The sequence below is a fragment of the Solea senegalensis genome, unplaced genomic scaffold (assembly GCF_019176455.1).
Source record: "Solea senegalensis isolate Sse05_10M unplaced genomic scaffold, IFAPA_SoseM_1 scf7180000013597, whole genome shotgun sequence".
Lineage (NCBI taxonomy): Eukaryota > Metazoa > Chordata > Actinopteri > Pleuronectiformes > Soleidae > Solea > Solea senegalensis.
In genome coordinates, this window is record NW_025320850.1 from 1 (window position 1) to 54,870 (window position 54,870).

The following is a 54,870-nucleotide window of genomic DNA, read 5'->3' on the forward strand; positions in this document are numbered from 1 at the left end:
TATATTGTATAAACGTGATAATTATATCACATAAACGTGATACTATATTCTATAAACGTGATAATTATATAGCATAAACGTGATACTATATTGTATAAACGTGATAATTATATCACATAAACGTGATACTATATTGTATAAACGTGATAATTATATCACATAAACATGATATTATATTGTAAACGTGATAATTATATCACATAAACGTGATACTATACTGTGTAAACGTGATGTTCAAAGAACTTTTCCAATCGGCATTTATATATTTTAGCAGTTTGGCTATAACATTTCATACTTTACAAAGTATGAAATTCACAAATTTCACAGAAAGTACATTTCTGTGTTCATAAAAGTCAACACGAGTATTTATTCTTCTCTATTCCTGTCGCACACCGGGATAAAAGTCTCTTGTCAACAAGGGTCTGTGGAATACGCGTGTGTAAATAAAGTTTCAATAAAAGAAGACGTTATCAAGTTAGACACATCAGTGTCGGAAGGTAAGCTGGCTACATTATGCTCTGGCCGCTGGTAGCTCTTGTTGGGCCGCTGACTGAATGGCTTTTTGGTCTTTAGTTGCTGTGGACGGCAAGTGAGCCGTGCGCTCTCTCTCTCTCTCTCGCTCTCCCTCTCCTCACGAGTTGGAAGCGCTGCGCTGCTATCCTCTGGTAGGTACTGTATATGCATCCTGATCTTGGTGTGTTTTTAAATTGTTACACCACGTTAAGATTGAGTATTTTTGCTCTTTGCTCGCTTGGCAGGTAATTGGGCCAGCTTGTGAATCGCGGTGCCGCGGCCCTGTAGAAACCTCAGCCTCCATGCCGTGGCCGACTGCTGTTCTGTCTCCCGCTCTTCTTTTATTGTTTTAGTTCATGTTGCCGCTACTACTACTACCACTACTACTACTACTACTACTACTACGCTGCTACTGCTGCTGCTGCCACTGCTGCTGCTGCGCTACTGCTGCTGCTGCTGCACTGCTGCTGCCACTGCTGCTGCTGCACTGCTGCTGCTGCTGCTGCTACTGCCTGCTACTGCTACTGCTGCTGCTGCTGCTACTGCTGCCACTGCTGCTGCTGCACTGCTGCTGCTGCTGCTGCTGCTGCCTGCTGCTGCTGCACTGCTGCTGCACTGCTGCTGCTGCTGCCTGCTGCTGCCTGCTACTACTACTACTGCTACCTACCACTACTACTACTGCTACTACTACTACCACTACTACTACTACTACTACCACTACTTTCGTGACGAGTACAATTTTGTGATGGTTTAAATTATAGTTATGAATATTGTTTCAGTTTGTTAGTTGCTTAATTTTTGTTTGGTTGTTTGTGTTTATTTTTGACTAAGTTGTTTTGATTTGAATTACTGCATGTTTTCTCTTTACGATTCATTTGATTTGATTATTTTGGTTTGTTCTTTAAAGTGCCTTGTGAATTATTTCGATTGTGTTTGTGCATGTTATTGTTTTATTTCTTTGTATCCTGTTTATTTGTATGTTCATTCTGATTTATTCTATTCCATTTTGTATTAGTTGGGTGTGTGTGGGGCTGCTGGCATTCACTCTGCTGATCATTTTTGTGTCTTGTTGCAGGGCAGGAGCTGTGGGGCAGATAGCGGCTGGTCCCCTGGTGGTGGTGTCCGTCATTGGTCCCTCGACTGTACAGCACTTGGGTGTCATCTGGATGGTGTACGGTACTCACTGTGGTGTATACTAAGGCCCCTTTTCCTTCTCAGATTTCCTCCATCCGCACTAGGCCCCCAGCCCTGGCCCGGCCTTGTGGCTGAGCTTTGCGGGCAAGTAGTCTACATTGTCCCCAACTAATACTAAAACAGTGTTCGACTCCTTTTACTAATGGTATATTTAAAGATTGTTAATAAAATATTGACTTATTGTTGGACTCACGTCTCATCTCAAGTGCTTTTTAAACCTGTGCCCTTAGTCTAGGTGACGACTTAACGTGGGCTATAGCAGTAATTTTATTTAGTTATTTCCTCGGGGTGAAATTCCCTGAGGTGGCGTTGTCGGTTTGTCCTCACCTCCCACCATTTTGCCACAAAGGGAATTGAGCAAGAACCAGAGTGAGAGCTACAAAATATTACTGCAGTTTCTTAAGACTACAAGGTTGATTGGGAGGATATAGGATGTGTGAGTGTGTGAATGAATAGGTGTATTTATATGGAAATAGGTGGTTGGTTTTTTTTGTGTTTTGTAGTGTGTATATCTGTATATATATATATATATATATCTATTGTGCGAGCCACTCAAAGTAATTTTGTAGCGTTAAGTTTAGTATATGTAGTGTAGTATGTGTAATACATTGTTTATATATTCAAGTTTATGGTGAGTGTGAAACTGATTTGTGTTGGATAAAAGCATGTTACATTTGAGCTTTATGACAGTTAGGGGAGGTTTTAAGCCAGTTTGGTCAAGTGGGCAGTAATGTGAGGTTTTATATGAGATTAAATATGTCTGGTAAATCCACCTGCGACCTGACATCACAAAAGCGCCAAGCAGCGGCCAAAACAAACCAGAATCAAAAGAAGCGGGAAGATGGAAGAAGAAGTGAGGGAAAGATTACGGTCGGGAGAATACAGAGTTAAAAGAAAAGAAGGCCAAGCTGCTAAATCTCATGTTTGGGACAATTTCTGTGAGGTAGTTAGTGCAGTAGACGACAGCAGCATTGGCTACGTGAAATGCAATTCCTGTGATAAGCTGTACAAGCATGAGAGCCACAAGACGGGTACGTCCAGCATGACAAGACATGTTTGTGGAGGGTCTAAGAAGAAGGACGCGTCTCAGAGTGGTATCACCGCCTTCCTAAAAAGTAACAAAATTCCAACGCAAGTCAAATCTGAGGTCAAATCTGTGTTGAATTGTGCTGTCAAGATCTGCGTCCCTTTGACATAGTTTCTGGCGATGGATTCCGTGCTGTAGCCCAGTCACTTATTAACGTAGGTGCACGTTATGGACGTGTGGATGCCAGCAGTGCACTTCCTCACAGACAAACCGTCTGCGACAGAGCCAAAGCGACGGCCACAGACAAAAAAGAAATCCTCGCCAAAGAGATTAATAAAGCTCTGGATTGTGGCATTGCAATTACCACTGACATGTGGACTGACGATTACAACACACGTGCGTACACCGCATTTACCGGTCACTTCGTCAGTGAAGACTGCAAATTGAAGAGTCGCGTCATAACGACGGCCGAATTTGACTCTACTCTTAAAAAGACAGCTTACAACCTTCACGAGCAGGTGATCGAGGAGCTGCATGACTTCGGTATTGAACCTGAACGTTTACCAAAAGTCATGTTCGTGAGTGACCAGGCAGCCAACATCAACGCTGCCCTCCGCAGCCACAAGTGGATGCCATGTGCAGCCCATGTCATCAACATCGTCCTCAAACACACATTTGATGTCACACCAGCATACATGCATGATGTGAGTCATGTAATTGACAAATGCAAAAGCCTTGTGACTTACCTAAAGAAGTCCAGTAGGGGAGACCGGGGATGGTTGTAACACTTTTTGTCTCAGCTCCTATAACTTGCAGAATGTTTGTGGCACAAAGTACCCTCATTTGTCATTTGTTTAACTTCTCCAACTATATCACAGAATTCATTATTTGATGTCAAATGCAAGGAGTGCCTTTGTTACAACCTACCCCACTACCAGGGTATGTTGTAACACAACCTGGGGTAAATTGTAACAGTAAGATTGAAGGACTAAAAACTGAGACTACACCACAAAATACAGATTTATATAACTTTATTGTGCATGTGCCAACACTAAAGCATCTTCCTGTGCTTCACTAAGAACAAAAACAACTCATCACTGATGGCTATTACCATTTAGCCTTTATTAACACCAGTCTCCTCCATATTCCATATGTCGCATCCATCAAAGCTATACCTCTCAATAACATCCCCAAGCTTCATGAAAAATGCCTCCACATTTGTACGGTTAAAGCCTGTAGCTCGGGCCAAGCTAGTTGCCTGCGCACTTCTCATGGACAAGTTATGATGCCTTTTCATAAAGCCTGAGAACCAATCAGGACCTGCCATGCTGTTCTCATCCCATGACTGGGGATGTTTGATGTTGTACTCCACCGCAAGTTGATATGCAAACTTCCTGACCTAAAAGAAGTAGTAAAACTAGTTAGTCAGTTAATTGTACCCCATGGTACTTAAATACATACATAAAGAACTGATGCATACAGTAGTAACTAATTCCTATTTAGGCCACACTAATCTGCAAATGCTCAGTAGGCCTACCTCATGTGGATTGAGTCCATAGTACTGGTGGACACAAGTCTGCTGCCTCCATCAAGTAACCACACTTCCTCTTGCTGTGCATCGAAGAATTTTTCACTGCTGTGATAGCAGTTTATTGCAGTATGTGCTCAGTGTCACATGGCAGATGGAGAAGTCTTTGGCAACTGACCTCACTGTTTTTCCCTGCCTCACTTCATCTGATGCAACTTTAAGTACATGTGCAGACACCCCCCGATCCGTTTTCCTCACCCAGTGTCTTGGCATACTGAAAAAAAGGAGTCGAGAAAATATGTTTGTGATTACGGGTATGGTTGTAACATTTTCTTATATGGTGTTACAACCATCCCCACCCCTATCAGCCAATGTTCAGCTAGCTGTATGTGCATGGTCGCACAGATGAAATGACTCACATTTGACGTAAGAACCTACTCTCTTACCTGATACAAGTTACCTAATTCAAACATCAACAGTATCAGTACTAATCAAAATATAGACTTGGTGCTAAAAATGACTTTCTTGACCTGAAAATGTATGTTTTGGCTGTAAAATCTGCACACTTCTTCTCACAGCCATGCAAATTCACATGCAAGATCAGGGAGGGAGTGGTTATACATGATATTGATCACATGACTCTTATGTTATCCCTTATTGGTGAAAGTGATGTTGTTACAACTATCCCATTGTTTCAACCATCCCCGGTCTCCCCTACTGTTGTACACCTCCCGCACGCTGTGATACAGGAACGTGAAACACGGTGGAACAGTGAAGTTGCAATGATGCAGTCAGTCAGCAAACAGTACCGTGAAATCCAACAAGCCATGGAAGACAAAGATCAGCTTGACAGCTGGACGTGTTGAACACGATCACTGAGTTCTTGATGCTTTTTCAAACTGCGAGTGAAGAACTGGAAGGTGACAAATATCCAACTATTCAACTTGTGGTGCTTTGGTTTCATAAACTGAAGAAACACTGCGAGCCACAATATGGTGATGCGGAGTACATGGTTTATATCCGAGCACGGGCAATGCAGCTCTTAAACGAGAAATTGTCCATCAGCGTCACACACAAGCTTGGGACATTTCTTTGTCCACGTTTCAAGTCCCTCAAGATGTTTCCAGCTGAGGAGAGAAACGCTGTCCACGACCAGGCCAGACGACTTCTCAGGGAATTTGACAGAGCGCTAACACCACCCCCAGCGGGGGAGCCAGATGCCACTGTCCGAGGTAGGTTGCGCCAGACGCCAGTGACTAATAGGCATAATAAGAAATACTCCATAACAGTGTATTGATGGTTTATTTATCAACAATTTCCTATGGCGGAATAATGCAAATCAAAATAGTAAAACTATGTTCATCATCATCATCATCATCCTCCGCTTATCCGGGGCCGGGTCGCGGGGGCAGCAGTTTCAGCAAGGGACCCCAAACTTCCTTTTACTGAGCCGCATTGACCAGCTCCGACTGAGGGATCCCGAGGCATTCCCAGGCCAGAGTGGAGATGTAATCTCTCCACCTTGTCCTAGGTCTACCCCGAGGTCTCTTCCCAGCTGGACGTGCCTGATATACCTCCCTCGGGAGGCGCCCAGGAGGCATCCTCACCAGATGCCCGAACCACCTCAACTGGCTCCTTTCAACGTGAAGGAGCAGCGGTTCTACTCCGAGCTCCCCCCGGATGACCGAGCTTCTCACCCTATCTCTAAGGGAAAAGCCAGCCACCCTCCTGAGGAATCCCATTTCGGCCGCTTGTACCCGCGATCTTGTTCTTTCGGTCATGACCCAACCTTCATGACCATAGGTGAGGATAGGAACGAAGACTGACCGGTAGATCGAGAGCTTTGCCTTCCGGCTCAGCTCCCTTTTCGTCACAACCGTGCGGTAAAGCGAATGCAGTACCGCACCAGCCGCTCCGATTCTCCGGCCCATCTCCGGCTCCCTCGTCCCCTCACTCGTGAACAAGACCCCGAGATACTTGAACTCCTTCACCTGGGGCAAGGAGTCATTCCCTACCCGGAGAAGGCAATCCACCAGTTTCCTGCTTAGAGCCATGGCCTGGGACTTAGAGGTGCTGATCCTCATCCCGACCGCTTCACACGCGGCCACGAACCGATCCAGTGAGCGCTGAAGGTCGCAGGCCGACGAAGCCATGAGGACCACATCATCTGCAAAAAGCAGCGACGTGATCTGAAGCCCGCCAAACCACAACCCCTCTCCACCACGACTACGCCTCGATATCCTGTCCATGAAAATCACAAACAGGATTGATGATAAAGCGCAGCCCTGGCGAAGGCCAACACCCACAGGAAACAGGCCTGATTTAGTGCCGAGAACCCTGACACAGCTCATACTTTGGGCGTATAGGGATTGTATGGCCCTAAGTAGTGCCCCCCTCACCCCATACTCCCGCAGCACCTCCCACAGTATCTCCCTGGGAACCCGATCATATGCCTTCTCCAGGTCCACAAAACACATGTAGACCGGTTGGGCGTACTCCCAGGCCCCCTCCAGGATCCCTGCAAGAGTAAAGAGCTGGTCCGTTGTTCCACGACCAGGACGGAATCCGCATTGTTCCTCTTGAATCCGAGGTTCGACTACCGGTCTAACCCTCCTTTCCAGAACCTTGGAGTAAAACTTACCAGGGAGGCTGAGAAGTGTGATGCCCCGGTAATTGGCACACACTCTCAGGTCCCCCTTTTTGAAAAGGGGGGCCACCACCCCAGTTTGCCACTCCTTCGGCACTGACCCCGACCTCCACGCAATGTTGAAGAGACGTGTCATCCAAGACAGCCCCTCCACACCCAGAGCCTTCAGCATTTCTGGGCGGATCTCATCAACCCCTGGGGCCTTGCCACTGCGGAGTTGTTTAACCACCTCAGTGACCTCCCTCAGGGAGATTGACGATGATCCCCCATCAGCCTCCCTCTCTGCCTCCATCACAGAGGGTGCAGATGTCGGATTCAGGAGTTCCTCAAAGTGTTCCTTCCACCGTCCGGTTACCTCCTCAGTCGAGGTCAACACTGTCCCATCCTTACTGTACACAGCTTGGATGGTCCCCCGCTTTCCCCTCCTGAGGCCCCGAATGGTTTTCCAGAAATGCCTTGGTGCCGACCAATAGTCCCTCTCCATGTCCTCTCCGAACTTCTCCCATACCCGCTGCTTTGCGTCTGCCACAGCAGAGGCTGCCGCTCTTCGGGCCTGTCGGTACCTTGCAACTGTCTCAGGAGTCCTCCGGGATAACATATCCCGGAAACACTCCTTCTTCAGTCGGACAGCTTCCCTGACCACCGGTGTCCACCACGATGTTCGAGGGTTACCGCCCCTTGAGGCACCCAAAGCCCTGGAGCCACAGCTCTCCACTACAGCTTTCACAATAGAGTCTTTGAACACTGCCTACTCAGGTTCAATGTCCCCAGCCTCCACAGGGATACAGGAAAAGCTCCGCCGGAGGTGAGAGTTGAAGGCCTCTCGGACAGGGGCATCCTCCAGACGTTCCCAGTTCATCCGCACTACACATTTGGCTTTACCAGGTCTATCCCGAGTCCTCCCCCATCCTCTGACCCAACTCACCACCAGATGGTGATCAGTTGACAGCTCTGCCCCTCTCTTCACCCGAGTGTCCAGAACATGCGGCCTTAGATCAGATGACACGATCACAAAATCGATCATCGACCTTCGGCCAAGGACACTCTGGTACCAAGTACACTTATAAGCGTCCTTATGCTCGAACATGGTGTTTGTTATGGATAGTCCATGACTTGCACAGAAATCCAATAACAAACGACCACTCTGATTTAGATCAGGTAGGCCGTTCTTCCCAATCACGCCTCTCCAGGTTTCCCCATCGTCGCCCACGTGCGCATTGAAATCTCCCAGCAGAACTATGGAGTCCCCCGACAGAGCCCCATGCAGGACTCCATCTAGGGCCTCCAAGAAGGCCGGGTACTCCGAGCTGGTCAGGGCTTTCCCCCCCGCAACCCTAAGGCGCAGGGAGGCGACCCTCTCGTCCACCGGGGTAAACTCCAATACAGCGGCGCTCAGCCGGGGGCTTGTGAGTATCCCCACACCCGCCCGGCGCCTTACACCCTGGGCAACTCCAGAGAAGAACAACTTCCAACCCCTATCCAGGAGTGTGGTTCCAGAGCCAAGGCTGTGCGTGGAGGTAAGCCCCACCAGATCTAATTGGTAGCGCTCCATCTCCCGCACAAGCTCCGGCTCTTTCCCCCACAGTGAGGTGACGTTCCATGTCCCCAGAACCAGCTTCTGCCGCCCAGGTCCAGTACGTCGAGATCCCCGACCTTCACTGCCACCCATGTGGCAGCGCACCCGACCCCAGTCGATCTCCCTGCAGGTGGTGGGTCCACAGGAGGACGATGAAGAGGCCACGGGACTTGTTCGGGCTGTGCCCGGCCGGGCCCTGTGGTAGACCCGGCCACCTGGCGTTCGCTCACGGAGGAAGCCTGGGGCTCCCGCCTGGAGCCAGGCCCAGACGGAGGGCCCCAGGCTTCCTCCGGGCAGGGTTACTCTCTTCCTCTGTTGTTTTTTCATGAGGTCTTTGAACCATTCTTCGTCAGGCCCCTCCCCTGAGACCAATTTGCCTTGGGAGACCCTACCAGGAGCACTAGGCTCCAGACAACACAGCTCTCAGAATCACAGGGGCACTCAAACCTCTCCACCACGGTAAGGTGATGGTTCCCGGAGAGGGTAAAACTATGTTATTCAATTTTATTTTTTAGTTGAGAAGAAAAAGAGATGAGTTCAGCGAGTGGGAGGATTACGGTGAAGAAGATGGCGAGAAAGACAAGGTTCAGTGCTACATTGACAGCCAGTTCTTGTGGGATGGGGACGATCTTCTAAGTTTGTGGGAGTCGCAGTCAAAGGCCCTCCCTCTGCTTGCCAAGGTGACAAGGATGATTCTCTGCATCCCAGCAACAAGTGCATCGAGCGAGCGGATGTTCAGCTCAGCCGGCCGGGTGCTCGAGTCCAGGCGAAACAGACTAAACCCCGGCACAGTTGATGCCATTCTTTTTTTGCACAGTGCCACATGTTAAATGCCTTCAAGAAAATAGCCACATGTGGTACAGTTCATAATATTATATGTGCTATAAGAAACCTTTAGAAAAAAGGTGTAGCCTGAAGATGGGCGCTCTGTTATAGCCTATGTGGTTAATATGTTCTTTTATTCTTTTTATTGCAACTAATACCTACACAAATGCAAGCATCATTTTATTTTATTTTATTTTATTATTTATTTATTGTTTATTTTTATACGTAGGCTATATATATATTTATTTTTATTAAGATTTTAATTTGTCATTTCCAGTGGCTGTTTTTGTAGTATCTGATTCAGCTCAATTGTCTGGACTGTGTTAGAGATGTGCACTGAGAGGTAAACAGGACCTTCCTCATGAGAGAGTTGACTTTGCATCACCTACAATCTGGGTACAACAGAAGTCTGTATGCCAGACCTGAAAACAATATTGTAAAAGAAGCGCAGATGCTTCCTGTGTTGACCCAATGGCACCGATGTCCAAACCTGAGCACTCTAAGATGTACGATCGTGAGAATGTATAGAATGAGCTGACACAACTTGTTTCCCAGGAAAAGGGGGAACCGAACCCCAAATGTGGGCTTTAAGATAAGGATGTTAGAGAAACCCTTAAAAGTATGAACCTGCTCCTAAGCAGGCAGAATTGTTCGGAGATTCGGCAAGAACACATTCTCCCGAGCTGCTGCAGAGCTCGGTCTGATGCTGGACTTAACCAAATCAAATCCCTTTTGTTCCGTACGAGTCTTGTGTCAGAGGGGTTCTTTCTACACCATCAACTCATCACCTATCGTTCGTAAGAAGAAGGAAGCCTGATTAAAAACGACATTTTGGGAAGGTATTTTTGCTCTGGGTCAGCGGTTCCAGCGGCCTCTTCACATGGACCCACTCTTGCTCCCAGCCGGCGCTTAAAAAGGGTGAGTGTTTTTCTCACATTGGGAGCCAGTGAGGGTTTGTTGATTTGGCTGTTGTTTTGCAGCGGTCCTGTGGGCACGCTGTAAAGAGTCATTTGTGTGGGGACAGGCTGCGGTGTGTTGATGTTTTATTTATTTATTTATTTATTTATTTCGGTCATGACATTTAGATCACTCATCACATAACATTTTTTTTTGGTTAACTTTGCTTCCCCTGCCGTTTCCCACAGTGTCTACAGATTTCTGTCCCTGACCTTTGTCATACTTTCCTTCTGTGTCATTCTGTATCGATTAATAGTCATCTCTACATACTTCTTTTTAAATACACTCAGTTTTGCTGATTTTTTCATCTCCTCATCCAGATTATTCCACTGTCTGACCCCCGTGACCGATACAGTAAAGGATTTTAATGTAGTTCTTATCCTTCTCTGCCTGAACCTCATGTTCCCTCTTAGATTGTGTCCCTCCCCTCTGTTCAGGAATAATGTCTGTAGATTGTGAGGGAGGTTTTTGGTGGTGCAGAGGCCTCATCTAAATTTATTTAGGTATAAATAAAAAAGGGGGGAGGAAGGTCCCCTCTAAGGAGTGTTAAGAGAATGAAGAATTAAACATGGCATGTTAAGAGAATGAAGAATTTAAGAGATGTAAAGAATAAGGAATTAGAGAGAAAGAAAATTAGGCTAGTAGTTTGGCTAAAGTTATCGAATGAGTAACAAGTTGAAGAAGTTGAATGTGCGGTGCCAGATTTCCAAAAGAAACTGTGAGTCATGATATTCATCTCCTTTGTGAAAATTGAGCGTAAATTCAGTAGGGACAATCTAAGCGGTAAGGAAAAGGAAAAAACCTGTGCACAGGTGTATATTTTAGAGGATGAAAGTAAAATCCCATGCATGGGTTTATTGAACCAAAGAAGAGAAGGTAAAGAGAAAAAAGTTAGAATAATGAGTTGTGCAGACTAGACTATTTGTATACTGCAAGGGAATAAAGTCCCTGTAAGTCAAGTACTTTGGGCAGAAAGTGTGAAAATTCAGCTAATGAGTAACAACACAGTAAGTTGAATATGCGGTGCCAGATTTCAAAAGAAACTGTAAGACATGGTATTCTTCTACTAAGTGAAAATTGAGCATAGAAGTTGTAAAACTTAAGTTAAAGAGAAGAAGAAAAGGAAAATCTCTAAAGGAAAGAAGTGAAATCCCATGCATGGGTTTATTTAACCAAGGAAGTGAAACTGCAGATAAAAAGGATGATAAATAGCGTGCACCACATGGTACGTAGTAGAGTGAGTAACGTGAAGGCTAAACAGCCATGTTTAGAGGATGAAAAGTACCTGCATGTGTGAATCAAATGGCAGCGTGAAAATTAACTTGATGTAATGGCTAGGTAATCGTTGAAGGGCTGGTTAGGTAAGAAAATTCAGTCGGGATAGTCTTAGTTATCGGATCCAACCCGCAGACAAATTCAGTAGAGACAAAGATGAGTAAATGTTAGTTAATCCACCAGGTCAGGCAACAAGATTCGGTAGGAAAAAAAACCGGTATGTAAATGGATCGATCCTAGACGACTGAGGGCAGAGGAAGAGAAGAAGAGGAATCGTTTTAAAAAGAGTCTTAAAATTAAGATTTCTATTAAAGTCGACATCATTTAAAATTGGGACTGAGTAAACGTTCACTAAGTGTGGACTAAGTGTTGTCTTGTGTTGTTCTGTGTTGTTTTATGTGTGTGTTGACATAAGCTCAGTCTGCAGAGCTTGTGTTTTGTGACATGTGGTCATTGCAGGCTGTGAAGCGAGAAGGGCTACAGAGGGAGAGATGGTGTTTGTTAACTGATGAGTGATGACTGGAATTTATTAGGGAGTTGTTTGTTAAATCACATGCATAGTTAAACAAAATTTGTCTTGGAATACAGTAGAAAGCAGGAACAAAGAAAGAAAGAAAAAACAGGGACACATTTAGAATCCAGATTAATAATGATGATAATAGTAATAATAATGAAAGAAAGTTGAATAAAATAGACAAAGGAGATAGCTTATTTCATTTAGGTATAGTTTTTGTGGTAGTCTAGTCTCAAAGGGTGTGGCATTTTGCATAAAACTGCATGAGAAAAACGGGGTGTTACTTGTTGTTATTTGGGGTGGAAATGATGTGCTTTTGAGTCTTGAGTGTCAGAGAGACCTGTATGAAATGATAAAACATTGTTGAAGTTTTTATTGTAGCTGAATGGATTATAGCACGCGCGTTAGGCTATAACTAATAATATAATAGGATTAAGAAATAGTACACAAACTGCTTCTGATAGCTGATTCCTTGAGGTGAATGAGAACAGCTGTTGAAGGAGAGTTTCACATACAAAAGCAAGCTTTTGTGGAAATGAGCCAAAATTGAAAGAATAAGTTGAAGGTTTGATTCAAATTGTTGGAAAAATGTACGTCTGAAATAATCTGCGTAATCCAGAATGATCTTCGTTGACACGTCTTAAGGGTATTTGACGACATTTGGACACATTATCTACAATTAGGCTCAGGAGATATCAGAAGTCATGAGGAGAGACACAGGACGCTGTGTTCTCTTCAGGGATCCCACGGCAGAGAAGAAAACTGGGGACGCTCTGTCTCTTCTCAAGCCTTAAGTAAACACAATCACTGCCCACATGAAGTATCTCCTGAAAACATACATGCATACATTTAATATACTGTAGTGGACTGACTACTGTGATCCAATCCCTGACTCTACTAACAGACCTGACAGACTGGGAAGGAAAAGGAGAAAAAGAAAACTGTGTAAAATAAGAGATTGTACTGTCTGTGTGTAATGTGAAGAGTGTTTTGAACAGTATCAGCGTTTGTGCTGAAAGTTGTCCAAAGTGTGTTGGCAGTCAAACTTGTCTGTGTTACAACTGAACCTAGCAATCTGAATGTGCTCAGTTACTAAATCAAATGAATTCATCTGGAAATGGTGTTTATGATGGTGTTGACATGTATTACTTTTATTGGTAAAGTTAAGATACATATTTATGTACATATTATACGGATACATTAACAGTGTATCACTTCTTAGTGACTGGAGTTATAGTGATTAGAAATGGTGCAAATAGCAACTAGAACGTGACTGTGAAGTTACAATTTCTGTGATTTTGGGCATAGCCTGGAGCAGTGTTCTCCTCGCTGTCTTAAAACAAAAGAAAAAAGAAAAGTGGAGAACTCAGTTTCAAGAAGGCGGGGCTATCTATGTTACCCTATAATTCTGTACAGTCACCTCCCAGTTCCTCTGTGAGACCTCAGTCTCCGCCCTCTCTCTTCCTTTCCTCAGCACAGACTCAAAACTTTGAGCAGGAGAAAACAGGATGATTAAAGCCACTGTACGTAAGCTGCAAACACACAAGAGAGATTTGGTTAAAGACATTTAAATTCAACATATTTAAAAGACTTCAGATATATGCAAATGTCTTGGTAGATGAGTTTAGATCTTTAGGCTGTTTCTCATAATGAATCGTATTTTGCTGTAGCATTGAAACACTTTTCAACTAGTGCCTAGTTTGAATGAGATCAGGGATGTCATTTAGAAGTTTAAAGGAACAATGTGGAGATTTAAACAATATTGGAGAGATTAACAATGTATATGATATCAGATATTGGTGTGGGGAGTAAACATCCTGACCTCATGAAGGGCATTGAAAAGATATCAGTGAAATGGGAGATACAGGATTAGAATGCATGGCCAAATGTGTGGAGTGAGGACATCTGAATTAGAGATCAACAAAAGAAAAGGCAAAAAGCAGAAAACAGAAAACAACAAAAGAAAAGAAATTGGAATTTATAATAATAAGTTTCTCAAGTTGTCAATAAGACAGGTTATGATCTAATATACAGGCCCAACATACACCCCCCAGATAGACTTCCTCCTGGTCAGTATACTATTTGAATTAAAGGTACTCAGGGTCGTTATGTACCATACACTTGACCTTGGGAGGCTGATGTCCTGACTGCCAGACATTCATGAAGGGCCTAGTGAGTGGATGAGAGCATATGAAGAGAAAACAGTGGAAGACAATCTTGACACTTGGGGACTCAAGGTCTTGGGACGTCAGCAGTGGAGAACCTATACTGCACTCCAGATGAGATGAGACCAAGTTCAAGGCTTCTCAAAAGATGATGTGGAGAGAATGATGTGAATCTCCCACTACAATAGATCCAGAGCCACTGAAAAGTGAACATATTTTGGAGATACAAAATGAGACCGTGACGAGAAAGCTGGCACAGTTACAGCTTTGGGAATTGAAAATAAAAGCAAGATCGAAGACACAAGTTCCAGTGATGAACAGTGACGTGGACAATGTCCCTCACAGCAGTGAATGATGACTTAAAGGACGCTGCCGCACCAGATGTGTGCTGTGGATGTGATGAAAGTGGACACATTGTGGAACACTGCACAAGTTCACGAGCTGACCCTGGTTGAGTGCAACGTGGTTGTGGAGCTCAGCCTGGTCAAGGTGAAGGTGTTAGTACATTTGTGAGCATAATATTTCTATAAGGGCGGAACTTTTGAAAAGTCACCACCAAAAAGGCCAAATTTGGCTTCTGCCCAAAGTTCCATTCATCAATTTGGGAAGAAATGTGTTCATCAAGTAAACGATTATAAACTGTTCTCTACTGGAGATGTATGTTGGTGTTTCATGATTTTTATTTATTTTTTATTATTAAACTATGATACAATCGTTTATTAATATTGGTTCAGGAAAGTAGTGAGTTCGCAATGACGACTATAAATCAATGATTAAAGGTTATTTGATCTCAAAAGAGCAATGATTGAAGCGTTAACTCCTATTGCAACATGTATGTTGTTCCCCTGCACAACAGTGTGTGAAGTATGATGGTGGAGTGATAAATTAGCATGTTGGAATCAAGTTCCAACATGTGACTTATCGTTGATTCATCTAGTTTAGGATTGGCACAGTTCAAATCTGTGCGAGGGGGAAATGATGGAAATACATTTTGGAACAGTTTTGGAACGATCACATAAATTTGTATGCAGAGTAGTTTAATACTACACTGAGAATCTCATTCCCAGATGGACGGTTTGGATATTTAATTATGAACCATGTAGGCGTTAGAAACAATAAAGCAATACATAGTGATAGTGTTGAACCATGTTGGTCATTAGATTAAAGTCGTACCATCGGACGACCTTGGAGCAGAAACGGTTGATGAAAGATGTTTTTAGAATTTGAAAAAATGATTTGAATTGACTATTGGATTTGAATTAAATATTATTAAACTAAATGTAATCTGAGTTGGGGATTAGGTAAATTGGACGTTCTAAATTGACCATAGGTGTGAGTATGAGAGTGAGTGGTTGTTTGTCTATATGTGACCCTGCGATGGACTGACTGTTACTTAAGGTATGTCTGAGATTAGCACAGCATCTCTGCAATCCTCATATGGAGGATGGAGCGGTAGAAAATGGATGGATGGTTTGTCTATATTTCAGTATTTGTGTTGACATGTATTAAATATCCTACGGTAACTAAGACTAAAACAGCACGTGAAAGTATCATATCATATCATATTCAAAGCCAAGGTTTGGTTTAAGAGAATTAATGCAACGTTGACAACTAAGTTAAATGAAACGTGTACTAACACTACATGTACAGGTCGACCTTTACTAGTACTGCTGCTGAAAAGACTCACAATTGCTTCATCAAATAACCCACATTAGTTGACCCTCCGTAGGCTTGACCGTAGGTCTGTTTACTTTCAGAAAAGATGGTGGGAGCCTTGCTGGAGACAGGAAGCTGAGTGACTGATGCTGCCTGTGAACCTGTGCACCTGAAGGGGGTCCAAAGAGAAGTGGAATGAGCCAGTGAGAGAAGAATCCTGTACTACGACTGAGCCAGTGCATAGAAGTGTTCGACAAAATCAAGGATGAGAGCTGTTTTCAATCCAATAAACTGGTTTGGATGTTTTTCCAAGAAACATCTTCAAGTAAAAGGGAGCAACAGCTCAAGTGTGGACAGAAAGCATGGACTGTGGGCCCTGAACACGTCAGGATGATCCAACCTATTCTGGACATTATATTATATTACATTGCATTAGGAGGCAACACTACTGAAGTCCAAATGTTCAAATAACACATGGAATGATATGATTGTGAATTGTTTACATATAGAAACCTGTATTTCTTATCTTCTCCTTTATTTCACTATGTATCTTATCTTATAGCATAGAATTTTGTTTGTTGTGATATAATCTCTGACACTGTTATAGATGTTTGAAACATTTTTGTTGTACACCAATATTACTCTTTGATAATATTGATAGAGAAAGTGTTACATGACCAAAAAAAGGGTCATAAAATTAGAAGGTGAATGGTACTTGTTAATTGTAATGGAGACTCCTTGTCCTGATTGGCTTGAGGATAGGTTTCTCCAATGTCACTTAGAAAAGGTCTCCTAGTCTTTTCCCACCTTTTAGGAGAGGTGGTTTTTCTGATTGGGAGATAACAGCTGATCCGTGGGTTCCCTTACACCCACACATGAAGAGTATTTGTTTTAAAGGAGTGTGGCTGGAAGGAGATCGACGGATGTGGCTAAGTGTAGCTGAATTTGATCCGATTAAGATAGGTGATTAGTTTACCGAGTCTAAAATAGTTAAAATAATGTGCTACCAGGACACCAATTAGGAAATTACTTAATTAGCTGATCCCAAAATGTAAGTTTTTGAATAAAGTTTCTTACATTAGACACAAAACTGAATGAAGTGGACTTTGTTGAAGCAAGCAGGCAAGCATGTCAACGTACTGTGACAGAAAATTGGCCGTGTCGCATTTCGGGACTCTATGGAGTCCCGGAGGAGGGAAATGTAGTATCTGATTCAGCTCAATTGTCTGGACTGTGTTAGAGATGTGCACTGAGAGGCAGAGCCGGCCCTGGGCATAGGCAGTATAGGCAAATGCTAGGGGCGCCGTCATCCGCAGGGGGCGCCGAAAACGGAGGAAAAAAAAAAAGAAAATTATTATAAATACTTTTTTTTTTTACCAGTGCCATTATTACTATTATTTGGAAACATTATATAAGCCCACAGCAACATAAAGTCATAGCAAAGACTATTAAATAATGCAGAAGCCTTTTTTCTGGGTGCAATGAGCCTTTGCGCTGTGTGAGGGGGGCGGGGTCAAGAGTCCAGCTGCCTGAATCCGACAAGACCGTGACCCAGAGACGAAGAAAAAGATTAATGACACTGTATCGGAATTATGTCCAAAAGACTGAAGCCACCCGGCGCCCAAGGAAAGAAGAGGAAGAAAAACGTGAAAAAGATAGAGGTACAGTAATGTCAATGTGATGAAGTTCATGAAATTACTAGTTTAATGCATCGTAGTTACCGTTGTTGGAGGAGAGCGTTAGCTTGCTAGCTTACTTGGGACGATAGCAACATTGTTTAATAATCAATAAATAGCTGAGTCGACGTGTGTTAATGTTACTCCACCTTAAATTCATCAGGGACGTTTGGAAACTTAACGTTAGGCCTGTTCAGGTGTTATTTTGCAGGTGTTTTTCCTGCTTGTATGTCAGTTAAAATGCTTTTAGTTGTCCGTCCCCTTTGTAATAGTAAGCCTTTGGTTTTATGTGTCACAGTTTATGTTTGTTAAAGTTTACATCAGTGTTAAAGTGCAGTTAAAGTGTATTACTGTTCATATTTCATACCTTAGCTTTCCCATATCATTCATAGACTATATATATATATATATTTATATATATATATATATATTTATATATATATGTTCATTTCACTGCACTTTACTGGTTTTTGCACTCTGGTTAGACTGAATTGCATTGCAATGACAATAAAGTTGAATGAATCTCATCACATTTTCATTATTAGTCTATATTAGTCTCATGTATAGCACACCAAGCATCTGTTTTTTTATTCAAATGTAACATGCAGTCGTCACATATACTTCTCTTCTCTCTTCAGATGCACTTTTTAAATATTTCAGTACCACCCCCAGTGACACAGCATCAGGTGCTGCTGTCCTTTTTAATTTTAACACTTGTTTCTTTCTTTAGTTTTTATTTGGTGAGATATTTTTTACTCAAAGAAATAAAATCTTGAAAAGACACATGCAGTTTCTGTGGGATTGTATGAAAATTGATTGTGAAATTGACTGCTGCGATGCAAGGGGGCGCCAGCTAAAATCTTGCCTAGGGCACCAAATTACTCAGGGCCGGCACTGTTGAGATCAGAGCAGTTATTTGATCACATTCATCACATTTCCTTCAGATGAGACTTGAGAAGACTTTGGTCTGTGGTTTGTTTCCTGTTCAGCAGCAGAATCACTTCACAGACGTTCAGCAGCTTCATGACGATCATTTCCTGCTTTCACAATGTAACAAAACTAAACTCATCTCATCACACGTGACTTTGAGTGGACGTGATGTTTTTACTGTGAAGCTCATGAATCTCACGTCACTGACTCTTGTTCAGTGACTGAGGTTTTTACACAGAATGAATTGACCCTGTAGTGACACTGAGAGGCTTAAATGTCTGGTGTAATACTGCAAACTTGTCTTATTATGGGATGTGAACATGTCCTGGTTCCTCTGAACGTGAAGAAGGCCCAACCCTTTTGAAGCAGCTCTGCTGACACAGTATAAATGCTGACATCTGCTGGTTGACATGTGATATTACACACTGGAATCACGTGGATGCTCAGAACCCACGAGCTGAACTTCTGTATGGTCTTAATTCACTGAGTGATGGTTTGACATCAAACATATTTAAATGTAACATCTATAAACACAAACTCTTGTTAACGACCAGATGTTGTTTGGAGCTCAAACGTCACCTGGTTGTAACAAAAGACTTTTCTACAAGTTCACTGTGTTTGTTTTTGTAGAGAGAGTCGTGTTCCTTTGTCACAGCTAAAGAATCAATCATGGAGTAAAAGTGACAGCTACAGTGAAAAGTGGAATTTCCTCTTCAATAATTCCTAAGATATGAACTCGTTTTCTTTTATTTTGACCTTTGTCTGAAAAGTGGATCCTCTCTCAGCTAACTTGGCTAGTGCTGCTAACTGCAAAACAATCACTTCCCTGTTACAGATCCATCATGTTCTTATGACTTAACTCCGCCTCCTCTGACTCACTCTGTCTCCATCAGCTGTTTAGTTTATTTCACATAGAAACAATATAAAAAAACACATAGACGATAACACATAAAAGTACATGTGACGTGCAGCAGAAACACGGATTGAAAAAGAAATGCACTGAAAATGAAAAAGTTGTGACTTTTTGTCGACGTGATGTTTTTACTGTGAAGCTCATGAATCTCACGTCACTGATTCTGTTGTTCAGCGACTAAAATGTTTGGAAATCACTGGTTTAGAGGACATTTGTGCTTTTGGTGAAAGAGAAGTTCTGCTGGACTCAAAGATCAGATAGTGACTGATCATTTTATGTTTCCGGTGAAAACAGATTACAGCCATTGTAGGTGAAACAAAAGGATCCAGAGGACGAGGTCATATTTTGATAAGATTTAAGAAAATAAAGTTAAATTAAACGTTTATTCTCACTGGTCACAATTAACGACATCTCTTCAAAGTCCAGATGTTTAACATACATATGTATCTATCTATTGGGCAGCTTCTTACCTGACCACCAGAGGGCGGGCTCTTCTGTTAAACCAGTGGACTCACCTGCAGTGAAGGGCTGTAAAGTGTGATGCAAACAGCGTCTTGAGTGAGTTGTAAGTCGAGCTGTGACGTTCACGAACGAGTCAAATCTTTTTAACGGCTCTTTGAAATGAACCAGTAACTGAGTGACCGACAGTCCATTATTAGCATAAACCAATGGGCTGTGCCGATTGTTCAGTCAGCCAATGAGGGTCATGTCGGCCAATTCTGTGGTTAAAAAAAGTCTTCTTGCTGACCGGCCCACATTAGGTCAATGTGGTCCACCCATGTTAGCAGAACTTGTAATGAGCGAGTTTTATTCTCCCAGCAGGTGGCGCTCTGCTATGAATCAGATCAAGGACAGTGAAGAGGAAGCTCCGCCCTCTAAAACCACTCTGTGTGAGGAACATGAGGGTCAGAGGTGAGATGAGGATCTCATGGATCATGTGACTCGTCTCCATGTCACAGCTCAGTGTTTTATTTACACATCATGTGTTTGTTGGAGGATCCATCAACAGAGATCAGACTCTGCCGGACCTGGACCTGGACCCAGCTGTGTGTCCATGAAGAGTGACCAGTCCATGGATGAACCTGTGACCTTCAAACAAGAACAGAGGTCAGATGATGGAGGGTGGAGGTCTTCACAGGTCAACAACTAAAATGATCCACCGTGTAGCACCAGAGACACCTAATATTTGAGAATTCAGACCCACACCCATGCAGACCCAAGACATTCTGGACCCAAGTCCCAAACAGACCCGTCCCCATTTAATCTCAGATCTGGACCCATGAAAAAATAAGGAATGTTGAATAGTTGTGGAACAGTCCTGGCTCACATGGTTGAGTTTGGGTAAAGTGATCTGACTGAAGATGTGGAAGTCTTAAATGTGTTAATCAGTGTAGTGTTTGACACCATCTGGGTCACACTCAACCATTTCTGACACAAACCTGTTTTCCTTGTGTCTCCTGATACTGTAGATCATTAATGAGATCAATCACAGCAGATGTTGTATTTACATGTCATGTCCTGTGTTTGTTGGAGGATCCATCAACAGGGACCAGACTCTGCTGGACCTGGACCCAGCTGTGTGTCCATGAAGAGTGACTGGTCCATGGATCAACCTGTGACCTTCAAACAAGAACAGAGGTCAGATGATGGAGGGTGGAGGTTTTCACAGGTCAACAACTAAAATGATCCACCATGTAGCACCAGAGACACCTAATATTTGAGAATTCAGACCCAGACCCATGCAGACCCAAGACATTCTGGACCCAGCTGTGTGTCCATGAAGAGATACCGGTCTATAGATCGTCTTATTAGCTTCAAGGATGGACAAAAACATGGTGAACTGATGTAAGAATTTCACACATAGTAACACACACTTACATGATCCTCCACCAGGGGGAGCCTGTCTAGTCCAAAACATGTTGAATCCAGAAAAACACTCTTCTTCTCTTTGGTGGACCAATGTTGTTTTTCTGTCTCCACTAAACATCTTCAGCCTGTCCTCGTCTCTGAATACGTTTCCAGCAGTAAATCTAGTCAGAGTCCGTGATTGGTCAGGGACTCATGGACAAGCCTCTCTGATTGTGTCTTTGAGACTTCACACATAACAAACACTAGAGACTGTCCTTCAGGGACTTTTGTCTTCAACCTGTCAAACTCATGTCATGTGAACTTGGCTGAAGAAGAATCGTAGGTGCAGCACATTGAAAACCTGGTAGAAACAAATGATTGTTTAGTAAATGACACTGAATCTTTTCTCCTCAGAGATGATCAGCAGAGGACAGAGGTTCTCAGTGGTCAGTCTGTCCAGCAGCATGGAGCAGACCTGGACTCCATATTTAAGGTGTGTAAATGTACAAACATGACACTACTGTTAATACTGAAGCAGAGTCCTGGGGCCTCATGTATAAACCGTGCGTACGCACAAAAAGACGGCGTACGCTTGCTTTCACGCACAGACGGCATGTATAAAAATGTACTTGGCGTGGAAGTTTGCGCATCGCAGCGCAAACTCTCGAGCTGCCGTGAGAATTTGCCGAGAGCTCCGCAAACTCTTGTCAGGTGGAGACGCTGCAATATTAAGCTCTGAAACTTATCACAGTGTTTGAAAATAATATTATTAATGTGTCTACAGTGACAAACATGAATTTTCTGTGACAAACAATACTGATACACCACGTACGTTTGAACATATGTGGATAACATCAGAGAGGACACTGAAGACGAAACTGATCCTGTGAGCAACACACACACAGACCTGTGTGTGTGTGTGTGTGTGTGTGTGTGTGTGTGTGTGTGTGTGTGTGTGGTGTGTGTGTGTGTGTGTGTGTGTGTGTGTGTGTGTGGAGTGAGTGTGTGTGTGTGTGTGTGTGTGTGTGTGTGTGTAGAGAGTGTGTGTGTGTGTGTGGGAGAGTGTGTGTGTGTGTGTGTGTGTGTGAGTGTGTGTGTGTGTGTGTGTGTGTGAGTGTGTGTGTGTGTGCGTGTGTGTGTGTGTATGTGTGTGCGTAACTCTGAGTGTTGTTGTCAGGTAGCATGAAGAGGAGGAGGAGGAGAAGCAGTGCATGCTGGGACAGAAAGGCTCGTCAGTGAGACAGAGTCAAACTTAACTTAACATCTTTATTTACTTTGTTTTCTATTGGATTGAAAACCTTGAATTTTATTTTATATTATTTTGACTTCTTTTTATTTTATATAAAGCATTTATTCATTTTTAATTGATTTTACTTTCTGTATCTTTTAATTTCACTTTCAAACATTCACTTTTTGTTATTTTGATCTCAGTGTGTGTGAACCTGTGTGTTTCAGGCTGGTTCTCAGCAGCAGGGGGCGCTCACGGCGCAGGACGGCGGCTCAGTTAATGACAGACATGTTGATTTTTTAAGTCTTTATTTATTGACGGTTTCAACAAAGAATGACTGAGACGAGCTTTGACCTCGTCCACCACTGAAGCTGCTGTCTCTTCATGTCCTACAGAGGACACAGAGATACTGAGGAATCAGGAAAGACCAGGAACCCAGGATAAACCGGTTCAGTGAATGTGGTCCTGAAGGTGTGGAGGTGGATCAGTGAGTCAGAGGAGACGCTGTAGAAGGACAGAGTCCCAGCAGGACAGTCCACATACACTGATACTCTGTGAGAGACAGAGGACATGATGGGTGTTTGTGTCTCACAGTGAAGGACAGAGTAACCATGATCATCAGAGCAGAACAGACTCCAGCACTGATCATTATATCCAAACACACAGTCATAACTGTCGCCTTTCCTCTTGATTCCTCTGTAACTCAGTGATATACAAACATCTCCTCTCCACTCGACCTCCCAGTAACAGCGACCAGTCAGACCAGGTCTACACAGCAGCTGAGACCAGAACTCAAATCTGTCTGGATGATCAGGATACGACTGATCTTCTGTCACAAAGGTCACTTTCCTGTTGTCGTCAGACAGTTTGAGTTTTCTGTTCATTGTGTTTGTGTCCAGTTCCAGTTCACATGAATCTGATGAAGACAACGAGACACAGCTGCAGTTTATTGATGATCAGCTGATATGTTGTTATTTCCTGTAAATCCATACTTACACTTCCTGGGACCAGGTTTTAACCACTGCTCTCCAGCATGGTCCATCCTGGAGGAAGAAACAGTCTGAATGAGTTTGTGTCCAACATGAGTCCAAACTGTTGTCTTAATGACGCACTCTGGTGGACACAATGATGAACTACAAGGACAGGTGTGTTTCAAAGAGAAGACGGTGGCTGTTTCTCAATACTCAAGTATGCAAGTATGTACTTGCTTACTTAGGAAGTATATACTTGAGAAGTACGCTGGGAGTATATACTTGCCAAGTACGGGAGTACACAAGTATGTGGTTGTTTCTCAATACTCAAGTATGCAAGTATGTATGTATTGTTCTGCTGTAGTTCTGCTGTAGTGCTGCAGTGCTGCAGCCTCATTAGCGCCACCTACGGTGTTGATAAATGAACATATGAAATACTTTTAATAAATGCATATATATGTTGTTATTATTTTTACATTTTAAATATTTAACTTCATTTATTAATTTATTTCTATTAAAATATACAATACAAATGATACAATGTGGAAAATAGATATATTACAGCATTGTAGAGTAGTATATATATATGACTTGTACAAATATATACTACTCTACATATCTAATATTTACATATTATATTTAATTACAGCTACAATGGCCGTGCGACTTTAATATAAATCTAACATTCAAAGTTAAAATAAATAAAACATTAACAATATACAAACTTTTAAACTGTCAGGTCAAAACGTTTCCATTAAAAACAAAATAACACGTCAACAACAAATCTATGGATCACACCGAGCATCTAATGACAGCGACGTCTAAAAACCATAAACTTTGTATTTGAATTACGGTTGTTTGATCGCTTGCTTGAATCGAGACCTAGTTTCCAGTGCTTTCGTGGTTTTTTCAGCTGCGCGTCACAGAGGAAACACATGGCTACTTATGCAGCTGCTGCTGCGGAGGCTCGTCGCTGTTACTGCTGCTTCCAAAACTTGTGTGGTTTCACCGTTGAATGAAGAATGAAGAACAACTTGATTGTAGCTGTTAGATGACGAACATCTCGTACACAACTCACTACAAACACCACAGAATAAAGACATCTTTACTTTAGTTTGACCGTAGACTGTTTGAAGTGGACCAGGACTGTTCTGTACCCAGTACCAGGACTTCTCACATGATGCTGCTACTCTGTGCAGATGATCTGTCCAGTTCATGGTTCTGGTCGTTTCTCAGGCTGAACTACGTGACATTCACTCGTTCTCACGAGGTGTTTAAAAAGTGTCACTAATGTTTGGTTATACTCACTGACAGAGGAAAACATAATAACAGGACATCTTCAACCTGAACCTGCTGACAAGTTTGAATACTGCTGATGAACATGAAGAGGAAGGAGGAGGAGGAAGGAGAATACCTGAGAGTGTCCAGTCTCCAGTGAGGACTCTTCAGTCCAGCAGACAGCAGCTTCTCTCCTGAGTCTCCTGGATGATTGTAGCTCAGGTCCAGTTCTCTCAGATGGGAGGGGTTGGAGTTCAGAGCTGAGGTCAGAGAAGAACATCCTTCCTCTGAGACCAGACAACCTGACAGACTGGAGTTAAGAAGATATGATGAACTCAGTGATTCAAAAAAAAAAACATCTTCATCAACAAGAACCTAAAGAAGCAAAGAGTCTGAGTCAGAGTTCTGACCTGAGAGTCTCCAGAGAACAGTGAGGACTCTTCAGTCCATCACACAGCAGCTTCACTCCTTGATCCTGCAGGTCGTTGTTACTCAGGTCCACGTGTCTCAGACGAGAGGACACAGAGCTGAGGACTGAGGACAGAGCTTCACAGCTTCTCTCTGAGAGTTTACAGCCACTCATTCTGAGGAGGAGTTCAAGAAAATCTATTCACATATGTAATTAAAAAAATAATCAGGGACAGGTGAGGAGCGAGAGAAGGGTATCAAGGAGAAACTGCGAGCTTTCAGAAGGCAATCCCCATCCTCTCCAGAAGAAGTAAAAGCTTTGACTGAATTTTGAAGAGTTGGAAAAGCTAAACAGAACGTGCTATATTCACCACATGATGAGAATATTTATGGGTCAATGACATGACGGCTAATTATACTGTCCATTTGCATTTTTTCTTGTTAAAAATATATTCGAGAAAAATATATTCAAAAATCATTAGGCATTTCATTTGTATTGCTACGGAAAGTGTAAAAATATCATGTGGTGCGACCAAATATCTTGTGGTGCGACCAAATATCATGTGGCGCGACCAAATCATGTGGCGCGACCAAACATCATGTGGTGCCACCAATATCATGTGGTGCGCACGAATATCTTGTGCGCGACCAACATCGCGCGACTAAATATCATGTGGTGCCACTCAACATCATGGTGCCACCAACATCATGGTGCGACCAAATATCATGGTGCCACCAACATCACGTGGTGCTTAATTAAATATCTTGTGGTATGCACTAAATATCATGTGGTGCTTAATTAAATATCATGTGGTGCCACCAAATATCTTGTGGTGCTACCAACATCATGTGGTGCGCACTAAATATCATGTGGCGCGCATCAAATATCTGTGGTGCGCGCAATTCAAATATCAGCGTGAAGCAATTAACATCTTGTGGTGCCACCAAATATCTTGTGGTGCACTCAAATATCATGTGTGACCAGTCATCATGCGGTATGCACTAAATATCTTGTGGTGACTAAATATCATGTGGTGCCAATTCGTATCATGTGGTGCTTACCTTCAATATCAGGAAAAAGTAATTAAATATTTAGGAAGTAATTAAATATCATGTGGTGCTTAATTAAATATCATGTGGTGCGACCAAATATCTTGTGGTGCGACCAAATATCATGTGGTGCCATTGTGACATTGTAAAGCTTTGACCAATTGCAATAGAAATTCATATTTATCATATTTTTAAATTGACCTGTTAAAAAACTTATATGTCATTGACCCACATACAGGCGAGGGTTGCTGTATAAGGACACATTTTCTGTGGAATGAACAGAGACCTTTTCTTTTCTTTTTTAGAGCGCCATGGTGGGGGCCCTCAGCCCACAGGTGGGAGAGGCTTTCCCTCACAGCTAGATATTTTATCTAGCTCAGGCCAGGGTCTTTTCTTAGAGACCCCGGCCTTGGGATCACTCTTTCTGTTTGTCCTTTTTTCTATTTCTTGCTTATGTTTGGTGTTGTTATTTGTTCAGGGAGCAGATCTTTCAATTTTCATCTTGTTAAGTTTGTTGGTACACTTACAAGTAAATAAGTATGGCTAGTGACAAATGAAAATTCATTTCGTTTAATGTCAATGGGCTGTTGAATCCAGTTAAACGTAGTAAAATCCTATCTAAAGTGAGAACAGAACAAGCCCATGTGGTTTATTTACAAGAGACCCATTTGACAGACAAGGAGCATATAAAGCTAAAGAAAAGGGGCTTTTACAAATCTGTTTTTTTCTTCATACAAATCAGGGCAGAGAAGAGGAGTTGCTATTCTCATTTCAAACAAGCTACATTTTGAAAAAGTATTCGAAATGGGTGATAAAGAGGGCACGTTTATTTTAAGTAAGGGGTAAGATAGATGGGAATCCAATTACAATTGAATTCCAGTCTGTTGAATGATCTGTCTTTTAAGGCACAAATTAAATCAGAAATGTGTCTCTTCTTAGAATTCAATGATACTGGAGAGGTTTCACCTCCAATGTTATGGGATACTCTGAAGGCTGTTCTGAGAGGGAAAATTATAGCAATATCGTCATTTAAGAAAAAAAATAGGAATAAAAAGTTAGAGGATTTCAAAAACAAGCTAAAGGTACTAGAAGGAAAACAGAAATTAGATTTGGCACAGAATACATTGAGAGAAATTAGACACACCAGGAATGAAATTAATAATTTGGCCACACAAGAAATCGAGAAAAATGGAATGTTTCTGAAACAGAAACACTACGAAAGTGGCTCCAAATCTATGAAAGTATTGGCATGGAAATTGAAAAAAAGGATAGCCGAAAATACAATTCATAAAATTAGGGATCCAAGGACAAAAGCGATAAAAAATAAACTAAATGAAATTCAGGAAGCTTTTGAAGTGTTTTACAAAACCTTATATTCTGAAGTCCCAGGTGGGAGTGTGGCCCAAATTGACAGCTTCCTGAATTCCCTAGATTTACCCACTCTCGATGAAAATCAAAATAAAATTATGACTGCGGATATAACTGAAGAAGAATTAAAAGTTGCAATTGGTAGACTTAAATTAAGCAAATCACCAGGATCTGATGGCTACACGGCAGAGTGGTACAAGGAATTTAAAAAAGAACTAATACCTGTTTTACTTCCTACTCTGAATTGGGCTTTAAAAAATGTGCAAACGCCACCCAGCTGGAAGGAGGCAATCATTTCAGCCATACCAAAAGAAGGCAAGGATAAAGTGGAGAGTGGCTCTTTTAGTCCAATCTCTGTTGTTAATGTGGACTATAAATGATTTACTTCTGTTATGGCCAAACGATTAGAAGAATTCCTGCCGACACTGATACATAATGATCAGACAGGTTTCATACACCAACGCCAAACACAAGACAATATACCAAAGACACTACATATTATGGATCATATACAAAGAAATCAAACTGAAGCAATTGTGATGAGCGTAGATGCTGAAAAGGCCTTTGATTCGGTTAAGTGGATTTTTCTCTACAGAGTGTTGCATAGAATTGGCTTCCACGATACAATTATTAAAACCATACAGGCACTATATGACAAACCTACCGCCAGGGTCAAGGTCAATGGATATTTGTCAAATAGTTTTACCCTAGAAAGGGGCACCAGACAGGGCTGTGCATGGTCACCACTACTCTTCGCATTATATTTGGAACCACTAGCTCAGTACATCAGACAAACAGAAGATATTAAGGGAATCATTATTAAAGGGACGGAATATAAATTGGCCTGTTATGCAGACAATATTTTGATATACCTTGCGCAACCAACTCACTCTCTGCCTAAATTGATGCAAGCATTTGAACAATATGGCCAATTATCTGGGTACAAAATCAACATGAGTAAAACCCAAATACTCTCATATAACTACTGCCCACCAAGAGAAATCAAAAGTAGCTACCCCTTGACATGGCAAACAGAGTCCTTTAAATACTTAGGCATCAACCTACCAAAAGATCTTACAAAATTATCGGAATATAACTATTCACCCATACATAAAAAAATAAAGGATGATATAGAAAGATGGAACTTAATTCCCTTCCTTAGCCTTAGTTCAAGAATTGACTCTATTAAAATGATCATATTGCCAAGACTTTTATATTTATTTCAAACATTGCCAATAGAGATTAACCAAAACCAATTTAACGAGTGGGACAAACTGCTATCCAGGTATATAGCAGTTCGCCTCAAAACCTTACAGCTGGTTAAACAAAAGGGAGGATGAGGATATTTTAGATATTTTTTATTTTGCAGCGCCCTCCATCCCCATACAGGCAATTTTAGCTGATAATAACTTGCAAACCCACATAAATAACATTGATAATCCATGGGTGGCGTGGACCCTTAAAGTATGGAAAATTATTATAAAATAACATAAACTTGAAAATGATATTTTGGCTCTTAAATGGTGTGCTTATGATTCGGATTTTAGACCTAATAAATTGGATTCTAGATTTAAGGACTGGATAGCTAACGGTATAACAGCCTTATGTAGAGTAATGAAAGATGGAAAGTTACTCAGTTTTGAAACGCTTAAAAGGACACATGTTTTAGAAAAACAAGACTTTTATAGATACCTGCAGTTACGGCATTATGTCAATACAAAGATGAAAAATCTAACAAAGATAAACACATGTCTAATTCAATTATTTACAAAAGCTATTAATAAAACTGTGTCAGGCTTATATAAGGGTCTGTCTAATTTGAAATCTCACTCTACTTCATATATTAAAATAAAATGGGAGAAGGAAGGAGGGATAAATATATCTGAGGAAGAATGGACAACAATTTGGAGGTATCAATGGAGATGTACCAGCTCACAGAGGTGGAGGGAATTTGGATGGAAAAGCTTGATTAGGTACTTTATTACACCTTCTCAGAAGTCTCACTATGATGATAATTCCCCTGTCTGCTGGAGGAACTGTGGAAATCTAACTTGTACATAGTTGCTAATGTGTGTTTTTCCTTTTTTCATTGTTTGTTTTTTTTGTCTAGGCATTTAGAGCAGACAACAGATGTGAGATGTATGCATGTATGTTTTGCCGGATGTGAATGTCTGTTTCTGAATGTCAATAAAAAATAAATTATAAAAAAATTAAATAAAAAAATAATCAGAGTAGAATTTTCAATATAAATCAGCTGAGCACCAACCTGAGAGTCTCCAGAGAACAGTGAGGACTCTTCAGTCCATCACACAGCAGCTTCACTCCTGGATCCTGCAGGTCATTGTTACTCAGGTCCATGTGTCTCAGACTAGAGGACACAGAGCTGAGGACTGAGGACAGAGCTTCACAGCTTCTCTCTGAGAGTTTACAGCCACTCAGTCTGAGGTAGAAAACAGTGATGAACAAAAGGTTAAACATGTTTGTCTTGTGCTCTTTAGAATATGTCTTATTAATATTTATATACTGATCCACGTACAGAGCTTTGGTGGAGACTTTGACCACCGGCAGCAGCTTCAGAAGAGCCTCCTCTGAAGCAGAGTATTTCTTCAGGTCAAACTCTTCCAGATCTTTTCCTGGTGACAGTAAGATGAAGACCAGAGCTGACCACTGAGCAGGAGACAGTGTCTTTCTGGACAGGCGTCCTGATGTGAGGGACTCTTGGATCTCCTCCACAAGAGAACGATGGTTCAGTTCATTCAGACAATGGAACAGGTTGATGCTTCTCTCTGCTGACAGATTCTCACTGATCTTCTGCTTGATGTACTCAACTGTTTCCTGATTGGTCTGTGAACCACTTCCTGTTTGTGTCAGTAGACCTCTTAAGAGCTTCTGATTGGTCTCCAGTGAAAGACCCAGGAGGAAGCGGAGGGACAAGTCCAGGTGTCCATTTGGACTCAGTAAGGCCTCGTCCACAGCACTCTGGTGCAGATGATTCAGTTTAGGTTTTTTTGTTTGTATGGACCACTGGCTCGTTGTTGGTTCTTCTGACAACAGATTTGTTCCAGAGGTGATGAAGGTCAGATTAACATGAAGAGCAGCTAGAAACTCCTGAACACTCAGATGGACAAAGCAGAAGACCTTGTCCTGGTACAGGCCCCTCTCCTCTTTAAAGATCTGAGTGAAGACTCCTGAGTAAACTGAAGCTGCTGTAATATCGATGCCACACTCTGTCAGGTCTGATTCATAGAAGATCAGGTTTCCTTTCTGCAGCTGCTCAAAAGCCAGTTTCCCCAGAGACTTAATCATCTTCCTGTTCTCTGGACTCCAGTGTTGATCAGTCTCAGCTCCTCCATCATATTTGACCTTCTTCACTTTGGACTGAACCACCAGAAAGTGGATGTACATCTCAGTCAGGGTCTTGGGCAGTTCTCTTCCATCTCTGGTTTTCAACATGTTCTCCAGAACAGTTGCAGTGATCCAGCAGAAGACTGGGATGTGGCACATGATGTGGAGGCTTCGTGATGTCTGGATGTGGGAGATGATCCTCCTGGCCTTCTCCTCATCTCTGAACCTCTTCCTGAAGTAGTCCTCCTTCTGTGGGTCCGTGAACCCTCTGACCTCTGTCACCATGTCCACACGGTCAGGAGGGATCTGATTGGCTGCTGCAGGTCGTGTGGTTATCCAGAGGCGAGCAGAGGGAAGCAGTTTCCCCCTGATGAGGTTTGTCAGCAGCACGTCCACTGAGGTGGACACTGTGACGTCAGTCAGGATCTCAGTGTTGTGGAAGTCCAGAGGAAGTCGACACTCGTCCAGACCATCAAAGATGAAGACCACCTTAAAGTCTTCAAACCTGCAGATTCCTGCTTCTTTGGTTTCAGTGAAGAAGTGATGGATGAGTTCCACCAAACTGAACTTCTTCTCTTTCAGCACATTCAGCTCTCTGAAGGTGAAGGGAAACATGAACTGTACGTCCTGGTTGCTTTTGTCTTCAGCCCAGTCCAGAGTGAACTTCTGTGTTAACACTGTTTTCCCAATGCCAGCCACGCCCTTTGTCATCACTCTTCTGATTGGTCCGTCTCTTCCAGCTGAGGCTTTAAAGATGTCTTCTTGTCTGATGGATGTTTCTGGTCTGTCTGGTTTCCAGGAAGCTCTTTCAATCTGTCTGACCTCATGTTCTTCATTGACCTCTCCAGTCCCTCCCTCTGTGATGTAGAGCTCTGTGAAGATCTCATTCAGAAGGGTGGGGTTTCCTGCTTTAGCCACGCCCTCAAACAAACACTGGAACTTCTTCTTCAGGTTTGATTTGAGTTCACGTCGACAAGCTGAAGCTCTGATTTCTGACAGAACACAAGAAAATAAATCAGTGAGTGGATCATTGATAAAATAAGATGTTCTTCCTTTCACATTAAAAGTCCTCTTACTGTCAGCTAGCTTCTCCTGCTTCATCCTCCTTAAGAAGTCCTCTGTGATCTTCAGAAAGGCCTCTCTGCTGCTCCTCTGCTCCTCATCCTCCCTCTGACTCTCTGAGACTTCTGTGTGATCTGTATCCAGAACCTTGTGGATCTTCTTCAGCTCGTTCTTCACAAAGCAGATGATATTCTCCTCCAGCAGCTGGAACAGAACATGTGAAGTTTAACCTCAGATGATCAGTGACAGAGTGAAGTCCTGCAGGTCCACAGAGCAGCATCCAGACTGTCAGGACCAGGAGCCTCATGTATAAAAGAGTGCGCAGCTTTCATACTAAAAGACGACGTACGCACAAAATGTATAAAGTACGTACGCAAAGAAAATCTCAGATTAATAAAACTGTGCATACGCCAAGTCCTGCGCACCTTTTCTTTATACATCCCATCAAACGTGAAACTGAGCGGAGATGAATGAGGAACACACCACGCCCACCCTCAAATGAATATACAAATGACTCTAAAACGCCTTTGTCCTGAAGAAAAAGGACAACTGTGGCAGCAAAGAAAGAGGGAAATAAAAGAAAAAGAAGGAAAGTGCACGATCAACTCGTCAATTTATGATGTATAAATCTGTAAAAATAGATTATTTTGGTCGTTTCTTTTGGAATTAGTGATAAACACAAAGGAACTAAATGTCAGGGTCACAACGACTGCTCTCATATTAATATTGATGCTTAAAAAACTGGCTGTGCATTGATAGTTGATCCTGTGCATGTTTTTTTCTGGTGTAACATGTATGTTTAGACATGACTGATCCATGTGAGCTGAATTTACAGATTATTTCAACAATCTATAAGTGTCACACGTCATCATCTACAGACATTACGCACAAAATAAGCAGACAGAGTTCACGGAGTTACTCCATGTAACCATTCATTACTGTCACTGATTGTGTTGTGGATGCTGCGCCTTTCTCTTCCGATGAAAGGCGCAGCGGTGGCGGAATAACTTTTTCGTAGTTATTTCGCTATCGTGTGGATTAAAATGGGATAAAGAAAATGTTCTACTCAACGTTCAAGTCCCGTTTTCTTGCAACAAATGAGTCTGTTACTTTATTTTGAGTTTAAAACATTATAGACTGACGTGTGTTCATGTGTTCATGTGTTCATGTCAGCAGCTGTGTTTACATCACTGTGTTACATAAAGAAAATATTCATCTGTGGAAAATTAATTTCAGTAATTTGCTCAAAGTAAATAAGTGAGTCTCCCTCTCTCACACACTCACACACACACACACACACACACACAGGTCTGTAGTGTGTGTGTGTGTGCTCACAGGATCAGTTTCGTCTTCAGTGTCCTCTCTGATGTTATCCACATATGTTCAAACGTACGTGGTGTATCAGTATTGTTTGTCACAGAAAATTCATGTTTGTCACTGTAGACACATTAATAATATTATTTTCAAACACTGTGATAAGTTTCAGAGCTTAATATTGCAGCGTCTCCACCTGACAAGAGTTTGCGGAGCTCTCGGCAAATTCTCACGGCAGCTCGAGAGTTTGCGCTGCGATGCGCAAACTTCCACGCCAAGTACATTTTTATACATGCCGTCTGTGCGTGAAAGCAAGCGTACGCCGTCTTTTTGTGCGTACGCACGGTTTATACATGAGGCCCCAGGACTCTGCTTCAGTATTAACAGTAGTGTCATGTTTGTACATTTACACACCTTAAATATGGAGTCCAGGTCTGCTCCATGCTGCTGGACAGACTGACCACTGAGAACCTCTGTCCTCTGCTGATCAACTCTGAGGAGAAAAGATTCAGTGTCATTTACTAAACAATCATTTGTTTCTACCAGGTTTTCAATGTGCTGCACCTACGATTCTTCTTCAGCCAAGTTCACATGACATGAGTTTGACAGGTTGAAGACAAAAGTCCCTGAAGGACAGTCTCTAGTGTTTGTTATGTGTGAAGTCTCAAAGACACAATCAGAGAGGCTTGTCCATGAGTCCCTGACCAATCACGGACTCTGACTAGATTTACTGCTGGAAACGTATTCAGAGACGAGGACAGGCTGAAGACGTTTAGTGGAGACAGAAAAACAACATTGGTCCACCAAAGAGAAGAAGAGTGTTTTTCTGGATTCAACATGTTTTGGACTAGACAGGCTCCCCCTGGTGGAGGATCATGTAAGTGTGTGTTACTATGTGTGAAATCCTTACATCCGTTCACCATGTTTTTGTCCATCCTTGAAGTTAATAAGACGACCTATAGACCGGTCACTCTTCATGGACACACAGCTGGGTCCAGGTCCAGGTCTGGCAGAGTCTGGTCCTGGACTTTTTTGTGAAGACCTCCTCCCTCCACCATCTGACCTCTGTTCTTGTTTGAAGCTCACAGGTTGATCCATGGACTGGTCACTCTTCATGGACACACAGCTGGGTCCTGGTCCAGGTCCAGGTCTGACAGAGTCTGGTCTCTGTTGATGGATCCTCCTACAAACACATGATGTGTAAATAAAACACTGAGCTGTGACATGGAGACGAGTCACATGATCCATGAGATCCTCATCTCACCTCTGACCCTCATGTTCCTCACACAGAGTGGTTTTAGAGGGCAGAGCTTCCTCTTCACTGTCCTTGATCTGATTCATAGCAGAGCGCCACCTGCTGGGAGAATAAAACTCGTTCATTACAAGTTCTGCTAACATGAGTGGACCACATTGACCTAATGTGGGCCGGTCAGCAAGAAGACTTTTTTTAACCACAGAATTGGCCGACATGACCCTCATTGGCTGACTGAACAATCGGCACAGCCCATTGGTTTATGCTAATAATGGACTGTCAGTCACTCAGTTACTGGTTCATTTCAAAGAGCCGTTAAAAAGATTTGACTCGTTCGTTCACAGCTCGACTCACAACTCACTCAAGACGCTGTTTGCATCACACTTTACAGCCCTTCACTGCAGGTGAGTCCACTGGTTTAACAGAAGAGCCCGCCCTCTGGTGGTCAGGTAAGAAGCTGCCCAATAGATAGATACATATGTATGTTAAACATCTGGACTTTGAAGAGATGTCGTTAATTGTGACGATTTTGAATAAACGTTTAATTTAACTTTAGTTTCTTAAATCTTATCAAAATATGACCTCGTCCTCTGGATCCTTTTGTTTCACCTACAATGGCTGTAATCTGTTTTCACCGGAAACATAAAATGATCAGTCACTATCTGATCTTTGAGTCCAGCAGAACTTCTCTTTCACCAAAAGCACAAATGTCCTCTAAACCAGTGATTTCCAAACATTTTAGTCGCTGAACAACAGAATCAGTGACGTGAGATTCATGAGCTTCACAGTAAAAACATCACGTCGACAAAAAGTCACAACTTTTTCATTTTCAGTGCATTTCTTTTTCAATCCGTGTTTCTGCTGCACGTCACATGTACTTTTATGTGTTATTGTCTATGTGTTTTTTTATATTGTTTCTATGTGAAATAAACTAAACAGCTGATGGAGACAGAGTGAGTCAGAGGAGGCGGAGTTAAGTCATAAGAACATGATGGATCTGTAACAGGGAAGTGGTTGTTTTGCAGTTAGCAGCACTAGCCAAGTTAGCTGAGAGAGGATCCACTTTTCAGACAAAGGTCAAAGTAAAAGAAAACAAGTTCATATCTTAGGAATTATTGAACAGGAAATTCCACTTTTCACTGTAGCTGTCACTTTTACTCCATGATTGATTCTTTAGCTGTGACAAAGGAACACGACTCTCTCTACAAAAACAAACACAGTGAACTTGTAGAAAAGTCTTTTGTTACAACCAGGTGACGTTTGAGCTCCAAACAACATCTGGTCGTTAACAAGAGTTTGTGTTTATAGATGTTACATTTAAATATGTTTGATGTCAAACCATCACTCAGTGAATTAAGACCATACAGAAGTTCAGCTCGTGGGTTCTGAGCATCCACGTGATTCCAGTGTGTAATATCACATGTCAACCAGCAGATGTCAGCATTTATACTGTGTCAGCAGAGCTGCTTCAAAAGGGTTGGGCCTTCTTCACGTTCAGAGGAACCAGGACATGTTCACATCCCATAATAAGACAAGTTTGCAGTATTACACCAGACATTTAAGCCTCTCTAAGTCACTACAGGGTCAATTCATTCTGTGTAAAAACCTCAGTCACTGAACAAGAGTCAGTGACGTGAGATTCATGAGCTTCACAGTAAAAACATCACGTCCACTCAAAGTCACGTGTGATGAGATGAGTTTAGTTTCGTTACCTTGTGAAAGCAGGAAATGATCGTCATGAAGCTGCTGAACGTCTGTGAAGTGATTCTGCTGCTGAACAGGAAACAAACCACAGACCAAAGTTTTCTCAAGTCTCATCTGAAGGAAATGTGATGAATGTGATCAAATAACTGCTCTGATCTCAACTTTACTCTAATCGACTCGACTCCGTTTAGTATCAGCCATGTTGTTTTCATAGCGCCTCCTCAAAGTGGGCAGAGTCATCACAGCAAGCCTGACATGGTTTTCTATGGGAGACTAGTAAAGGATTGTCTCCTTAATGAACCTGTTTTGCCAGTTTCCAGCAACATTTGTAGACCGTCAAGGGTGCACACTTGCTGCTCCTACATAATCATCCTGTTAACATTTCTCACTCGTTTCCATTACTCCCTTTAAATGAAATTCTTGATCCCCTAATTTCCTTAGATTATTTTTCATCACCTCTGTATTTGCCTTATATGCCCTACACCTCAAAAGTACATTTTCCACAGATTCCTCCTCTTCCTGACACCTCTCACACAGTCCTGTCTGATGATTCCCTGCCAATTTAAGTGATTTATTCAGTGCACAGTGCCCTAGCCTCAACCTCATTATCACAACCTCCTCTCTCCTGTGTCCCATACCTACCCTATTGACCCTAACACTGTTCTGTATTTGATATAAATGCCTCCCTCTACCCTGAACATGTGCAAATGGTCAGCTGGAGACTTACAAGCATCGCTGTGGTCAAAATATATTCTAGCCAATTTAGCATTGGTATAGTGAGCTCTATGGAGCACTTTACATTGTAAAAGGCCATGTCTGGTGCATATGGATGAGGAGTGGACCAGTTTTAAAACGCTTCTCCACTGGTCGTCATCTATGCCCACCCCAACCTGCCCTTAGTTGTGTTTCTTGCGTTTTCACAGCTCTTTGCTCATTTCTATCTTGATTCTGTGTTCTTTTATTTTTTTATATTATACATTTTTATTTTTGAACAAAGAACCAGGAAAAGAACATCCCCCAAGTACAAAGAGGGAGAGAAAAAAAACAAAACACAACAAAAACAAACAAATATAAGCAACAACAAACAAAAATAAAATCCACAAGTAATCACCTAGTTGGTGAAAACAGGTACATAAATATAAAGAACAAATAAACAAAATAGAACAAAACACAGAGGGAGGAATAAATAATTAAAGAAAAAAAATGGGATGCATCAGATTGATTCAGTTGGGGTCCAGAGAGGAGAAGGTGTTTACATATGTGATGAGAGATTCCCTTCTTTCATAAAAATTGGCAGCTGAGCCTCTAAGGGAATATTTAACTTTTTCCAATGACAAAAAAGACATTAAATCACTTAACCAAGAAGTAGTAGAAGGGAGCGTTCACGCTTTTCCAATGTAATAGAATACGTCTGCGGGCTATGAGCGAGGCAAAAGCAACAACATCAGAGTTTTTCTCAGTGAGACTAGATGGAGTACGAGGTACCCCAGAGATGGATATCAGTGGGCAGAATGTTCTAACTTGATATTGAGGGCAGTGTTTAATAATTTAAAAAAACATGACCAGTAATGGACTCATTTGGGACAAGAAAAAAACATATGAACATGGTCTGCTGGAGATAAACCACATCTATCTCAAATATCATTTGTACCTGAAAATAGCCTGTGAAATAAATTAAATTGGATTAAACTAAGACGAGCACAAGAAGATGTAGAATTGACCCTGATCTCTCTCCACCACCCGTCTGTCAAATCAAAGCCAAGCTCCCTTTCCCAACTTTCCTTGACCTTCACAAGGGAGGACATGTTTGAAGATGATATGAGGTCAAATAATCCTGAAATCCTACCACGAGCCACTGGAAGAGAGAGTACCTCAGTAATAAGAGATCCCATTGGTGATTGTGGGAAAGAAGTAAAGTTTTTTTGAGCATAGTTCCATGCCTGGAAATAACGAAACATATGAGATTGAGGTAAATTATATTTATTTATAAGATTTATATAAGATTTATAAGATCATTAAGATCATTAAAAGTAGCAAATAAGCGCTTTAAATATAGATCTGAAAAACGAACCAGACCTCTCTCTCTCTCACACACACACACACTCACATACCCTCTCTTTGTGTCTGTCAGTCCGTCTGTCTTCTGTTGGTCTGTCTATCTTTCTGTCTCACAGACATTGCCAGGCCAGGGGTCAACCTCAAGACAGTGTGTGGCCTGTCGCACTGTTATAAATGTAGCTTGCAAAACCTGCAAAATATGCAACAGCCACATAAACTCAGGCTTTAAAAAAACTGGCCAAATTTGATGAGAAACGGGAGAGTTGGGTCCAAACACACCGAAAAAACAGGACTGTATCTCACATCCAAGATGAAGCAAATATATTGCTATGATATTCCTTTTTATTGTTTTATTGCAGTGCAATTTGCAAATGTTGTTCTAAATATTAATGTTATGTCTTACTTTTCTTTTGTGTGTGTGTGTGTGTCCTTTTTAGCTTGAAAAACTGCAGGCCCTGGGTGTAAGGGCAATGCTCTTGACAGCAAACACCTGGGTGTCCGAGGTGTTACTGCCCCGTTGCCACTTAGTAGGCGAACGCTACTACATGTGTGGACAGAATGCGGGACATTTATGGACTTCTTGTTCACGGTAAGAATGGTCTGTTATTTATTGTAAAAGGTGAGTCTTCTGTGTTTGGTTTTCAGCTTTGTGGTCACCCATTCATGTGAAACAAATTGAATTGTCGCTATGCTTAAACTCTGAGGTTTGAGGAGATGGAACTTTTTTACAAACCTATATAGATGTGCAGCTTTTTTCCCGTCACTCATTGCGTTTTAGGCAACACCCTAAACCTAGTGCTCGATGCACATTGAGGGCTGTATACTTACCTTTGTTTGTTAGTAACACTGGTCTTAGCAGAGTAAAAAGCTATTTCTGTTGAGTCCACACAATTTTCTGGCTAAACTGGGTTTAACATCCATCAATTCATTCATTCTCTACCACTGTTGAGGCCAGGGTGGGTTGGAGCCTATCCCAGCATCTTTCAGGCACAAGTACCCGACACACACAAGTACTTGTGCTTGCCAGTTCATGACAGGGCAACATACAGACACACACACACACACACACACACACTTAACCTATCCCTTCATGCATGCCTTTGAACGGTGGGAGGAAGCCTGAGTACCTGGAGAGAACCCACACAGATATGGGGAGAACATGTCAACTCCACACAGAAAGATCCAAGAGAATGTGAGAATCTTGATTAATGGAACATCTTCCTCTCCTGCTGTCCACTGTGATTGACTGTTCAGCTGACAGCAGCCTGGCTGGAAAAATGCTTTGTGGTATATTTTTTTTAATTTAACTATGAGCAGGATACTCACTTTCTGACCAAATGCAAATTTTAAAATGTTGTACTTTATTGCACATTGCTCCTATAACATAAACATCACTGACGTTTACTTACTGACAAAAACAACTTGGAATATATTGTCATACAATGAAATGTAGTATCTAATTTTAGGAAGCTTAATTTCATTGTGCCAAATGATCCTTTTAGGTATCATTGTTGAATGCAATGCGTGAAGTGAATTGGGGAAACGTTAAAAAGGAATGTTATTGACTCAATGTTTCACTGCAGTGACATTTTAAAGCACAAATAAACAGGCCCACACCTCTGCATAACACCAGATTGTGTGTGAATACAGCCGACACAATCCTACACACTTTTTTGCAGCTCTCTGCAGAAGAAATAGATATAGAATGGGATGTGTAGCTCATCAATGCCTGTGTGCTCTATTGATTGGCAACTACACACCAAAATAATAAACATCCAGAGGAAAGCAAAATCTGACCGAGCAGGCATCGCCACACATTTCGTGTGGTTCTGCGTTTCATTAAGCAGGTCTCATTTAGTAGGCATGTCACTCCACTACCACACACCACCTCTAGTGGTCCATAAGTGATGATTTAAAATGATTATGTATATTTCAGTTTCTACATTGATTTGTTTGTAGCAGATTATGCTGTTAATTTAATTCAAGTAATATTACTAAAGTAAAATGACTCCTGTTCCTCTGCTATGCAGACTGGGTCCTACCAGATGCCACACGCCAGTTGGATGAACCCTCATCAGCCCCAGTCGAACAACCAACTGGACCAGTAGCTCCACCAGATCCCCAGCAAACACTGGCTCCACCTGATCCCCGAAGGGCCCCAACTGGACCAGTAATGGCCCCACCAGACCCAGTGGAGGTTGTCCCTCAGCAACCTCCACTACATCAGTGAAGTTCCTGACTAGGCCACCAGCAGCCCCAACTGGACCATCAACCTCTGGTTCCCATTCCTCAGAAGGAACTCCAGCTGCCCCAGTTGCTTTAGAAAAAGGTATGTAGGAAACAAATGGCAAGCCCCACAAAACCATATTATGACTTTGTGCAATGTGAAAATGTTAATAAATTCTCAGCACCAGACATCCCATTGTGTACAAGAATGGCAGAAATGTATATATTACAAAAAGGGCTAGAGAAGAAAACAGGTATGAGCATTAAGCTGTTTACATTACATTACATATCATATCATACATCACGCCTGTGTTTCTGGGATTCTTTCTGACCTTCCCACCTTCAGAGGCCAGGGACAAAGACTGTGTTAGGACACTTAGGGCCCTGATTTGATGCTCTACAGTGCATAGTCCATAAAGCATGGAGCACAGACGTTTACAGCACTGTGCTGTGTTTTGCTGTGCACCACATTGTCTCTGGGTGTTCATATGGCTTCCGGTGCTTCAGGTACATAGACACTTTCAGGAGTTGATTTAAGTATTTCACGTTATTAATGTGGATGTGGAGGATGTTACAGTTAAATGTTAAATATGAAGTACAAGTGTAGTGCTGTAAATCATCCACTTTATCAAGTCCGAAAGGGTTGTAGAAGTAATTCAGTACTTCAGCAGCTAGATATGTTTGTAATAGCATGCTGAAGCCAGGTCATCCTTAAGGGTACAACTTACCCACAATGTTCACTGTGTGCTGCCATTCATCCCGAAAGAAGAGCATGTTATGAGCTTTCATGGTGAACTTGTATTCTTACATTGCCAGGCATCTCTGATGCAATAGAAAACCACAGGAGCTTTACAACATTTAAATACCTTTTGACACATCAAGAGCAGCCTCCAATTCTAAACTGATAGATTTGATTGTTTATGTTATTCACATTGATGTAATAGTCAGCACATTATTTAATCATGATCACATATTTTATATCTTTTCCAGTAATAGATGACATTGTGAAAGAAGGCTGTCCTGCTCCCAGTGCAGTGCTGAAACGGAAAAGGAAAGGTGTGTTGTAATGTCAATCCATAATTGTCTGAATATGTTTGAAAAAAAATATATATACTGTATATATAATTGAAGTATACCACAATGAAGTAATCAGATATTTTTGTCCATAATAGTTTTAGAGAGTCCAGTCAGCACACAGTCATAGAGGAGTAAAACGTATTCACACCGACCCGAGAGGATAAAATCCTAATGAAATAAATGAACACTTGATTAATGTAGTAGTTGATCAATAGTTGATTCATTGTTGCCACTCTAAATGAATGTGCTTACAGTTTGAATGCTCCACCTTTCATTTTAAATATGTCCTGTAGTGTGGGATTTGCATTGTCCAGTCTTGGTCATCACTCAGTCTCAGTTTAGATGTTCTTAAGTAAGAGCATAAGCTGACAGTGAATGAGACTGTGATCTTTTATTTTCCCCACTGGTCTCATTGCTACACATTTCCCTTAATTCATACAGTAAGTGTGTCCATTCTTTGTAAACAGACACGTCTACTGACACATGATTTTGGTGTGATCTTGGTTTTCAAAGACAAAAAAAATACCCTAGTCTCTGCTGTGAAGTGCTCTACTCTTCTATGAAACAGTCATTTGAATTGATTTTGATTCATTTGAGCACTGATGACTGCCCATATATATTTATCCTCTCATCCATCTCTATAGTCCATTGATTACAGTCATTTACCAATGATGCATGCAAGCTCTGTACCAGAATAACTACATATCTTCCCTTTCAGAATGCCCACATACAGTATCAGGGAGCAAAGAGTTCTACCCTGTGAAGAGGGTTGCCTAATGCAAAGTTTTAAAGGTTCAATAATCCCACACAGAGTCATTCACCTGCTGACGTTTCCTAGAACTCTCATGTTAGAGAATCTACAGTCATAAAGTGCTGATAGTCTTTATGTAATCTGTGTAATAATCCTGAAAGAGTATTCAAGACGGAGGTATAGCCAAAGATTTGAACTGAATAGGGACAAAAATTGCAACTGGTGGAGTGGGAGCCGTGCAAGTCCTGGTATGTATGACTTGTGATCACAGCATATCTTATTTGATACCAACACTGAGAACATTCACATGCACACCAATAATCTTTGTTTATGATACTGGCAAAGTGCTCTCTGTAGCCCGACGTGTGCCTCCAAAAAATGTCGTCATCAGTCGAGGCAACTGAGACCAATGGAGACCGCGGTGCTGTCATTAGTCAGTTAACGACTCATTCCCGCAGCCCCTAGTGTTCTGGCGGTGAATTGCAATACCATACTGAAAACTGCAGCGCACTACCCCGTCTGTATGGTCACAGAGTTGGAAACTCTAAGAGTGACATAGAAATCCAAATGGACGCTTAATTGCTCCTTTAGGCCTCCTGTGGAGGGGGGTTTGAGGGTGGAGGGGTATCTACAAGGTCAGATATTTAAGCATCTGTTGCAAGATGCAATATTAAGGCTAATTTTATTACATTATCAAATGATTTTTTTTAACGCAAGGCCAATAACGTAATAAGTTATTACGTTATTGGCTTAACAACTTTATTACATTATTGGCAATTTATTACGTTATTGGTTTTATTACATTGAAATGATTACGTTATTGGCCGTTATCACGTTATCGGTTGCTACAGCATATAAAGAGGCTGCAGTTGTCTCAGTCAGAAATTCTAAACCATCTATCATGCTTCTCTGCTACCAGCACCATTGTACAGAAGAAAGAGGCGTATTTAAAAATGCTAAAATTGTCCATCACTGCCTTACTCTCACTATACTCCCTTTATTAGTGGATGATTAGTGTACATGCTAACATGATTGTATATGATTTCCATCCAAAAGTTAAGTTTGCAGAAAATGACACTTTGGTTCCTAAGGACAGAGCGTGTCACATACTGTACAGATTATAAAGCCCCACGAAACCAATGTCATTTGTGATTTTGGCCATATGGCATAAAAACACCAACGTGGTGGTTTGGTGGTTACCACTGTTGCCTCACAGCAAGATGGAGATTAGATTCCCCTGGGATCTTTCTGTGTGGAGCTCGCATGTTTTCCCTGTGACCCAAACAGGGATAAGTGGAAGAGAATGGATACAAGGACTTTATATGATAGTGTGCATCCACACTGTGTTCTTCTACAACCATTTCTTGACTATTACTATACTGTCATTTCATTAAATCCACTACGATACAACTATTGGGAAAACAGTCACAGGGGTCGAATGTGAGTCTTAATATGTCTTAATATGTTTTTTTTGAGCATACCAAATATTGCCACCGAAAGCTGTTCATTTGCACTAAATAAAGTAATACCAAATGAAGCGTTCTTTAATATCATTGGTACATTGCTCTTGGAGATAATACTATTTGAAGGCTGGCTCTGTAATTGGAGCCATGATGGATTCGGGGGAATGTGGTGGAGAGAAACACAATGAAGACGATGGAGGCCATCCTGAACAACACGGATCAACCACTTAACACCTTGATGGACCAAAGAAACAGGCTCCTCTCTCTCCACTGAAGGACTCGGAGGTACAGGAGATATTGTGCACCTACAGTCATCAGGCTTTACACTAGTCAAAAGATGAGCTGACAGACATTTGAATTTCCGTTTGAAGATGAATAAAGTAACTCTTATATATTTATCATTCTAATTCATGATATCTACATTTGGTCAAATAGACATTATACACACTCTGGCCATACTATACTATACTATGATTTGCTCTGATGTGCTTAAAAAACAACCAGTCCTCCAAACCAAATGACCACATAGGTACTGTACTAGTAGTCTGCAACCTCTGTGGCTCAGATACACACTAGGCGGATAATAAGGCTGTGAGACGAGTTTACATCAGTGGGCATTCCCAGTGACGTCATGCGCTCCCAGAAGGGAACCCCCTGCGCCCCCTCCCACTTTTTATATTTTATTGAGGAAAGCTTAGCCGGCCTCACTATAGGTGGTGAAATATTCACCAGACAGTGACTATTCTGACCTTTCACAGCATGTAGGCGCTATGATTTTATAATAAGTCCCTACTGATTGTTTCACGTCTCAGTACGTTGCTATGGTGGTTGCTAAGGACTCAACCCGGTATGGCCGGTAACGTGCGACTCCTCTTTTGGCTGTAATATCTACTTTTTCTTAACAAAGATAATCTATATGCATGCAATTATTAATTTGGCTGTAACAGATATCTGATATATTCAGTAGAAATATCGTTTCATAACCGTCAATTTCAGACCCAAAACTACCGGCCCAAACACTGGTGATATTCGTGAAAATAACAGCAATAAAACAACGACTGTACTTATGTAGATACAGTGTGATTACTAACTCGGCTTTACCAGATATTTTATATGTTCTGAGGAAATATCATTTTAAAGCCCTACTTTAGGACACAAAACTGTCGGCCCCAAAACACAATTTCTAGGATATAAGTGAATATAGCAGAAATAAGGCAACGTCTATGCCCTTTCTTAACACACCTTATCTAGATAGAGTATGATTACTACTTCGGCTGTACCAGACATTTCAAATATTCAGTAGAAATATCATTTCATAACCTTATTCACAACCATACTAGAAGCTTTCTGTAAGCACCAAGTTGAACGTTTAAAGGTCAATATTTAAAAGCTGGAGTTATGTGGAGTCTTCATACTGACATATGTTACTCTCCAGGCTGAGACCTTTCCAATGATGTATTTGTTTTCACTCTATGACAAAGTTATAACTTTCACATTTCATGGACACAAACCATCCAGGCTTTGTTTCAAAGAGCTGGACTTTGAAGGACCAGTTCATAAAATTAAGCTCTTGTTTATTTGTTTACAAACTTCAAACCTGATAAAAACTACGTCAGTTTTAGTCTACGATATCTCCAGAACATTTTCACGTCTTTATCTCACTGTTGGACAAACTTGGGGCTGGTCATTTTGGTACTGTTGCTATGGAAACACAAACAAATACATCATGTATTATACCGACCTAAACGGTTAATAACAACATACAGAAACTTTCTCAAGTAACTTTTTTTGAGTTATTTCATGCAAAAAAAAAAAACATTCTTGTCTTGGATGCTGCGTTTTTTGTTTTTTTAAATACTTTCTTCCACCATAAGTGTCTTTCATTTCCTCTGGCGCCCACACGGACGCCATGACTCACGTCTAATCCTCATCCTCGTCCTTGGACCAGATTAAAAATGCTTCCGTTAGAACAGGTTTCTTCTTCTGTTTTTTAATTCAAGCCGTTTCCTGCAGCACTTCCTGTTCTGTGATTAAAATAACTAGAACTAAACTGGACTAACACTAAATATAACAGCTGTGAAACGAGGCTGACACCTGACATGTCACACATGAGAAGTCATAAGAGCAATGAAATATGAATATTTAAATAGAGGAATATTTCCTTTTTGATAAACCTGGAGCAGCTCTTGGTTATGCTGCTGTAGACCTGGACTGCACTCTCTCACACTCAGGGTGTGAATATGAATATATATGAATATGGTGTGAATAGATCATCAGCATTATTATAATGATGCCATCATTAAAAGTGCTTATCAGTATAACTTGTATCAACAGTCTCTGCTGCTGCTTCTATAAATGACATCATAGTCCTATGAACATGTCATCATCACACATCTCTGACTCTAAGTGTCCTGTATAAACTTAGAACATGATACAGTTGTTGTGTATCTGCTCCTGGTCTCTACCTCTCCCCCCTTGTCTCTCCCCCTCCTCTCCTCTTTCACCCCAACCGGGCGAGGCAGCTGCTGCACGTCTGTGAGTCTGGTTCTGTCACAGATTTCTCCATGATGTCTTTGTACAGAGCCTTGAGATAATGGATGTTATGATTTGGCGCAGTACAACTAAAACTGAATTGAATTGAACTTGAGTAAAGATTTGCTTTCTGGAGCCACCATTTTAAATGCTTCTCTGCTGCCTCGTGTGGTCACTTTGTGTCACTGTGGTTTTCATACACCGAGGTCCTATCATACCACATATGAACTCAGTGAAGGAGGCAGCAGTGGATCAACGACTCCTGTGTGCTGTCATGTCAAATGACTCATTTCTCTCTGGAGTTTGGTGCAGAGAGTGAGTGGTTTACAAACTTCAGTTTTCAGTCAGAAAAAGTAGAAATTTAAATAGACCTTTAATTGAGCTCAAACTCGTGTAATGATAAGATAAACAGATATAATGTCAACACACTTCTGACAGGAATGTGTGATCTCAGGGTCTGAGGTGTAATTAACATACTGACGCGCGTCAAACAACACACACACACACACACACACACACACCCACACACACAAACAAACACACACACACGCATCTACACACACTCTCCCACACAATACATACAAAACAAACACACACACACGCACTCCACACACATTACCCTCCTACACACACACATACACACACACGCATACACACACACGCACACGCATTACACACACACACACGCTATTACCATTAAAGCATTACGCATTACACACACACACACACACACAGACACACACACACACACACACACACACACAGACACACAGACACACACACACACACACACACAGAGAGACAAAGACACACACAGACACACAAACACACACACACAGACACACACACATACATAGACACACACATAAGCACACACACACACGCTGCACTACTTCCTACACACACACACACACACTCACACACACAGACACACACACTTCACACACACACACAGACAAATACACACACTCACACACACACACACACACACACACAGCATCTCACACACACACACACAGCACACACACACACACAGACACAAAGACACACACACACTCACTCACACACACACCTACTCACTCTCCCACACACACACACACACGTACACACACACACACGCATTCCCCACACCCACACACCTACTTCTCCCACACACACACACTCACACACACACTTCCCACACACACACACACACACACACACACACACACCCACACACACACACACACACATGCACTCTCTCCCCACACACACACACACTCACACACACACAGACACAGACACACGCATTACCACATTACACACACACATACATAGACACACACACACACGCACACCACACACACACACCTTCACACACACACACACACACACACACACACACACACACACACATACACACACTCACACACACACACACACACACACACACACACACATACACACACACACACACACACACACACACACACACACACACTGCTGCCTCCATCACTAAGTTCAAATGTCTTATTTTGTCACTTCAGTGTTTGAAATCCTTTGTTCAGATTGACGTCAGTGACACAAAGTGACCACACGAGGCAGCAGAGGACCAGCAGCTCCTGTGTCCCCGCAGCTAAAATCACTGGTTTTCTCTATGGGCTTTGGTGTGGGAGAGTGAGTGGATGGAGCTGTTAATCTATGACCTAAAAGAGCGTAGACTTAATCTGACATAGATTGTATTAGGTGTCAGTACCTCGTCATCAACACAACAAAGTAGATTAAAGTGATATGATGTGGTTTTTATTGATGTTGAAAATGTCATTCTTCATTAAGCCACAGAAACAGAAACCACAGACACTGATGATGTTTGGAAAGTGCAAAAACCCTCTGAGTGTCATGAGTTTCCTGTCACTGTGGACACGTTCTTCACTGTCGTTCACAGAGCAGCAGGAGGACAGAGGTCATCCTGAGGTCACGCACACTCAGTTTCACCTGCATCACAGCAGAAACCACACTTCCTCATTCATGGCATAATCTGCTCATGTGTGTTTCATTTTCCATGTGTGTGTGTGTGTGTGTGCGTAACTCTGAGTGTTGTTCTGCTCACACGCAGCAGGGGGCAGCATGAAGAGGAGGAGGAGGAGAAGCAGTGCATGCTGGGACAGAAAGGCTCGTCAGTGAGAAGATGATGTTCTTCAGACAAAGAGTCAAACTCTTAACATCTTTATTTACTTAGTTTTCTATTGGATTGAAAACCTTGAATTTTATTTTATATTATTTTGACTTCTTTCTTTTTATTTTATATAAAGCATTTATTCATTTGTAATTAGGGTTCGAGCAACAAGGTTGCAAGAACCCTATTGAAATGCAAAAGATTATTATTAGGGTTCGAGCAACTTGGTTGCGCAAGAACCCTATTGTAATCGCTAAGATTATTCTTCTTATTAGGGTTCGAGCAACTTGGTTGCGCAAGAACCCTATTATAATCGCTAAGATTATTCTTCTTATTCTTATTAGGGTTCGAGCAACTTGGTTGCAAGAACCCTATTGAAACTGTAAAGATTATTAGGGTTCGAGCAACTTGGTTGCAAGAACCCTATTGAAACTGTGATGTTTATTAGGGTTCGAGCAACAATGTTGCGCAAGAACCCTATTGTAATCGTAAGAGTTATTAGGGTTCGAGCAACTTGGTTGCAAGAACCCTATTGAAACTGTGAAGATTATTCTTATTATTATTATTATTATTCCTCTAAATGAATCGCCTTTTTGAGGCCTTTCCCATACACGAAAACTCACCAATTTTTGCGAGGGCATCAAACCTGGTGTAAATTTACGTCTGATAGTAGTTCGGGGACACTGCGTTCAAAATTGAAAGTGGGCGGGGCTTACGAAAATGAAAAACAGCTTTCATCAGGCCGATTTTTCTCGTGTTTCACGTACATGCACGAAAATTGGTACACGTGTTAAGCATGTCAGGACGGTCCAAAAAGTCCGTGCTAGCGCCGCTGTAAGTCCTACAGGAAGGCCGCCATCTTGGGTTGAACAGCCATTTTTGGCCTATTTTGGCCATTTTGCAGCAATGGTATGTGAACGAACTTGTCCTAGAGCTTACATGGGATCCTGTTCAAACTTGGTGAGGTCACTGTGGACAAGTTGGGGATCTAACGATGCTTATGGTTAGTTGAAATGTCGCATGGTGTACGAGAAAAGGGCCGGCAAAGTTGGCGAAAATTTGTAATTTCTCGCTACACGCAACGAAACTCTTATAACTTTGTGATGGAAGGTCCGATCGTAACCAAACTTGTGGCGATCGATGATGGGCCCTTGCTGAAGATGGCTATGCAAAAACTGTCAAGTTTGTAAACATCGCCTCCTGGTGGTGGCAGAAAATCTAAAAAAAAAAGTTACTTTTACAATTTCAGGAATAACTTTTACAGAGATTATCGTATCAAACTCAAAATTGGTAAAAATCACCCTAAACACAAGGTAGACTATGCGTGCTCAATATGATGGCGTAGAGTTACATGATGTTGCCATGGTAATGATGCAAAGTCGGATTTTTGCGACAAAAAAACAAACTGCTACAACTTCGCGAATCCTAGTCCAATCTGAACCAAACTTGCTAGGATTGATGATAGTCCGGCCCTGAAGACGTCTATATGATAATATTCACTTTCCAAAACATCACCCCCTGGTGACGGAGACAATATGACCTCTGGTATTTGAATGAATAAATCCGAGAGTTCTTGTGCGATCACCTTTAAACTCGGTCAGGTCACTGTGAACCAGTTGAGGAACTTAAGTTATCAAAAGTTTTTTAAAATGTCTCATGGTGTACGAGATAGGGGGCGCCAAAGTGGGTGTAAATTCCTATTTTTCACAACAAAAAGCGAAACTCTTATAACTTTGCGATGGAAGATCCAATCCCAACCAAACTTCCTATGTTTGATAATGGGTAGTTGCTGAAGGCCACTATATTGCCGAAAACAATACATTTTGAAAACAGCGCCTCCTGGTGGTGGTAGAAAATACTAAAAAAAAAAAACTGTTACAACTTTGCCAATCCTGGTCCAATCTGAACCAAACTTGCTAGGATTGTTGATAGTCTGGCCCTGAACAAACCTATGTGAAAATATTTCATGTCAAAATCAGCGCCCCCTGGTGATAGTGGACGGGCCAAAAAACTGCTCCACCCCCTAAAAATTGTGGTCCTGAGGAGCACGTTTAATGTACATGCACAAAACTTGGTACACGTGTTCCTTAGGTCGGGCCGGTCAAAAAAGTCAGCGTAGCCTATGCTCTAAAACGAACAGGAAAGCCGCCATCTTGGATTGAAAGTAAATGCTTTGCTGATTTTAGCCATTTCGCACCAATGATATTTGAACAGATTTGTCCTAGAACTTTCATGGGATCACCTTCAAACTTGGTGAGGTCACTTTGGACAAGTTGAGGATCCAAAGGTATCAAAATCTTTTCAATAGGTATTATGGCGTAAGAGTAAGGGGCCGGCAAAGTTGGTGAAAATTTTAATGTTTCGCCACAGGCAACAAAACTCTTATAACTTTGCGATAGAAGGTCACATCCCAACCAAATTATCTAGGGTTGATGATGGACCATTGCTGAAGAAGTCTGTGAAAAAAACGTAAATTTTGAGCACAGTGCCTCCTTGTGGTAACAGAAAATCCAAAAAATAAACATTTCGGTAATAACTTTTACAGAGTTACTCGTATCAAACTCAAAAATTGGGAAAACATTCAAAACACATGGTCGATGATGCTAGCTTTATATGATAACAAATCGTTCAACGCTGTTGCCACAGCAACACTGAAAAGTCAGATATTTGTGACAAAACACAAACTGCTACAACTTTACGAATCCGAGTCCGATCTGAACCAAACTTGCTCTGATTGATGATAATCTGGCCCTGAAGACGCCTATATGAAAATATTCACTTTCAAAAACATTGCCCCCTGGTGACAGCAGACACTATGACACCTGATATTTGAATGAACTAATCCTAGAATTTTTATGCGATCACCTTGAAAGTTGGTGAGGTCACTGTGAACAAGTTGCCAAGCATAAGTTCCTGAAAGCTTTTTAAAATATCGCTCGGTGTACGAGATAGGGGGCGCCAAAGTTGGTGTTCATTCATATTTTTCACAACAAAAGGTGAAACTCTTACAACCCGTAAAACTTGTCCTCCTGAGGAGCACGTTTAATGTACATGCACTAAACTTGGTACTCACGCGTTCCTTAGGTCAGGACGGTCAAAAAATTCAAAGCAGCCTATGCTCTAAAACGAACGGGAACGCCGCCATCTTGGATTGAAAGTACATTTTTGCAGATTTTGGCCATTTCGCACCAATGGTATGTGAACGCACTTGTCATAGAGCTTTCATGGGATCACCTTCAAACTTGCTGAGGTCACTGTGAACAAGTTGAGGATCCAAAGGTATCAAAATCTTTTCATCAAGTATCACGGTGAACAAGAAGAAGGGCGGCAAAGTTGGCGAAAATCACGATTCCTCGCAACACACAACAATCTCTCATAACTTTGCCATGGAAGGTCAGATATTAACCAAACAAGTGACAATCGATGATGGGCCCTTGCTAAAGATGCCTATGCAAAAACTGTAAATTTTGAAAACATCGCCTCCTGGTGGTGGCAAACACTAGGAAGTCTGGTATTTCGCAACACACAACAAACTCTTATAACTTTGCTATTGAAGGTCAGATCTTAACCAAACTTGTGATGATAGATGATGGGCTTTTGCTAAAGATGCCTATGCAAAAACTGTAAATTTTGGAAACAGCGCCACCTGGTGGTAACAGAAAGTACAAGTTCACAATTTCCCTTATAACTTTAACAAATTTCCTTGTATCAAACTCAAAATTGGGGAAAACATTCAAAACACATGGTAGATGATGCGTGCCTAATATGATAACAAATTGTTCAACAGTGTTGCAATGACAACACTGCAAAGTCAGATATTTGCGACAAAAAACAAACTGCTACCACTTTGCGAATGCTATTCCAATCTGAACCAAACTTGCTAGGATTGATGATAGTCAATCCCTGAAGATGCCTGTATGAAAATATTCACTTTCAAAACCAGTGCCTTCTGTTGACGGCAGACAATATGACGTCTAGTATTTCGCTACAACAACAAACTCTTATAACTTTGCGATGGAAGGTCAGATCTTAACCAAACTCGTGACGATCGATGATGGGATCTTGCTGAAGATGCTTGTGCAAAATCTGTACATTTTGAAAACAGCGCCTTCTGGTGGTAACATAAAATACAAGTTCACAATTTCCCTTATAACTTTAACAAATTTCATTGTATCATACTCAAAATGAATGAAAACATGTAAAACACATGGTAGATGATGATTGCTGAATATGATAACAAATCGTTCAACGGCGTTGACATAAGAACACTGCACAGGATCTACTCTACTGAGTGGTTCGTCAGTGCAGTAACCTTTGTTCGCCACATGATGGAGGCATTTGCCTACAAATCTATCAAATCTAACATTTACAGTTTCTCATGCTGCTCTAATTGGGAGTGCTGTATTCACTTGAAACTTGATATGTGAGACCTCAAACCCGCCCGGAACATGTCTGTAAAGCAGTAATGCCAAAGTCAAATACACGGGGGGCCAAAATAAAAAAAACAAGTGGAGGGTTAAATTTTATTAAAACTTGCAATTACTGCACATATTGAACCAATACCAATACCAATACCATAGCCTATATTGCACTTAATCATAAAATTAAATTAAATTAATTAAATTAAATTAATTAATTAAATTAAATTAAATTAAATTAAATTAAATAGGAAAAAGAGGAAGTCTGCCATTTTAAACAGGAAGTGCCCTCTAACTTAACACATGGACGCTGAAAATAGTCCAAGCTGAAAATAACTACTACCTCAAGCAATGAATGAACGGAAGATGAGCTAGAGGACTCGCACGGCGAGGTGGGCGCAGGGAGACCCGCGAGCCGTCAAGCTCGAACCCGTTGATTACCGCTTGCGGTACTAGTTCTTCTTCTTCTTCTTCCGCCTACCAAATGAATCGCATTTTTGAGGCCCTGAACATGCCCCACAACTCACCAATTTTTGCAAGCGCATCAGACCTGGTGTAAATTTACGTTTGTTAGTGTTTCGGGGAATGTGCGTTAAAAAATGAAAGTGGGCGGGACAAATAACTGCTCCACCCCATAAATATTGTGGGCCTGAAGAGCATGTTTAATGTACATGCACGAAACTTGGTACACGCGTTCCTTAGGTCGGGATGGTCAAAAAAGTCAGCGTAGCCTATGCTCTAAAACGAACAGGAAAGCCGCCATCTTGGATTGAAAGTTCATTTTTTGCCGATTTTGGCCATATCGCACCATCGGTATTTGAACGAACTTGTCCTAGAGCTTACATGGGATCACGTTCAAACTTGGTGAGGTCACTTTGGACAAGTTGAGGATCTAAAGTTGCTAAAAACTTTTTAATAAGTATCATGGTGTACGAGAAAGGGGCCGGCAAAGTTGGTGAAAATTTTTATTTTTCGCCACAGGCAACAAAACTCTTATAACTTTGCGAGAGAAGGTCACTTCCCAACCAAATTACCTAGGGTTGATGATGGACCATTGCTGAAGAAGTCTGTGGAAAAACTGTACATTTTTAGCACAGCGCCTCCTTGTGGTAACAGAAAATACAACAAATACACAATTTCGGTATTAACTTTTACATATTTAATCGTATCAAACTCAAAATTTGTGACAACATTTAAAACACATGAAAGATGATGCGTGCTTATTATGATAACAAATGGCGCAACGGTGTTGCCATAGCAACACTGCAAAGTCAGATATTTGTGCCAAAAAAACAAACTGCTACAACTTTGCGAAACTGAGTCCAATCTGAACCAAACTTGCTAGGATTGATGATAGTCTGGCCCTGCAGACACCTATTTGAAAATATTCACTTTCAAAAACAGCGCCCCCTTGTGACAGCAGCCACTATGACACCTGATATTTGAATGAACTTGTCCTAGAGTTTTTGTGCGATCACCTTGAAAATTAGTGAGGTCACTGTGAACAAGTTGCCGAGCATAAGATACTGAAAGCTTTTTAAAATGTCGCTCGGTGTACGAGATAGGGGGCGCCAAAGTTGGTGTTCATTCATATTTTTCACAACAAAAGGCAAAACTCTTACAACTCGTAAAACTTGTCCTCCTGAGGAGCACGTTGAATGTACATGCACGAAACTTGGTACTCACGCGTTCGTTAGGTCCAGACGGTCAAAAAAGTCAGCGTAGCCGAACCTCTAAAACGAACAGGAAAGCCGCCATTTGGATTGAAAGTACATTTTTCGCAGATTTTGGCCATTTCGCACCAATGGTATGTGAACGCACTTGTCATAGAGCTTTAATTCGATCACCTTCAAACTGGGTGAGGTCACTGTGAATAAGTTGAGGATCTAAAGTTATTAAAAGTTTTTTAAAATGTCACATGGTTTTTGAGATAGGGGGCGCCAAAGTTGGCGTTCATTCATATTTT

The 54,870-nt window shown here is 41.7% G+C and overlaps 2 protein-coding genes and 1 long non-coding RNA gene across 10 annotated transcripts; 2 read left to right on the forward strand and 1 right to left on the reverse strand.

The window, feature by feature from the left end:
• The first annotated feature begins 18,455 nt into the window (after nucleotides 1-18,455).
• Nucleotides 18,456-22,130, forward strand: LOC122760429. 8 transcript variants are annotated; one of them, XM_044015532.1, is made up of 5 exons: nucleotides 18,456-18,603; nucleotides 20,216-20,308; nucleotides 20,390-20,503; nucleotides 20,927-21,034; nucleotides 21,659-22,130. In XM_044015532.1, the coding sequence occupies exons 2-5, from the start codon at nucleotides 20,232-20,234 to the stop codon at nucleotides 21,981-21,983; spliced, it is 624 nt and encodes a 207-aa protein (XP_043871467.1). In that variant the 5' UTR covers nucleotides 18,456-18,603; nucleotides 20,216-20,231; the 3' UTR covers nucleotides 21,984-22,130. The 8 variants fall into 8 exon arrangements, with proteins under 8 accessions (XP_043871467.1, XP_043871462.1, XP_043871463.1 ...); XM_044015527.1 differs by having other exon boundaries at nucleotides 20,219-20,308; XM_044015528.1 differs by having other exon boundaries at nucleotides 20,219-20,308; nucleotides 20,393-20,503.
• A 633-nt stretch (nucleotides 22,131-22,763) lies between these two features.
• Nucleotides 22,764-36,442, reverse strand: LOC122760430 (NACHT, LRR and PYD domains-containing protein 3-like). The gene is made up of 12 exons (XM_044015535.1): nucleotides 36,233-36,442; nucleotides 34,882-34,977; nucleotides 34,533-34,625; nucleotides 34,332-34,451; nucleotides 33,683-33,761; nucleotides 31,969-32,158; nucleotides 30,084-31,884; nucleotides 29,814-29,987; nucleotides 25,132-25,305; nucleotides 24,858-25,031; nucleotides 23,469-23,515; nucleotides 22,764-23,388 (listed from the first exon to the last, which is right to left on the reverse strand). Exons 3-12 carry the CDS (start codon nucleotides 34,607-34,609, stop codon nucleotides 22,862-22,864), a joined length of 3,363 nt encoding a protein of 1,120 aa, XP_043871470.1. The 5' UTR covers nucleotides 34,610-34,625; nucleotides 34,882-34,977; nucleotides 36,233-36,442; the 3' UTR covers nucleotides 22,764-22,861.
• A 2,281-nt stretch (nucleotides 36,443-38,723) lies between these two features.
• Nucleotides 38,724-42,779, forward strand: LOC122760428. The gene is made up of 4 exons (XR_006358398.1): nucleotides 38,724-38,871; nucleotides 40,313-40,611; nucleotides 41,499-41,564; nucleotides 41,687-42,779. It is a non-coding gene; the product is annotated as an uncharacterized LOC122760428 (long non-coding RNA).
• Nucleotides 42,780-54,870: the final 12,091 nt, after the last annotated feature.

What these genes read in the sequence shown, in the direction of transcription:
- LOC122760429 (XM_044015527.1), top strand. An exon ending in GAGGAACATGAGGGTCAGAG is followed by an intron (nt 20,309 to 20,389) that starts GTGAGATGAGGA and finishes ATGTGTTTGTTG; the next exon opens with GAGGATCCATCAACAGAGAT. An exon ending in ACCTTCAAACAAGAACAGAG is followed by an intron (nt 21,035 to 21,658) that starts GTCAGATGATGG and finishes TTTTCTCCTCAG; the next exon opens with AGATGATCAGCAGAGGACAG.
- LOC122760430 (XM_044015535.1), bottom strand. Translation starts at nt 34,609, where the DNA reads ATGAATCAGATCAAGGACAGTGAAGAGGAAGCTCTGCCCTCTAAAACC. An exon ending in AGCTTCAAACAAGAACAGAG is followed by an intron (nt 33,762 to 34,331) that starts GTCAGATGGTGG and finishes TTTTCTCCTCAG; the next exon opens with AGTTGATCAGCAGAGGACAG. An exon ending in AAAGTCTCCACCAAAGCTCT is followed by an intron (nt 29,988 to 30,083) that starts GTACGTGGATCA and finishes TTTCTACCTCAG; the next exon opens with ACTGAGTGGCTGTAAACTCT.